Source organism: Sabethes cyaneus, chromosome 1 (genome assembly GCF_943734655.1).
Source record: "Sabethes cyaneus chromosome 1, idSabCyanKW18_F2, whole genome shotgun sequence".
NCBI classification, from domain to species: Eukaryota; Metazoa; Arthropoda; class Insecta; order Diptera; family Culicidae; genus Sabethes; species Sabethes cyaneus.
The window spans coordinates 165,808,406-165,868,597 of NC_071353.1; the positions used below are offsets into that span (position 1 = coordinate 165,808,406).

Here is a 60,192-nt window from a genome sequence, read left to right on the forward strand (position 1 = left end):
CTTATTTTCGGCAATACTCCCTGCATCTGGAAATTCGCTCACAATTTTATATAGGGTATTATCTCGAACATATTCCACGGGCTTTTCGTCCGTGAGATTTACTGCCATCGCCGCCGATTTCGCACATCCCATCTCGCTCATATTGAGTGCAAAGCAGTCTCCGTACTGCTCTACCATCCGAACTAGCTGTTGGTTGTATTGGAGCTCCCCATCACTATTTAACGTTTGTTGATTGATCACTCTTCTCCTAGTTCCGCCGCATTTTGCTCCGATCAGGGCTTGAAAAAGCATCGCATGTTGACTGCGTGAATGCGTACGCTTTCAGCATTCATGTTACGCTTCGAAAACGAGCATTTGACTGTTTTTCGTTTCTCTTTGTGTCTCTAAATCGGTGACCCACGGTAAAAGTTTGTCGCCCAGCGTCGGTCCGACGCAAGCAAAATGTGCATTTGCGTTGGACGGCGTCCGACCGACTTCATCCATTCTTCCAAGAGCAGAACGCATTCATTCTGCTGTACAATCGGAGGTATAACAAAGCGAACTGCTGGTTAAAATGTTAAGGTTGTTAATGTTAAGGTTCAAGTTACCGACCTTCTGAGAATACTTTTCTTGTATCGTCGACACCTTACCGCTGGTATCGACCAGCGTCTTCAGCGTGAGCCCAGTCATTGCCACACTTTTAACAAATATCGGTTACTTTTTCAAAAGTTTGTAAGTAACATTGAATGGCTCTCCACTTGGTGTCCGTCTCTTCTGATTATTACAGCAATACAAATGCTTTCAAAAAAACATTTCCTAAACATTTAGCTAACTGGTGACACCGGCAACCGATTCATGCAAAGCTCATCAGCTCAAAGCTGATGTGCATTGGTATCGCCGTGAAAAGCGATACCTCACTTACGTCTTTTTGAAAAAGTACCCGAGAAATGCATTTTGCTGGTCCATTACTCGCATCCATCCAGTATTTGGCTTTCAGGCCTCTTTTTTCATCGCGAAACTTTTGCACTCTCTTACCGTGATACCGTGCTTGTTTACCATCCACGACTGACCGACTGACTAACTTTCTCCCCCTTTCTCCCTAACGCGGGAAGCTGTCAACTCACTCTGACCCTTTCCCGCTGTCCCGTTACACGCTACCGGCGACTATCTAAGTAATGTGTAAACAACACACATGAGGCAACTCTAATCTATTCGATCTATCTATCTTCTATCCATATATATATGAACGAGAGCGTGAGTATGTTGGTATGTATGTTTCACCATAACTCCAGAACGACTTGACCGATCTCCACCAAGCTTGGCACACACATCCCTTGATATGAGGGAATCAGCATAAGAGGGGGGTTCGTAACAGGGGGCAAGGCCATAACTCCGAAATGCCTGGACGGTTCTTCATCAAACTTGGCATACATGTTTCTTGACATAAGGGAATCAGCACTGAAGGGTTGACAAGAGGATGGGGGGGGGGGGGAGGGTTCATAACAGAGCGGAAGGCCACAACTGCGAAACACCTGGACGGTCCTTCATCAAACTGGTTCCTTGATGACTTGGCACAAATGTTCCTTGACGTTAAGGAATCGGCACTGGGGAGTTGACAAAAGGGGTTGCGTTTCTCTTGCATTTAAATCGACTGCAGTTGTGCAACTGACTGTGAGAAAAGAGGGAGGTTCCACCGAGGAGGAATATATGGTAAATAAACCTACCTTTGTTTCGTTTCCATTATAGCGTTTTTCATTAAGCAAACCGATGCATAATTAGCTACGTGACAGAAGGGGAAGCTGACTGGGAAGGAACCGACATGTAGGGGGACGAGGAACGTGAGTATGAATGTATGTTTCGCCATAGCTCCGGAACTTCCGGACTGTTCTTCATCAAACGTTGTTTGATGTCGTCAAAACGTCGTCGAAAACATGTTTTTTGGCATAAAAGAATCAGCACCTGGGGGTTGACAAAAGAGGGAGACGGTCTCTTACAAGAGGAGAGAAAGGTTCAAATGGGTAAAGGGGTGCGCTTCCCTTGCATTTGCAACAATAGCAGTTGTACAAGTTGTTTTATTTTTGAAAGGAGGAATAGTCTGACCATTAAAAAGGGGAGGGTTCAAAAACGTAAAAAAGGCTTTGTTTCGATTTATAAGAATTACCGAGAAGAAGACAGATTTACAAGTGGTTGAACAATTCAATACATATTATATCAAGTCAATTATAGATACTTTACATTACTGCTGCAGTCGTTAAATTATTCTTGCTTGTTTTAAAGAAGTTCCTGTAAAGATAATTGCTATCCCTTTTGTAATGTGACGACCCAAAATATAAAATACTACTTGTCCTAAAATCTTTCTTAGAACACGTGCAGTTAAATCAAGCTGTTCAGTCAAGCAGTCCGGTCGTGCAGTTGAGTCGAGCAATTTAATCGGGCAGTTAAGTCAAGCAGTTGAATCGAGTAGTCTAGTCGAGCAGTCGAATCGAATGGTTTAGCCAAGCAGTCGAGTCAAGCGGTTCTGTCGAGCAGTTAAGTCGAGCAGTTGAATCGAATAGTCCAGTTGAGCAGCTGAGTCAAGCAGTCGAGTCGAGTAGTCCAGTCGAGCAGTTAAGTCGAGCTGTCGAATCAAACAGTTAAGTCGAGCAATTGAATCGAGCAACCGGGTTAAGCGGTTGAGTCGAGCAGCCGATTCGAATGGTCCAATCGAGTAGTTGAGTCAAGTAGTTCATTCGAGCAGTCGAGTCGAGTAGTCCAGTCGAGCAGTGGAATCAAGCAGTTGAGTCGAGCGTCGAATCGTACAGTTGAGTCGAGCAGATGAATCATGCTGTCCAATCAAGCAGTCCAGTCGAGCAGTCGAATCGAACAGTCCAGTCGAGCAGTTCAATCGTGCAGTTAAGTCAAGTAGTCCACTCGAGCAGCTAATTCGAGCTGTTCAGTCAAGCAGACAGGTCGATTTGTCCAATCAAGCAGTTGAGTCGAGCAGTCGAATCGAACAGTTCAGTTAAGCAGTCTAGTCGAGCAATCAAATCGAGCAGTCTAAGCGACCAGTTCAGTCCAGCAGTCTAGTCAACCAGTTGAGCAATCGAGCAGTTCAGCAGTCGACCAGTGAGGGACTAAGAATACAACCCATTGCTACGAAAGCATGACGTCCTGCCAGGGACCAGTTTTTAGTTACCGATAAGCCTCTTATAACATCCTATCAGACACCTGGTTTTCGGTACAGACATAAGCCTCTTATATAAACTGATTTTATGAAAATTTTATGAAATTTTAATGTCCGTAATGAAAAACACTATTGAAGAGATACTACTACAAAATTTAATGTAGTTTTAATAGGACAAAATGCTACAAATGCAATCAAAAATCCGCTAGCTAGCGTTCAATAATAGTATTAAATTGCTCACAAATCTAAATACTATCTTTCGATGATGAAAGGTAAAAGTTCCTTCTGTTGTAATAGCAAATCAATTTTTAGAAGACGAATTAAATTACTACTCCAGTTGAGTTTCCGGTTAATTCAATCAATCCGTATCCGAAATTCCTCTTAAATTGTATTTGAAAAGTAAATTTTGTTGCCATATTTGTGCTGGACTGGAGTATTGTACCTTGTATTTCGCTTACTTTGGGATTAATTTCAATAAAAGCCGACGTGATATACCGTACTTCCCACTAAACGGGACTCCACAGTTTGAAAGGTGTCGCTGCAAAGAACTGCGATCAAACTGCGACATACTGAAATAATCCACAGTTAGCTGCCAGGCACAATATGTATGTATATTCTTTTTCTCGAGTGAATTTGCCTTTCCGGCTCCACTAATATGCGGTATAGTGAGCCATTTCATTTGCGCTGCAAATTTGGCAATAGATCGCCAATGTGAAATTGTTTACCATCTCACGACTGTCTTACGCCCCTATTTACCGCGGGAAGCTGTCAACTCACTCCGACCCTTTCCCTCTGCCCCGGTAAGTAATGCACAAACAGCACACATTAGACGCAAATCCTCTGATATGGTCCCATAGCCAGCATATTCCTCTACAGCAAATTGGCAGCCCATGATTGGCAAAGGCGGAGACGCATCCTAAATTCGGCACTGATTTAAGAGTGAAGAATTTTTAAAATAAACAATATCTGAGAAAATCTGGAAATTTACTTTATCTTATGGTTTTTTGGTGAAAACAGAAGACCTCGAATTTTTTAAATATTATTTTTGCTTGGTCGGTGTTAAGTCAGACCGCACCAAGTGACAAAAATTTGATTTCGAGAAAAACGAACCGACCGTTTATAAGTTAACTGTGCACGTATACAAAATGTCATGGAACTCTGGGAACCCTCGGTCCAAGCCCGTACGGGAATTGAGAGAAATGTCCTGCTATCAAAATATGCTGCGTGACGCTATTATTTGCAGAAACTTCTTCAAATCTTCGACTTTAAAACCGCTGGCGATTTCGGTCGGACTTGGGGCCGACTTGAGTCCGATTCCAGTCGGATTTTAAGGCAATTCACGGGTCTGATTTGCAGCTGATTGAAGTCTGATTTTGGGCCGGTTTTGTTCGACCTTAAAATCAATGGCGATTTGAGTCTGCTTTGGAGACGCCTTGGCGGATTTGGGTTCGATTTTAAGCGGAATTCAATCCGACTTTAAAGTCGTGGTAGATTTTGTTCAAATTTCGGGTCCAATTTAGTTGCACTTCAGTCGAATTTTGGTCTACTTTAATCCAACTTTGAATCGTTTTCAGCCTAATTTTGGAGCCAATTTGAATCAGATTTAGGATCAATGTTGGCGAAATTTTGTTTCGACTTAAAAGTCGTTGTCGATTTCAGACGGATTTGAGTCGGAGTCCTGAACGAACCTTTGAGTGCTTTAGGACCAGATTTCGGACAGATTTTGCTCGAACTTTACTCCGGTTTTAAGGTTGGAGACAATTTCAGTCAGACTTAGGGCCGATTTCAGTCGAATTGGAGGCCAACTTGAGACTTTGGTTTGCGTCGGATCTAGGGAAGATTTGAGTCAGACTTCGAACCAATTGGTATTAGATTTGGGCTTTAGATTGGATTAGATCGGGCTTTAATCCGACAGTCGAATTTGAGTCCGATTTCAGACGGATTTGGAGCCAATTCCCGAGTCTGACTTGGGGCTGATTGAACTTTGATTTTGGACCGATTTTGTTCGGGTTTTTAACCGACTTCAAAATCAGTGGCCATTTCAGGCGGATTGAGGACCGGTAAGATTCGGGGGATTTTGGGATGGGTTTGGAACAGATTTTGTTCGGTTTTAAAGTCGGTGACAATTTCAGTCAGATTTAGGGCCGATTTCAGTCAAGTTTAAGGCCAACTGGAGTCCGATTTGAGTCCAAGCTGGGGACGATTTGAGTCGGACTTCGGACCAATTGGTGTTGGTGTCCGACTTTGAATCTGATGGAGGCGATTTCTATCGAATTTGGGACCGACTTGAGTCTGATTTGGGGCTGATTTAAGACTTTGTTCGGGTTTTAATCCGACTCCGACATTTTAGTTGCATTTGAAGCCCATTTGAGTTCGATTTGTATTGGACCCGGAATGAATTGGAGTTTGAGTCGAATTTTAGTCTACATAATCCAACTTGAAGCCGTTTTTAGCTTTCGGATTTCGGGGCTAATTTGGATCAGATTTAGGATGAAATTTGGTTAGACTTTGTTCCGAATTAAAAGTCGGTATCGATTTCAATCGGATTTGGGATCGATTCGAGTCGGATTCGAAGGCTGCTCACGTCTGATTTGGGGCTGATTGAAGTCTGATTTTTGTCCGATTTTGTTCGAGTTTTTATCCAACTTTAAAATCAGTGGCGATTTTAGTCGTATTTGAAACCGATTTGAGTCGGATTTATGGCCCAAATTTTCGGACAAATTTTGCTCGAATTTTATTCCGATTTTAAGGTTGGTGACAATTTCAGTCAGACTTAAGGCCGATTTCAGTCGCATCTGGAGACGATTTGAGTCGAGCTTCGGACCAATTGGTGTTTGGAACCAATTTTATTTGGACTTTAATTCGATTTTAAAGCCGCTGGTGATTTGAGTCAGATTTCAGACGGATTTGGAGTCCACTCACGAGTCTGAGTTTGGACCGATTTTGTTCGGGATTTTATTCGACGTCAGTACCGATTTCAGTCGGATCTGGAACCGATTTGAGTCGGATTTGAGATAGGATTTGCACAAATTTTACTCCGATTTTATAATCGGTGACAATTTCAGCCAGATTTAAGGCCAATTTGAGTCGGATTTCGGGCCAATTGGTGTTGGATTTGGGACCGATTTCATTCGGACTTTAATCCGACTTCGAATTCGCTGACGATTTCAGACGGATTTGGCGTCAATTCAGATCTTGTTCGGGTTTTAATCCGACTTTAAAATCAGTGGCGATTTAATTCGGACTTTGGGACGGATTTTGTTCGAACTTTATTCCGATTTTAAAATCGCTGATTTCGGTCGGATTTGGGGTCAATTCACGAGTCTGATTTTGGGCCGATTTTGTTCGGTTTTTAATCCGACTTTAACATCGGTGGCAATTTCAGTCGGATTTGGGACCTGTTTGAGTCCGCTTTGGAGACGATTTTGTGAATTTGGGTCCGACTTTAATCGGACCGTAATCCAACGTTAAGGTCGAGGGTGATTTTACCCTGATTGCGGGTTTATTTCAGTTGCATTTGAAGCCAATTTGAGTTCGATTTGAATTGGACCCGATTTGAGTCGCATTCTGGTCTACTTTGGTCTTAATTCAACTTTAAGCCGTTTTTTGCCTGATTTTAGATTGGATTTTAAGTCTGATTTGGACCAATTTGGGATCGGACTTTAAGCTGACTTTAAAGGCAGTGGCAATTTCAATCGGACTTATGGCCGATTTCAGTCGGATTTGAGGCCAACTTGAGTCCGATATACGTCAGATCGGGGGACGATTTGAGTCGGACTTCGGACCAATTGTTGATGGATTTGGGCCCGATTTTATTTGGACCTTAATCCGACTTTAAGCCGCTGGTGATTTCAGTCGGATTTGGAGTCAATTCACGAGTCTGATTTTGGGCCGATTTTGTTCGGGTTTTAGCCGACTTTAAAATTAGTGACGATTTCATTCGGATTTGAGTTCACTTTGGAGACGACTTGGTGGAATTGGTTATGTCTGCCTATCTGTGCTGAAAGGTTACTTTTCACAAACCGGAAATTGCATCTTCCCTATTTTATTTAATTTTCATATATTTTTCTTCTAAAACCTTTAACGTCGTATCAAGTCACGATATATATGGAGGGCACGTTATGTCAAAAGTTTACCGCATAAGGCGCTTACCAATCGGGCTAAATTAGCAATAAATCAAACCGAAACGAAATGGTTTTTCCAAGAAAAGAAACTAATAAACGCTTGCACAGGAAAAGTGCATGGGAAACGTTGGCGCCCGGTCCGCATGGTGGCGGTGGTGGTGCATAGTCCATCACATCGTCCAGCCAAACTCTATGCACTCTTCAGAAATTAGCCCATGCTAATGAGAAGACGCTGCATAACTCGACGCTTGGCAAAGCGAGCATCAATTAACACTCCAACTGGAGGAGGCCCCTAACAATATTTCGCATGGAAGATCGTTCGCATATTTCGCGAACCAGCCAAGCAGCCACTAGTGACTATAGTCTGTGCCAAACAATATTATCTAATGTCGCACGCTTCTAAATACCAACCAACATTTGTTTTATGGATGAACAACCAATCCATAGACTCCTCTTCTCTTCACTGTCGATAAGTGGTTTGAAAAATAAAAATAGTAAAACTACCTACAAACCGCAAGCGAAAGTGGCCTACCGTCCGTCTGTTACCACCATTCGAATGCTAATCTGCATAGGGTGATGTTCATCCTGTACCAGGGCAGGTTTTTCGACGAATTTCTCTGCGATTATACGGTGGACAAATTTTTCAAAAAGTTCAAAGTGCTCAAAATAGATAGAAGAGAAAAAAAACGATGGTCATCATCTAACACAACGACGCGTCGCGATATTACAGCATATCAGCGGGCGTCTCGCTAATTAATGCTAATTTAAAACGGAAACGCCACTCAACAACACCATCGACGACGTTGTGTCGATCACAACGGGCGAGGATCTATGGAATGGTATGCTAAGGAACTGATCGGAAGCATAAAACCATCAAGGGTCAACCCTTGACTCTACTCGTATTTTCGATGGGTTTGAATTTCTCTCTCGCGCGCTCTTCGAGAGATATGATGCACAACATAAAGCCAGAAAATAATGGGGTCGAAGAAATTTGCCAACATTTCATAACGACCCGATTCGGGGACGGGACGGACACTACGAGATGACAACGATGAGATAACTCCGGCGGTCGTAACTTTCTTCTTTCTGCTGTCTTGAATCGAGCACCACCGCGCGTTCGGATGGATGCGATCGATCGGTCGGTCGAGATCGGTGATGAGGCGGACATGATCCAGCCAAGAGGACCGGGAGAGCGGTGACGGTGGAAATGCTTGAAGCCGGTTTCGGTTTTCAAAATATCATAATTTTAATACCGACCGATGATGATTAACGCTTTATTCACATAGGTTCACACACACAGTTGAAAGCCCCTACACAACGGACGATCGATCGCATCGTGATTTTCCGCAAGGGACAATCAAAGGGACCGTTCATTGCAGTGGACGATTAACTTTGTAAGTTACTCGTTCGATGCTATCGAAATACGGGATGATTTAAAAGCGTTAAGATGTAACCAAAATAAATAAATAAGCAAGCTACTACTGTTCGCAACATGAGCTGCATATCTTGCTACAGCACCAGGAATTCCAACAACAAAAAATACATATTAATGCAAATGATGAACCGAGCGAGGCGTTGTAGAGACAGATATGTTTTGTTACGTATTGTTGCTAAAAATTTCCAGTCAACTGTTTAGAGGGATTAGTTGTATAATGGTATTGTTTCGTACCAAACTATCTTTAATCGGATCAAATCGTCTTGCATTTGACGGTGCTTGCTTTTAGGGCCTCAAAGTGACACACTTTTTTTTGGGTTCCTGCCAGATTCTATTCGTCTATTACTGTGCATCAACTAACCACATCGTTCGTAGAAGTCGCAGTTTTGCCCAAAACTTCTCACGCTTTGGCACTGAACCAGGAAAAACAATCGTGTTGCGCCATTTATAAACAAAGAGGCAGAAATAAATAGATAACTAGAGACGAAGAGATAAACGTAGAAAAAGTGGTAAAACTAGTGAGAAAAACCTAGAAGGAAAAGAAGCAGAAAAAAGAAAAATCGGCACAAATAGAAGGTGATAGAAGGAAGGATCTGAAATGACAAAGAACGAAGCAGAAATGACAAGGTTAAAGAAGCGACTATAAAAGGACAGAAAGAAGAAAAAAACCGAAAAGATTAAAGTTAAAATAATAAAAAAGGAGTAGAACGAAAGGGACAGAAAGGAGAAAGAAATAAGCAGAAATCATAAGGAAAAGGAGCAGAATAAAAACAAACGAGCAGAAAAAGGAAACAAAGAAACATAAATGAGATGAAAGGAAAAAGAAAGGAGCAGAAAGAAGAATGAAAAAAGAACCAAAAAAGTGAAAGAAAGTTAAAAGAAAAGAGCAGAAAAAAGAAAGAAATTAGGTGAAATAGACAAAGGAAACAGAATGAAGAATGTATGAGAATGAAGCAGAAAAGGGCAGGAAAGAAGCAGGAAGGTTAAGGTGAAATAAAAGTAAAATAAAGGAGTAGAAAGAAGAAAAAAAAGGGCGGAACGGAGAAAGAAAGGAACAGAAAAGTTCTGAATGGAAAACAAAAAGAGTAGAAAGCATAAAGAAAAGTGCAGAAAGGAGAAAGAAAAGAGTGAAAAGATTAAAGAACAAACACGTTAGTTGTCGTTTCTGATTCCGTTCTTAGTTCTTGCAGAAGGCAGAAAAAGAGGAGCAGAATGGAAAAAGAAAGGAGCAGAGGAGAAAAGAGAATCAAAAGGTAAAAGGTAAAAGGACCAGAAAGGGGAAACAAAGGGGCAGAAGGGAGAAACAAACGAGCGTAAATGAGGTGAAAGGAAAAAGAAAGGAGTACAAAAAAGAAAAAAAATGAGCAGAAAGGACAACGAAAAACGAAAGACAGGAACAGAAAAGAGAAAGAAGGAAGCAGAAACGTGAAAGAAATGAGCTGAAAGAGGACGCAGAAATGACAAGGACAAAGAAAGGAGTAGAAACTTTCTCGTTTCTCGAAATGAAAGGGAAAAAAGGAACAGAAAGAGGAAAAAAATGAGCGGTTAAGAGGAAGAAGGGAGCAAAAAAAATCTTTGGGCTTAAACGTCTTTCAAAAGCTTGACCCTTCTTTACGATAGACTTCACAGCCGGGTGGTACAGAGTACAGGACAGTTACGGGGTTAGAGCAACGATCCTTTTGACTCCATATTTAGCCCCTAGTACCGTCCAACCGAGATTCGAACATACGTCGACTAGCTTATGAAACCAGTAGCACAGACAGACGAGACACTCGCGTTAATTCCATCGTCCAATCAAAATCAATCTCATTGTTCAAAAAAGTATGTTACACAACATGACCACACCGCGGCGCGCAGGTGATACGTCGAGTTTTCAGTATAAAACCATACAAATGTGAAAACCCTACCAAATGCAAGCTACTCTGCGACATGCATAACAGAGGGTGCTAGAGTGCAAGCAAAATGTGTAGAACGATGGTTTTTAAAGGATTTTCTTCCATGTGTCATGTCAGTTCGTCAGTGCCAGCAGTTTACCTTGAAGTTTATTGGGCAGTTAGGAAGAAAGGAACAGAAAGCACAAAAATTAAGGCAGAAACGACCAGAAAAAGGCCAATAAAGAAGTAGAAAAGACAAAAACAAAGAAAAGTGAAGGAAAGCGGTAGAAGAAAGGAGAAAGAAAGGAACATAAAAAAGCTGAACGGAAAATGAAAAAGGCAGAAAGAAAAAAGGAGCGAAAAGAACAAAGAACGGATCAAAAATGACAAATAAGCAGAAATGACTAAAAAAGAAGCAAAATGAAGAACGAGCGGTAAACAGAAAGATGGGAGTCGAAATATAGGAAGAGAAACGAACACAACGGAGAAAGTGGCAGAAAGGAGAAGGGAAGGAACAGAAAAGTAGGAAGTAGAAAGAAAAAAAAGAACAAAAAATGAAAAAAAAGGAAAGAAATAGTTATCACTAGGACAAAGAAAGGAAAAAGAAATGAGTAAAAAGAAGAAACAAAGGAGCATAAATGAGAAATAAAGGAGTGTTGAAGAACTGCAAGGAAACAGAAAATAGCAGAAAGAAGAAAACAAAAAAGCAAAAAAGACAAAGAATGGATCAGCAATGACAAATAATTGAAAAAAGAGGAAGAAACAGATATGAGTAAAAAGAAGAAACAAAAGACCATAAATGAGAAATAAAGGAGTGTTAAAGAACTGCAAGGAAACAGAAAATAGCAGAGAGCAGAAAACAAAAAAGCAAAAATGACAAAGAATGGACCAGAAATGACAAATAATTGAAAAAAGAGGAGGAAAAAAGAGGAGCAGAATGAAGAAAGGCGAAGAAATTACAAAAACTAAGAAAAACACAGAAAGTAGAACGACAGAAGCAGAAATGAGAAGGAAAGGAAAGAGCATAAACGAGGTGAAAGGAAGAAAAGGGGCAGAATGAAGAAAAAGAGCGTTAAACTAGAAAGGGAATAGAAAGGACAATGAAAGTAACAGACAGGAGAAAAAAGGAACAAAAAGGGGAAAGAAAGGGGCAGCGTAGAAAAAGGAAGGAGCAGAAAGAAGGTGAAAGAAAACAGAAAGAAAGAAAAAACGGCAAAGAGAAAAAAAGAAGTAGAGAAGGCAAAGAAAAAAGCAGAAAAGGGAACAAGGACAAAGAAAGGAGAAAAAAGGGACAGAACGAAAAAAGAATGGAGGAGAAATGAAGAAACTAAATAGGTCAGAACAAAGAAAGGGGAGCAGAATGGTGAAAGAGATGAGCAGAAATTACAAGAACAAAGAAAAGAACAGAAATTGAAAAGCAGAAGTAGAAATGACAAACAAGAAGGAGCATAAACGAGGTGAAAGGGAAAAAGGAGCAAAATGAAGGATGAAGCAAGGAGACGGACGCAAAAAGAAAAGAGTAAAAAAGGAGGCAAAGAGCAGAAAGGAGAAAGAAAACAGCAGAAACAAACAAAGAACGGATCAGAAATGAAGAAACGAAAGAAGCGAGAACAGAGATAGAGGAGCAAAATGCAGAAAGAGATGAGCAGAAATAACAAGAACAAAGAAAGGAACAGTAAGGTTAAAGAGAGAAGCAGAAATGACAAGGAAAAAGGAGCATGGATGAGGTGAAAGGAAAAAAGGAGCAGAAAGAGGAAAACAGTGGTAAAAAGAAAGAAATGAGAAAGGACAAAGAAAAGAACAGAAAGGAGAAAAAAGGAACAAAATGAAGAGAGAAAAGGGCAAAAAGAAGTTAAAAACAAGTGAAAGGAAAAAGTAAGTATCAGAAAGAAGAAAGAAAAGAATGGTACAGAGAAAGGAGGGAGTATAGAAAGTATAAAAAGGAGCAGCCATTACAAAGAAAGGAGCAGAATAGGCTTAAGTATCAAGAAGAACAAGAACAAAGAAAGTAGTAGAAACAAATAAAGGAACTGAAAGGAGAATGAACGGAACAGAAAACAACTTTAAGGAAAAAGAAAACAACAGAAAGAAGAAAGAAAACATAGCACTGGCGTGTTCAGGCTGGAACATTGTACTGGGCGATAGGGCACCTATTGCCTATTAAATTTAATGTAAAATAAAATAATTCCTTGTGATGTGCCGTGCGAAATCATTTTCAAATGAAATTTTAACCCCCACTTCAAGTCCCATTTTATGTCCAATTTCAAGCTCCGTTTCGACTTCAACTTTAAATCCAATTTTAAGTCCTTTTTCAACTTCAGTTTAAGGTTCGAAACCGTCTCATTTTTCTAGTTAAATTTTTACACACAATTTCAATTTCAAATTCCAATTAAATTAGAGTATGTCCAAAGTAGTCCCAACTCAAGCTCAAGTTATACCCTATATTAGGTCCTATTAAGGGGCGATTTTACGTAACAATTTCAAGTCCAGTTTCAAGTAAAATTTCAAGCTCAAATACAAGTCCTATTTCATGTCCCGGTTCATGTCCCATTTTCATGTCCCGTTTCATGTCCAAATTTCATGTCCCGTTTCAACTTCAATTTAAGGTTTAATTTTAAATCCGCTGTGATAAAACTGAACTTTAACGTGATCAGTAAACCTAATCAGTAAATGAACAGCGAACACGTTTACTTCCCCAAAATGTAGTTCCCCTAAATGTCAAAATACTTTAATGATTTCAAGTGGAACCCGGGGTAAAAATTTCCCAAATGTGATTGTTGAATTGTTCAGACGAATAAGGCGGAGATCTCTAATAATTAATAGATGAATGTTTCTCGGGCTCATCGTTCTATTTATCACAGCTATCAAAAATATTTCCGAAAAATGTCGAATTGACTGGGTCGGCCAGGGGCTTAGGGTTAGTAAGGGGATGCAAGCGGGATACCAGACCCCGTTTGAATGCCGAAAGACCATTCTACAATGATTACGGGTAATTATAGAGGTGCTGAGGTAGCAGATGGGAAGTCAATTCTCATACTATATTACATTTAATTCACAATAATAATATTTCTAGCGGTCGGCTTTTGGGGCTTGCCGCACTAGCTCTTTTTCTTTGGCCTGGAGGGTTGAGAGGCGACTGCGACTCTATGATTTAAAGCTTCTGTCGACTACCGCGAACGCCCAGGTCATCCTGCGCTCATTTTACCTTGAACCTTTGTCCTATCTTGGGACAGTGCATTAATGTCAGGAGGGTAGAAGATGAAATTTGTTCCATGGGTCGGCCCCTTGATAGTTGATAACCACTGATGGTCCAAGAATTGTCTTCCTATTGATTCATTTGTAGTGGTTTGTGTTGGAAAATTGATTGTGGATGCGCGGTTGAGGACAACCGGTGTTAGGTGAGGCTGACGAGATCTCCACTTCTTCAATGTACTACATTTTACAACTCAAGTAGTCTAAATTTCCAGGGCAAAACAAATTTACAAATTCGATCTATCATTTTTCCTCTCATTATCATCATCATCGTAGTTCCCGGCATTTGGCAAAGCGATCTGTCAGTTCATGGAGTCCTTGTAGGGCCTAAACGCCTCCGCCTGCGAGCATATGCATATCGGCTATGCTTGGGGCTTAGAGTCGGCGTTAAGCAGTGAGGTCCTTCTTTGTATGCCAGAATGGCATTGTGTTAAAAGGTCACCGTGGCAGTCCTAATGATCGTCTTTTGGGGCAGGCTTCGATTGCTGTATACAATTTACGGACCGCTCATAGTTATTGATGAAGTTGAGCTAGATAGTAGTAATCCTGTATCCAAATTCGGTTTATTAACTCACGGTTAATAAAATCGATGATCTTTTGTGATTTGACTTTTATACTCGGTATGGAGTAAGAAGGAAACTTCCGAAGAAGCTATGCCTCGATAAAGCAAAAACCCCACGATAGCAGAGCAGATGCGCTGAACTTTCAATTTCAGAGCTACAAAAATGGCACGTGTCGGTATCATCCGATATTCTTGAAATGAAAAAGAACCACACTGTGTCCAATTAGGAGTCCCATGATTGTGCGTAGCTCACTGCTCAACTATTTAGTCTACTACTACTACTACTTTTCCAGGTCAAAGCCGGGATGGCTCTTGCTGTACCGAGAATTCCACTCCATTGAACTCGGTCCTGGGCTACTTTTCGCCAATTCGCTGCGCGTCTCGACACGCACAAGTCGGCTTCAACCTGGTCGTTGGCGTCCTCAATTATTGGTTCCAATGGGGTTCTGGAAGAGAACGGATCTCACTGTACGGTCGTCAGGTATCGTTGCGACGTGGACGACTCACCGTAGTCTCCCAACTTTCGCCAGGTGTACGATGGGAATCTATCTAACTATTTAGTCTACAACCTTGTATTTGATTCCAACGAGATAGTCAGCATAGTCTAGGAGGGCAACCAAGTTCAGTTTTTTATCCAGATTTATTCCGAGGAGTTTGATTTTATTACTGAAGCTCAGCGTGCCACCGATGAGTATAGGGAGAGTAACAAAAGGTTTTACTTGCCTAGTGAATGGTGTGGACTGCTTTTGTGGGGTTTCTATTAAGCCCCTCTCGTAAACATCATACCATGTTATGATATCCATGTGTTTATATTTTAGCTTTAGTTTATATATTAAGCTGCTTGTGAAGGAATACGGCGGTCACCAGTGACCAAAACAAGGGTGAGAGAATTCCTTGAGATTTCCTTTCAACGCATAAATCGTGACAGATGTATCTCCCAATAATACTGTGATTTCTCTAGTTGAATTGCTTGAATCTAACTCATTGAAGTCGATGCCGTTTTGAAAGAGAACCGTAAAAATTGAAGCGAAGGACGCGTTATCGAAGGCACCTTCAATATCAAGGAAAACACAAAGTGCCGTCTCTTGATATTTGAGGGATAATCCCTGAGAAATCATTTCTCAATTAACGTCATAACGCAGTGCAGTATGTGTAGCTTTACCGTGTTGGTATGCATGTTGTCTACTTTCCGCCAATTTTCCGGGATATGTCCCAAAGTAAAACTAAGGTAGAACTGGTGTTTGAGATCTTCCTGATACTCTGATGATGACAACACAAAAGAGCTCGGCAAAGAGCTTTACGCGCTATTAAGTGCTACATAATCTGAACAAAAGGACAAAATAAGCCAAATTTCATGGATGTCCAATTTCAAATCGAAATTTAAATCTAAAGGTTTGAAGTCCAACTTCAAGTCCAATTTCATGTCCGATTTCAAGTCCAATTTCAAGGAAAAAAATCAGGTTTGATTGTAAGCTCGATTTCATGTCTTATTTTAAGGCCTATTTGCAGTTCGATTTCAATTTCAATCTTATTACAATTTCAAGGCTAAATTTAAGGCAGCTTGTCCCACCATCTATTTGCGGCTGGGCATGGGCTGTTCATTAGCATTAAGGATAACAAAATATTCATGTTTTGTTTTGAGTAATCAAAGTATCATGAAAAATTCGCAAGCAGGCATTTAAAATTTCTCTGGCATCTTCTAAATACATAAAAAAATTATTGTAAAAATTGTCCAAGAAAGTCAATTTAATTGCCACTGCATTGAAAAGTCCATCAGCAGCCATTCTATTTTTTGTAAGAATAACTAAATCATTATCGAAAGGGCATAGGTATAAGCTCTATTAGTTATTGAAAAATTATTGAAATAATGTGTTTTGATAGCATTTATCTGTTAAAGAATGGTTTTCAGCAACTTTGACAAAGTGCCTTTAAATTTTCTTTATAAAAAATTACATATTTAAGAAAATTATTAAAATATCAAAATGTCTAGAAAATGGAAAATGAAAATTTCGGATAAAAATCTTCAAAAAGATATTAAAAACTTTTTCAACTTTTTCGTTTTCGAGTAAAACAACCGATTAACCATAATGGCACTAAAAACTTTAAGTATTTATTAGAAAACTATGCAAACGTAAAAAGTATCAATCAAATTAACCTAGGAAAACAACTTTAACGAAATCGTCGATAATTCCTACCGAAACCTAATCAACAGACATTAAAATCAAGCGCCGGAGTTACGCATTTTCTCGCCATTATTTAATCGTCCAAAATATTTCCACCCAATTCCCAATGCCATTTGCATACCCTGCTGTTCCCGGTCGAAAATTCTCACGAGAGCATAAGCATCCACGCAGTCTCGGCTCGGCACACAGCAAGGCGCCCGCCCGGCAATGAATGTTTTGTTGTTGTTTTTTACACTTTTTTACTGTTATCTCACGTTGCACCTTGGTTGGTTGGTTGGTTGGTAACCCGCTGAAAGGTTGCGAAGGAAGCAACACAGCGCTTCACGCTCACGCATCTCGCTCTCTTCCTCTCTCTCTCTGTCAGTCTCTGTTGCGGTATGTTGTGTTTGTTGTTTCGTCGTTGTTGTTGTTGTTGTTGTTGTTGCAGCATCGCATCGCCTACTTGGCAGTTGGCGCGTTGTCAATGCTGCCGCCTCTATGCTGTGATAGGTTAGGTACCTACCATGTGCTTTCTTCGGTTTAACTTTTGTCGCACGTCGAATACTTTTTTTTCGGCTCTCCTGAAATCTTCGGTCCGGACGATCGGTCGGTCGGTCGGGGAGGTGCCACTGCCGGGGTTCATCTGAACGGAGGCTGGTGCGCATCTCATCGGACTTTTTGGTCGCCGCAGCCGCCGGTGGTGGGGATTTGCCTATATTTATTGATACAAACAATGCTGCCAATATTCAGTCCGAGATTCAGCTTCCCACAGTGAATACCGCGGTGCTTTCGTGGTTGTTTCGGGCGTTCGATTACCTTTTTTTGTGATAAATTAATTAGTGTGAATTTTGTGATAAAGTTTCCGCTTTTCCGACAGAGAATGAAGATTCTGGTGGTAAGTGATTTCGATGCTGGTGCAAGCGACGACAATGATAACGAACAGCAACAGCAACAAGGACTGTCGTCAATTGTTCTCGAACTCGAACTCGAGCTTAAAAGTGTTGCGCTTTAAATTGTGCTGTGCAGTGCGTTTAAATGTTACAAAAATGTGCTATTCTATTCCGTTAAGGTATTGGCTTGCGTGGCCATGGTGACGGCTCGGCCGGAAGCTCCACTACAAGGATACAACTATGCCGCACCGCGGCCAGCTGCATTCCCCGTCAGTTCACAGGCTCACTCGCAGAGCTTCGCGGTGTCCGGTGGCTTCCAGGCTGCTGCAGCTCCAGCCTACCAGCCCGCACCTGCTCCAGCTTTCCAACCCGCTCCCGCTTACCACGCACCTCCGGCGCAAGCCTATCAACCAGGACCATCCTTCGGATCGTCCGGTTTCGGATCGGCCATCTCGTCGTCCGGTGCTCATGCTCAGTCATTTGGTTTCGGATCATCCGGTCCATCGACCGGTTTCGGATCGGCTGTCTCTTCAGGCGGTGCTCATGCTCAATCATTTGGTAAGTTTCCGATCGACGAACCGCACTTTCCGGCAATCTAACATCCGAACTTGTGTGCACTTTTGTTCGGTCCACTATCACAGCTCCCCAGCAGACCGTAGTTCAGAAGCACATCTACGTCCATGTGCCACCACAAGAACCGGAAGAAGTCCGTGGACCGCAATTCATCCCGCAAAGTGCACCCCGTAAGCACTACAAGATCATCTTCATCAAGACACCGAACGTGCAACCGTCGGCCGCCCAGATCGCTCTGCAGCAAGCCCAACAGGAGGAGAAGACCATCGTCTACGTGCTGGTGAAGAAACCCGAGGATCAGCAGGAGCTGAGCATTCCACAGTTGGCTCCACTTCCGCCCAGCAAACCGGAGGTCTACTTCATCAAATATAAGGCCAACCGCGGTGCCCAGCAGGGACACGGTGCCATTGGGGTGTCCTCGGGTGGATCCGGATTCGCTTCCCAGCTGGGCTCGGCAGCAGTGTCCTCCGGTGCTGCATCCTCCGTCAGCAGCAGTGGCAGTAAGTAGAGAATTGTTGCCTTTTCTTCTTCTTCCGACAGACTAATCGAAGGCGTACGACGGCGGAAAAAGCGAGTCAACGAACTTTTTTTTTCTCAGTTCTGTTGATGATGTTTACATCACTTTTTATTTCATTGGACCGCCTGTGCTGCCGGTGCCGCCGCCTCCGGCGGTTGGAATTCCGTTTCGTTCTTTCCGCCCCCTTTTCCCTCCGTTGGCGTTGGCTGCTGACTTAACTGATTGGATTGGTTTTCGCTTTTCTCTTGCGTAGAAAGCGAGTGGGAAAGCAGCAGCTCGATGCTCGATGACGGGTCTAGAATGATGTGTAGTAAGGTCGTTTACCGTTACTGAGGGGTCGCTTCGCTGGGCCGGCTCGTTCTTCCTACTAAATGACTGACAAAGATCGGGGAAGATCGTGACTGGCCGATATTGTCAGGTTGATTTGTTGGCGCGTTCGGCGTAGATGCATAAGAACGGCCCGTTTTTTTTTATTTGGTTCTTTTCTGTTGAAGAAAGCATCTTAACGGCTTTTCAATAGGATCGTAAATTTGTTAACTTTGTAGCGAGTTAGAGCGGGTTAGAGTTGTTATGTATTTGTTCCCTGTACAAGGGAACACGCCAGGAATGGGTTTTGGAATTAGACAAAAAATCGAAATTTACCTTTCCGGTAGCTAACTAGCTGTTATTGTTATTGTAACTGCTTTCCCGGTATTTGATCCATCATCAAATTGTTTAAAATAATTTCCTGGCTAGAAATTTACCTAGTTTTAGCTGCTCTTTAAAAGTCATGTCGCAAGATTCACTCTAGCAAAGTTTCTTTCTATTCTTTTCGCGGCTTTCAATTGGTCCATGGAGGAGTCGAGAATTTCGACGGTAATCTGTCCGAGTTAGTTCCTGTCCGAGATTTCCAATACTAAATTTGGCTTTTTCTTCAGTTTCAAACAAACTGAAATGCTAACATCATTTCGTATTGTTTTTAGAAAAAATGTTCGTAAAACTATATTCGTAGCCTGTAAAAAAAATTCATGGCATTAAAAAATAATCGCAGGCTTATTTTCTTCGCGAAGCATCTTTATTACGAATGGTTCGTGTTTGGTACGATAACACATTCGTAGCACATTTTGCACCAAAATCGCGACACGAAAATATGAAAGATTTTGAACGCTGATAGCTCTACCAATTATGAATGGATTTTCATGGTTTAGATACCAATAGACTCATAATAGAGGTAGCAATAATGGGATTTCTATTATAACTTTCTTTTTCAATCACTATTTAGTGAAAATTAACGAAAAGTGTCAAGGTCAAATATCTTCATACATTTTCTTCGTGACCGCCTTGCTTCACAGACAGGGACAATAGTTAAACACATCATCTGTTTACTGTGACTTCGATTACGCTCCTTTTAGAAAAAAAAGTGACAAAGCCCCTCATCCCAACAGGTTGAAGATTCTTTACGACTGATTTGGATATCTGTGCTTGAGCGGTACGCCAGAATAAGTAATAAAGAACTCTTTGAATCTAGACCAATTTGATTGAGGTCTGTGTTAGAGACGTGCGCCAGAAAGTGATCAACAAAGTCAACGGTTATAGAAAAAAGTGAGTGACCAACCCTATCTATCGCCCGATTGTATCCACGTAGGGGGACCCGGGGCATAAAGGACACCTTAACTGTTTTCAATTAATTACGAGCAGAAAGAACCAATTGATTTCAACCTGAAAAGGCCCAAAACTTAGATGAGGGTATAATCTAAACAGTTTCAGTGAGTTCAATATCAAAATAATATCAATATAGAAAAAAATAATGTTTTCGTTCCAGATGTTTTAGTCTAGTTAATGTGTTAGACCAAAAATAATACACATAAAGATAAATAAGATTTCAGTATGCTTGTTTTCGGCATTGTCATTATCATTTTGTGCAATTTTCAAACAGTAAAATTTCAAAATCATTCTAATCTATGAGTTTATATTTTTTATCGATGAATTTTCTTATGGTATATTGTAAGACGCTTTAAAAACCATAAAAAATAACCATATTAAAATTCTTCTTCGTTTTAATGGAAAACTGAAGAGTGGCACTTTTGCCCCGGGTGGTCGTCTTGCCCCTTGTTCCCCTACGGCAAGAATTTATTCAAAACTGATTTTGAAAAGAGGGGTTGACGGAATATTCATGCATGTGACGCGATGCAGCAATTTTCAAAGTGAGAAAGAATTAGCAACTATCTGATCCGACAATAGGTTTTGGGTGTTAAATTTGTTGCTTTTCCTGCAGTTACATGCAATTGTTTACATACTTTTGATTGTATTGCTGTCAAGTGTGAAATAACTGACTGACAGAAGGTCAAAAAGAACTATTAATGTGCGGATGATATTTTGACTGTCATAATTTTAACTCGTTCTTTGTATGTTAGTTAAAATGCAATTACGCATCAAATCAACCTGTCACAATAAATGGCGCTATATATCAAATTATTTTCAGGGAAATTGACGAACGTAAACCAATGCTAAATGATAACCCAGATCATTTATTCATTTTTTCCGTTCAACCGTAAGTTGTGCGTCCAATTCTTCAATATTTGATGTTTTGAGCAAGACCCTTTAACCAGTCAGCATTCGTTTTAAGCCAGTTACCTAAAGTTGACTAGTGCTTCCAGCCAAGCAAAAATTTTCAAAGTGCAATATCATTGCCAATCATCAGAAGAAGTGTGATGGTGGCCTGATGAAACTCTTAGTGGAAACAATGCGCAATTTTTTTCTGCCCCAGGAAATAGAAGCGAAATTTGTTCTCCCTCGAACAGCTCCGCTTCGGCGGACTTTGGGACGCCAAGGTAGGATACGTGAAATCGCACCTGTAAAAGGCGGTGAAAGTAGCTCCTGTACAGAAGTATGCCACTCTGCTAACTCAAATTGATGCTGTTCACAACTCACTAGCACTGCACCGACCGTGCTCAGCACGGCATTTTTGCGACAAGTGAATCAGTTCTGTCTTCGAATCAAACTAAATCCAGTCTCCAGTCCAGTTTAAAGTTCAATTTCAAGTCCAGTAGTAGTAGTAGGGGAAAGCCACCATCATTTCAAGGACTTGCCAATGTATGTAGGTAGAATTACAGTAGAGCCAAATTTGATTATCAAATGAATTTCACACTAATGCTGTTACAGAAGGGCCAAAAGGGATTGGGCAGACCCACAAGCAGAGGCACTTGTGCGCATTCCGGGGTTATAAGAGTCGCCTTCCACCATTAGGATCCTTCCATGCAATAATCAATTTCGCTGCACCAACTTTAACCCACGTGATGATTTGTTTGTTTTGAGTTGAGAAGTACCTTATTTGTTTCAGACCTCAAGGATTCAGGTTGGCAATCCACTCCATCATTCATCCAGCCTACCACATTTATATCAATAATAATACTATTAATAATATGATATTAAGAGGAAATGTGGTATATAATAGAACAATCTCACCAGCAGTCCTTCGTATGAAATAGATAGCGTCCTTTGAAGTTCCATAAGTGCTTCTAATACTTAATTTAATTTTTTCATTCTGGTATCCCTGTGCAGTATTAAAACTCGTTTTGGCCAAAGTTTATATAGCAAGAGATGCTTCATAAGCTAAAACGAAAAAAAAGATAATTAAAATAACTAAATTAGGCTTACCTATTAGCAAGGTCGTGTGGCTCTGCCGTCTGCCCAAAACCTAGCATCGCACCTGTTAGCTTGGCTACTCAAAAGAGCATTACCAAGTATGGCCACGTGGAGGCGCTAGGTAGGGGCTTGGGATGGCTCATGATTTGCCTTACCCATTTCATACCCAGTTTCAAGTTCAATTTCAAGTCCAATGCACACAAAAAAAATATGAAGGTGTGTGCTAGAGACACGAACGTGGGTTGACGTAGACCTACGGATGTGGATACAATTAGACAATACGTGACATTTCTCAAAGCTTAGCTCATATCGGTCATTGGATGCACATGCGTTTGGTTAAATAAAACGTAATAAAGCATCAATCTACGTTATCATTTACATACAACACTAATTCACATTCGTCCATTTCTTCAAAAATAGCACAAACAACCTTTTTTTCAGGACAGAGAAGGCGTGGTTGCTCTTTATTTACGAACTTTTTTTACGTTCAGGACATCAATTTGGTCTAGCTTCAATGCTCAAATGATAAAATTGATGTAAGAGAAGGGGCAGTTTTACACTTATCAAAAAATTGTTCACTTTCAGGACATTAACTGCAACTGGTCTAGGTTCGATCGAAACAAATTCTTCACCAGTTGGATGGGAAGACCTTGTCACTTTTTGTTCTAATAACAAGGTAGTTGACTTGCTGTCGCGGGCCTGGAAAGCAAAATTGTGCTTATATGTGATTGGTTGATTCGATAATTCTTGACAGTGATTGATATTTTTATGTTTATTCTAATAGTGATTAGCAAAATTACTAGAATTTGCTTAGAAAAATTTCTGATCGATTGATATTTGCAAATATCACTGAAATCAATTGAAAAATGGCCGAGCTATAAGAGTGCAAAACGTAACCACTTTTCGTTACATGTTCAATTCTCGTACTACTGAAATGTGTCTCAATATAGAAAACAAAAACGTAGTTCTACGTTAAAACATCAAGCATCTAAATTATTGCAAATTCAAGTACCTTTGTCCGATTTCGGTTCCAATTTGAGGTCGAATTTAATTCCGACTCCAAGTAATATTTCAAATCCAATTTCATATCAAATTTCAGGTCCAAGTTGGGTCCAATTTTGGGTCTAACTTCAAACCCAGCTACGATTTCGGTAAGGTCCATTCTAAAGTTATAAAGGATCGGCAAAACAAACATTTTTTTATCAGTACCAATGAGTAGAAGGAAAAATTATTCCTCCTCGGGCTGCCCCATTTTGGTGGACTTTGGGAGACCAACGTTTAATGCGTGAAATTGCGTTTGTAAAAGATGATACAAGCAGTTCCACTTTACTTTGTAGAGCCTGCCACTTTGCTAACTTAAAGCGAATCTATATTCAACTCACTGGCACTGCACTGGCGTGCGTGTCACCACCTTGTCTGTAATCCGGAAGTCCGGAGTTTGCAGTATTTTCAGTTCAGTATTTTAGCAGTACGTGTTGCGTGAATATAGTTCCAGTCCCAAATCGAATTTCACGTTCAATGTGAAGTAAAACTTCAAGACGAAATTATTTCAAATTCAAATACAATTTGATGTCCGATTGCAGATCCAGCTTCAAGTATAATTTTATTACAATTTCAATGAATATTCAGGTTCAATTTTAAGTGCAATTTCAATTTCAAAGTCGATTTGAAATCCAATTTCAAGTTCAATTTAGTTCCATTTTCAAGTAAAACTTTACGGTCAAGTTTTACCCCAATTTTAAGTTTAGTTTTGCGTCCAACTTCGAACCCGATTCCATGTACGATTTTGAGTCCATTTCAAAGTCATTAAAAGATCGACAAAATAACAATTTCAGTCCCAATAAGTAAAAGAAAAACATGTTCCTCTCTGGGCAGCCCCGCTTCGGCGGACTTTGGGAGGCCAACATATAATGCTCAAAATCGCACAATACGAAAATCTACATACTTTGCAGAGTTAGCCACTCTGCTTACTGAAATGGGCGCTATACCTAACTCACTATCACTGCACTGGTGTATTTAGGCTGGGGCACATGCCACTATCTTTCTATTGAATTTAATGTAAAACAAAGCAATTCCTCCAAGTGCATAAGCTGACCGTCTAGAGCTTTCAAGTGAATAGCACGATATTTTTGCAACAAGTGAATTTATTTGCGAAAAAACTAAATCCAGTTTTGTGGCCAGTTTCAAGTCCAATGTCAAGTAAAACTTCCAGTTCAAATTTAAGTACAACATCAGATCCAGTTTTCGGTCTAATTAAAATCCAATTTCAAGTTTTGTTTAATTCCTATTTGAAGTAAAATTTTAATGCCGGTTTTCGTCTTATTTCATTAATATGTTTGGGTTTTGTTGATTTTTTTCGGTGAAGGAATAAAACAGTACCGGATTTTCTGCGTAACGCGTTTCAGCCGACTTATTTCATTAAGTTCAGTTTTGAGTCTAACTTAACTTCAACCCCGATTTCAAGTCCATTTTACAGTTTTTAAACGATTTTTCCCAGCCCCGGAAAATAGAAGAGAAATTTATCTCACCTTGATCTGTCCCATTTCGGCGGACCTTGGGAGGACAACGTATAATGTGTGAAATCGCATCTGTTAAAGTTGTTAAAAGTAGCATCAGTAGGTGGGGTCACACAACCTGCCACCACCTATTCTATATAATTCAATGTAAAACAAAATGATTCCTTCGGAAGCTCCGAGTTTAAATTTAATGGCCCGTCATTTTTGTAATAAGTGAATTAATGGCGTAAAAATAGCAGCATTCTCAAGTCCAGATTCAAGTAAAAGTTCAGATCCAGTTTCACGTCCAATTTCAAGTAAGATTGCAAGTTCAGTTCAAGCTTAATTTCATTCAGATTTGAAATGAAAATTTTAAGTCCAATTGCTACTCCGATTTCAAGTCCAATTTCAATTTCAATTTGAAGTTCAATTCTGGATAAGTACGATGCTGGTCTAACAAGCCAGTCGCCGTATGTTCAAATCTCGGCTAGGCAGTGCTGGTGGAGTCCGGTTGTCCTCTATTCTAGTAACCAGCGGCAAAGTTTGTCGATAAAGAAGACGTTTATAACCCGAGGCTTTCTGACGTAGAACTACGCCTTACCACAGGGTGTCAATCCAAAATTTAGATTTGAAGCAAGCGTCACGAAATAATGAACGATTTTAAACGCTAAGAACTCTTCCAATCAATTTAGAACGGATTTTGATGATTCGCATACCGTTCCATTCAAAAAGGATGCAGCAAGTGTATGGCTTTCTAGAAAAGATTGTTTTTTAACCGCTACATAGTGACAATCAACGGAAACTTTCAAGTTAAAAATTTTTTGTACATTTTCCGTGTGATGGCCTTGCTTCTCAGCCAGGCACGGATGATGATTACATTCACCAAGTTTGGGGTAGAAGCTTCGAGACAGAAAAGCAGAATAAACCTGCAGTGGTTGCGTAGTCCTGCCTTCTTGACATGTAAAAACTATTGAAATGACATGAAAAGATAAGCAAAGCCATTATCGTCATTCGTTCGCTGCTCGACTTTCTACTTCGATCTAAGCTTGGACCCCACCAGTGGTAATCCGACATATCCTATTTATTTTTTTCCCTAAAGCTTTGTTAATAGGTGCGTGAGGGAGATTTCTATTCTAAAACACTCCAGTTTTAACACTGGTAAAAATATTCGTTTTTGACATCACAAAATACAACATACATAACAAAAATATGATACAATTATTTAGCATTATTGTTTAGTTGACGCCCTTTTACGCTACACATAATTTTCTTTAAAACCCCGCCTAACGTAGTTTTACGCCAGCTACGAGGTGGTGTTTGGAACACAACCTTTCTGATTTTTTTGAAGTTCAATTTTGAGTCCAACTTTAAGTCCAATTTCATGTCCGATTTCGAGTTCAATTTGAAATCTCGTTGGGTTTCAATCTAAAGTAAAATGTTAGATTTTCAATGTCCGGTTTTAAGTCTTATTTCAAGGTAAATTCAATCCCCATTTCACGTTCAGTTTCAAATCCCGGCATGCCAGCATTTACTACACATTGTGGAACTACGAATGGAGGTGCAATGCCTTTCCTTCAGTTTAAGCATTCAACTGTCTGTCTACTATCTGATAGACCAACATTCCCGCACTCGAAATATAGGTAGAGCGCCTTGCTTGGTGTCCGAACACCCGGTGCTTTAGTCTTCGGCTCGGCACCGAAGAGCACGGTGCCAGCAAACCTTGCATGATCTCGTTCTTCGTCACTTTCTAACTTCCAAATTCACACTTTGTTAGAAAACATAGGCTCTGTACTAAACTTAGTGACCAGTGCCGTGCGGCAACAACCGACATCTTTTTAAAAGGCACGTGTCTTTAATAAATAAATGCAAATGAATAATTAGCCGGCTCCCATGCTCTGGAACGGTGCCGCACGGTGCGCTACGAACACATCAAAACCCAAAACCCAGTGTTAGCTATGAATGGGGCGAAACATTTCACCATGGCTCACAGTGCGGTGCAACCTTTCACTAGTATGGTCCCAATCTGGCAGTTTCCCTCAAATTCGGTGCGTTTCGTCCACAGCCGTGCGGTCGATCCTAGTACCAAGTAATATCACACTCATTCGCAAGACCCAGAAGCATGTCAGCTCTCGTTATGAAAGTGAAATTGCTTTCCACGTTTGTTGTCCCACCTCGACCTTTCAAGACAATGTTGAGCATGAAGGTTGCAGAGTGCAATCTTATGTAAAAATTTTCGGTAAATCTCGTGGTGCCCACCTGTTTGTCATCGGAATCGGATCCCCCAATCTACTCATTTTCCCCCATTTTTAACAATATACACTCTTATTGGACAGCCATCAAGCAAGGTTTTGAGAAAACAAAACTTAGAAGCCGTGGTTGTCGGCCTAGACAGTTTCGTCGGAACGTTCGTTGGACTAAATCGTACGCTGCCTTAAAACCCACAAATAGATTATCAATCTGTAGTAGTAATGCTGGTTCTGTGATTTTCTTTTTCAAAATCAAGCAACACCAATTTTTGAAAGATTTTTGCTTGTTCCATGTATTTTATCATTTAATCAAAGTAATTTTGAAGCAATGAAACTTCAAAGTAACACCGAACTTACGTTTTCGGTACTTGCCATTAAAAAGTAGGTCCGAAACCTTTGGTTTCACGGAGCCCAAGAGGTCGATTTTAATTTTTCAAAACACCGCCGTGGGTATCAAATTACCAACCTATATTTTAGTTGTGTTAACTTTCAAAGCAACATTCTCAACTTCCGAATTATGACACCGAAAAAATGCTTTATTGATTTAAGCGAAATCTGATACTCCGTCAAGTAAACCTCCACAAATGACTCAAAATTCCATCCAAAAAAAAAGCGAAAGTTTCGATGCAACGAATGGACACAAGAGATGTGAGAACCACTGCTGAGCCAGTGTCCGGCCGACGTCCGGCAGTCCTCGCCAGGCTGCTGCAGCAGCATAACGCCTCAATCCTACGTAGTATTGAGGATCGATCGATCGATCGATCGATCATCCCACTGCGAACGGTCCGAGACTCGCACAGATATTATGCACAAAATGTCACTTTCGCTTTCCGTCCGTCCACCCGTTCAGTCATTCGCGCGGCTTCGCTCGTTATGCTAATTTAATCTCGCTTGCTTGCAGCCAGCAGTGTGCGACCGGAAGATCATCTTCGCGGGCGCATATCTTTTTTCTTTTGACAGAGAAAGTTTACCAGTTTCAAGAAGGAGCAAAAAGCCCCGAAACTTTTTTAAAATGCTCATCCTTTCGGTGCGGGGGAATCTATTATTGACAAACGGGCGGGTGGTTTTCTTTAAAACTGGTTCGTCTGTTTGTTTGGGATGATTCGATTATTATGTAAATGCCTGTTAACGTAACAACCGGCACACACCTACGGGTATGGGAATAACGGTAACGGGGTACCGCCCGGAACCGGTTCCCGAAAATGTTGCTGGGTCATTGCATCGCACTGGAGACTGGACTTGCTTCGGTCTTGCTGCTGCTTGGGTCGGTTGGGTGATTTATCGAAAGAAACGAGACGAAACTTGTCAGATCGTTTCGATATGGAAGAGCGTGCGAACGACGGGACGGCGTGGTTTTTTTTTTGTGTATGTCTCGTGTTAATCTTGTGGCATAATCGTGTGTAAAATATCGCGCAGATGGTTTTTACAGAAGACACGAAATGAAAACTGAAACAGCTGCTCAGCTGGACGACATTTAAAACGTTCGCTTACATAACAAAAGATGAAACGAAATCTGCCGTATGTTACGATGTCGGTGTAACTTATGGTTTGACCTTTCGAAGAAAAAACAATACTCCACTTAACCTAGTTTTTGCTCTTCAAATCGATGAGCTCTAAATGTCATCACCCAATGCCCAACATCCTCGTGCAAGGCCGAGGATCAAAGCTGATCGCATAATCCACACCCTAATGCGAACAAAACCGATCACTTCTCAAACCCCTCACGCTAGAGAAATCAACATAATCGGCTCTCCCCCCGTCACGACGCGGCGGCGCAGCGTGGCAGTAAGCGGCGACGCGTGCCGCAAAACGTCACCAGAGCGTTGGATAAATATTTATTATGACGATTTCTCCACCTTAGCGAGCACACACACAACAATTAACTGCCAGGTTTTCTTCCTCATTCGAAGCCGCGTTGTCACTTGCCATGCAAATACAACATTGTAATCGGCGGTGCCGACTAAACTAAACAGACAATAACATCAACCTACTACATTACTTACCGAGCGTTTTCTTTTCACTTTCTTTCCACTAACGCAGGCTTGCCACATGCGGAATACGGCGCCCCCGGTGGCGGCCATCCGGGATACCACTAAACCGAGCTGGTAACCACAGCACACAGCATTGCACTGCACTGAGTCTTCCGACGCTGCAAAACAGTTACAACAATTCTATCAGCATGGAACACCAACGAAGTTCAGAGGACATTCACAAACATGGACACAACACACGTACACACATACATCAACAAGGGACAGAAACACATATCACACAACGCCGCGTTACCTCCGCATTTGCTGTAGCAGAACTTACTAGTCTAGTTTAGTACGGGCGAAGATTCTGTAAAAAAAAAGAACACAGACAAACACACACACAACAAGAAGAGGGATCGAACGAAACACCACCCGCCACGCGTCCAGCCAGGGGCGTCCATTTTGCTTTTTCTAACGGTGACGAAAGCAAGATGGCCGCGCTTGGCAGCTCTGCTCTCTCAACTTGCCAGTCAATTTATTCCACGAAACAGAAGGAGGGAATAGCTGACAATTTTATTTCGCTATTTTTAAATTATTTGAACAAAGAGAAAATTCGAAACGCTAGCGAATTTCTAGTTGTAGTAATTTTGTAGCCTTTTACTGATAATAGTAGTGAAAGAGAACAAAAAAAAAGGATTAGAAGGAGGAAAACGAAAACCAATTGTTGTCTATATTTAAGATGAACACAATAAAAGAGAGATTTTATAGGTTAGAGAATAAAAAGTAAACAAGAATAAAACCGAAAAAAACATTGTGTGTTTTATTTATTACAACATCGACTTCACAGAAGAAGGAATACAAACACGATCTTACCTTTAAAAGAAGAAGAAGAAGAAAGGACTCGTCGCTCACTCAGTCAGTCCGCGGGGATCTGGCAGTCCGTACAGGTTGAGAAACTTACGGTACACGAACTCGGACAGGACCGACCTATAGCGGGACACCGTAGCTGGTGCTGGGGTTTGGACCCGGCGGCGGCGCTCCGTACTCTCTGCTTGGGGTGCCACTGTCCGGATACGGACCACCGAAACTCCCTGCTTCCTGCTTCTGCGGCGCGATACCAATGGGAAACGATTAGAGGAACAGCTCACAAGAGGTGGCGTTAGCTGAAAATCACCTGCGTTTTGTAGCGGATGAAGTACACCTCCGGTTTCGAGGGAGGCGTCGGGGCGGCCGTCGGGATGATGATTTCCTCCGGTTCGTCCTGCTTCTTGACCAGCACGTAGACTAGGGTTTTTTCCTCGTTCTGAGGCAACGGTGGGATCACCGGCGGGGCCTGCGTCGGTGGCGACGGAGCCTTGATGAAGACGATTTTGTAGTGCTTCTGGGGTGGTGGCACGGTGATGGGTTTCCTGGGGGTGGGGGAGTGAGAAGAAAATTTTTTAATCTGGTTCGATGGTTGAAGGTGAACCAAATATAGAAATTTACAAATTTAATGCAAACTTCCTATAGACTACTTGCTTTCCTTGAATAATAATTTTTGTAGACAACCTTGAACAGAATGCACTTATTTCCATAAGCTAGCATTAATACTTAGCTTTTTTTCCTTTCGGCAGGTTTGTACACATTAGAAATCAATATTCTATTTTTTGCTAAAATAGATGACTTAATTTATATCAGTTGAGTTAACATTTACCAAAACAAAAAAAAAATCAATCCAAAACTAGCTTGATCTAAAACTAGCCGACTACAACTCGTCAACCGCTTAAACCACTGCGCAGTGGTGAAAATTATGCCGTTTTTTTTCAGGTTGCATTTTGATGACTTCCGTCCAGTTCGGTGAGGGTCGTCTTCGCGTTTCGCGATGTATTGCTTTGGCTCCTTGTGATATTCAGCCGGCGTATTTCTCCATCAAGTTTGTCAGATTGTTATTGTAATTATCATAATAGCATCACTCGGAAAAAAAATCAAACGCTAGACGGAAAGATTAAATGATGACCAACGTCCAATAAAAACGGAACAAAAAATAGCACTGCATTACTCGGAACTTGGTGCAAAAGTTGCACTAATTCTTGTGTAAACAAGAAAGCATTACATTAGCAATTAAGAATAAATTTTAAATAACAAACAGCACAAGAAAGATACTGGAAGTCTGAGGAAAAATTATGCCACACAAGCCGAAGGTTAAGGTTAAGGTTAAGGGACAAGTTAAGGTCTTTCGGAACAAACTGGACCCCTTTCTCTGTATACCATTCTTGAACGACTTTGCTGTAATGACAGCTTACCAAATCTAGCCAAAACATCACACACACTTTTGGTGCAGTTCCGACATCATTGTCTTATTTGTAACGAAAACTTTCGTTTTTCTGCCGCAGCTTTGTCGGTAAAAACAAATTTAAATTTGCTTGGAACATCCTCTCGAGCCGTTGCCGAATCGTCGTCAATGTTTCCTTATACCGCTTGGTAACGCGCCATACGGTATTTCTGGGTAATTTCAGCTGTTTAGCTAGCCTAGACAAATAACTGTGCACAATTTTTTCCCTTCTTTCGGCTTCCATGTTGTTTGTTTACAAAATACAGTCGTTTTGCGGAATGTCAAAAATACATAGGTGAAAAGCTAACAAAATTGATTTTTACAATTTTAGGCAAACAGTTTGCCAATTTACTAGAATTTCCAGATACAGTCGAACGCTAATTGATCACGTGTTTTCGAACTTTGACATTATACATTCTGTTATAGAAGCCAATTACAAAATTTCAGATCTTGAGACAATTTTTAGTTTGATCAAGAAATACCAAACCCGTAAAGTGCTGGAATAGGTACCGTCAAACGGGGTAACTTGCAACAGTTCTCAACTATGAGTGGAAGTGAAAACTTATCTGTAGTATATTTGAGGACATTTAATTAATACAAAATTATTAGGTCTAGCATAGAACAATTCCACATATTGAGAAAAAATATGCGATCAATATTGACTGTTGTAGAATTTTTTAACTAATTTGTTACTGGTAACCCCTCAAACGGGGTAACTTGCAACAAGCAATATTTTTTGGAAATTGAACGAATTTAAAGATTTGTATGAGTTTCTTTTGACTTGAATATGCAAATGATAATCCGACTTGCGATTTTTAATGCTTTTGCTATGAATATACGCATAAATGTCCTATGTCACGTTGGTGAAAAAAAAAATTTATGAGCCCCGTAACGGAAATTACAGAAATAACTTTTTATATTATTCATGCAGTTGATATTACTTGTCTGGATCGTTTAGAGCTGCCTTCTTTAAGGACCATTCACATATTACGTAACGCACTTAGGGAAGCGGCAGTTGTGTAATAACGCATTACACGTCGTATATCCACTATGCAAAATCGCGGTCATGAAGTGGAGCGGGAGAGTTAAAAATCATCGATATCTTGGTTATGTAATATATGAATGTTCATTACGTTACGATTCTCTCAGTGAGGTTATTTTCTTTTCGGCCTCTTCTATGGCCATTTTCAGTATATCCAGAGAAAAACTGGCACATTTCCGACTTACCGAAAGTATCTTACACTCTTCAGGTGTGCTTTAGTACTGTTTGATGCAAAATTAAGTGATAACTTGCCTCTTGAAGCTAACGGAACACAGCTTTTTATATCTACCAGCTGTTGCAAGTTACCCCGTTTATGTACTTGTTTTACGAATAATGTGGTAACAAGTAAGATAAACAAAACTAGTCATCATAAATCGATTATTTTGTTTTCTTATTGTTCATTTTGCTATAAAAAAATGTATGTTAGGCTTCTTTTATTTGAAGTTCCTGTGGGCGACACAAACGTTTTACTGACGAAAAATTGACGATGAATTTGACACCATCTTGTGGAATTTTTTAAAAATCACCAAAACAGCAGAAAATCAAATTTTCTAAAACTTGGCTAGTTAGATTGAGTGATCGGAATTAGGAGCTGATCGCAATTATGTGCGGTCACGGTACTAGCAAAATAGAAAGAAAAAATCGAAGCTAAAGAAACTTTTCTTGTTGCATTTTTGGATCTAAAACGCGCGTTTGAGACAATCTCCAGGCCCTTATTGTTACAAAACTTGAAGCGATTTGGTATTGGAGGGCTAGCATATAAATGGTTTGGAAGCTATTTATGTGATAGAACTCAGAAGACTCGCTTTGAAAGTTTTAATTCTGAGTCCATAGCTAATACACTTGGTGTACCGCAAGGGAGTGCATTAGGGCCGCTTTTGTTCATAGTTTATATAAATGACATGAAACGAGTTTTACGGTTCTGCGACATGAATTTATTCGCTGACGACACTGTTCTATTCATTACGGCTAAGGATCCCAATGAAATTGTAACACTTCTGAACCAAGATTTACATTATCTTTCAGATTGGTTAAAGTTTAAGCAGCTTAAACTCAACATTACCAAGACAAAATATATGATTATTTCAGCCAACTCCAGACCAGACGTAAACGTTGTACTTGATGGTAAGGCAATTGATCGCGTAAATGAACTAAAGTATCTTGGAGTAATCATTGATGACAAGTTAACCTTTAAGTCTCACATTGATAATGTCATCAAGAAAATGGCGAAAAAGTACAGTGTTTTGTGCCGCTTAAAAAATGAATTGACAATTAGTAGTAAAATTCTTTTATATAAGTCAATCATTTCACTGCATATAGATTTTTGTTCATCCATATAAATATTGAAGTTGCAGCGCTTACAAAATAAAGTGTGCGACTAATTTTAAGATGTAATAGATACACTTCCTCACATGTTATGCTGGACACATTGCAATGGCTTTCTGTGAAGCAAAGAGTTTATTTTTTAACAATGGTGTTTCTTTATAAAATTCTTAATGGAATGCTGCCTCGATATTTGTGTGATCGAATTGAAAGGGGAAGTGATTTGCATACGTACAACACTAGAAACGCGGAAGATGCGAGAACATCACATTTTTTGTTTGCAAGATCACTATAAGACGTAGTCCTACGTCAATAAAAGGTAACAACCTTTCGAAACATTCTATAACTTAAATTTTTTTTCTTGCACATACTGATAGCATCGGTTTTTCGTCGTTTATAGCATGAATGCGAAGATTTGATTGATGTTTAAGTAGTTTTAGAAGTGAACTCTTTTGTGTTCTGAACGTAAATAAAGAACTTTTTTTCAAATTAAATTCTATTTTTATTTATTTGCGAATAAATAAATATAGTAGAATTTAATTTGGAAAAAGTTTTCTTTTATTTAATTTCAGATTTCGTACTCTACTAAGCAAAGCAAAGCCTAGGTGCTACATTCCGTTTTCGAAACTTGACCTTCTGTTTTTATACGACAGACTTCGCAGCCAGCTGTTAGTTAGAGTACATGACAATTGCGGGGCCAGCGCTACAATCTCATTGACTCTCCCAACAGACTCTTCCCAGCTGTCATTCAAAAGTTTTCTTTCATTTAATTTTAGGTTTCGTATTCAACTAAGACTCTTCAGAAAAAAGCTTCATATTTTGTGTTGCCAAAAACGAATACTTTTTTGCTAAAATAGACCGCGCCAAAATTGAGAAGGCATGTCAAAATCGAAACCACACTGTAGTTCATGAAATTTGACCTAAATTATGCAGATTATTCAACGAAGCTTATACTCGCTACTTTCTTTCTTGATCTTTCACCATTCGCCTTTAGTGTTCGTTTTCCGTGTTTCATGTTTAATTTTATGCCGGTTGGTTTTTTCGTCTGTTGTCTTAAACTTTCTGTCTTCTTTTTTCGTTATGTGTACTCTGTCACCTTTTGTTGCTGTCGACATCTTATTGTTTTTTTTTTGTTGTCTTTCAACGACTGTTAACCGTTTTTCATTCTTTTTAACATCGGGCTTTCTGGCAGCTCTACATTGTCTTTTTACGCTGGCAATTTGCTCTCATTTTTAAACTTTCGTCATTTGTAGTTGTTTTGCCGGCTTTTCGTTGTCTCTTCATCGCCTTTTCTTAATCGATTTAGTATTTTTCTGTTTTTTTTATTATATTTTTTTGGCTTTTTATACCGTTTCTTTGGCATCGTTTCGCTGTATTTTTACCGTCTTTTGTCTTGTAGTTATAATCGTCTATTCGCTATCGTTTCGGTGCCTTTTTGCAGTCTTTTAGTCGTTCCTTTTATGCCTTTTCTCATGTTATTGCAGTCTCTGTCGCTATCGTATTTTTGTCGTGATTTTGTCGTCTTTTCATGATCCGTTTGCCATTTTCTTTACGTTTTTTGTAACCTCTGTTTTAAGAATTTTATCCTTTTTTTTGGATCCTATGTAAAAAAGAACTTTAGTTTTCTCAGAAATGTCGACTCTTTTCGGAAGAATGGAACACATCCGCATATATGTATGTGCCCCGTCGTTTTCCTAACCTTCGCCATCTCCATATCCTTAGTACCCGTCTTCAATTCTTCCTTTTCCATCAGGAAAATAATGTCAATGAGAAAGTGCGACAAGGCACAAATTTCCTTATAAGTATGGGGAGCTTGCTGCTGAGCCAATTACACTGATTCCTGATTCTCTTCAACAACTGCGGCTGTGTGCGGCGTCAATTAGGGGCAAAGAAAAAATATTGAACAGCAAATTCGATAGTCCGTCACCTTGCTTCAAACCATCTAACGTCACAAACGAGTCCGATATCTCACCTGCTATCCTGACGCTTGATTTTAAACCATCCAGAATAGCACGTATCAGCCTAATCAGTTTTGTTGAAAACCCATGTTTAAGCATAATCAGCCACGGTTCACTTCGTTTAACTGAATCGTGCGCTGCCTTGAAGTCTATCAACAAATGGTGGGTCTGCAGGTTGAGTTCCCGGAATTTGTCGAGCATTTGTCACAGGGTGAACATTTGGTCCGGCGCGGTGTGTCCCTCTCGAAAACCGCTCTGGTATTCGTCAACAAAGGTTTCCTGTAACGGCTTCAGTCTGAGGAGCAGCATGCAGAATTGAGGAGAGTAATGTCTCGGTAATGGCTGCATTCGAGTAAATAAGGCATGTGAAGCCTTCCAACCAACTCGTAAGTAGTTCATCCTCAGTCCATAACTATCGTACAATACAGCCGTCGTTCCCGATTTTCCAAAAGTTCGGCGGGGATGCAGTGCTTTCCAGCTGCTTTTCCATTTTTCAGCTCTCTCGCTGTTTTTCTAACCTCTCCAAAGTTGGCGGATCCACGGCTTGTCCATCGTCCTCAATCATTATGTGTCCTGTTTCTACTGATAGCTTCGTCTTGTTCACCGTTCAACAATGTATCGAAATGTTGTTTCTAACACCTGGCCTCCTCGGATCGTTCGGTAATCAGGTTCCTCTTCTTGTCGTTGTATAGAATAGGGGTTGGCACGGTCCGGTTCCTGACTCCATTGGCCGTTTTAAGGAAGCTTCTTGTAACGTGCCTCTCGAAGCAATTTTCCGCCTTCACAAGAACGCGATCACAGTGCTGGTGTTTTGGCAGCTCTAGCATCTCGGTATCTCTCTCTTTTCTGGCGTGCCACCATTGAAGCCAATATGTGACTTCTGGCTCGATTCTTCTCATCCGTAATTTGGTGGTTCGTATTCGTATTTCCATACGTAGTGTTTAAACAATAGCTCGCCGATACTTTTCAAACGATGGCTTTGTGCGTCACCAACATTACTATGCCGCCATATGAGCCACTTTCCAGAGCAAGTTTGCGAGAGTGGTATTGGTTCGAGATACGTCTTGCCCTCGGGCAAATTAAACCCAGTCCTCGCACTTCCCGACTCTAGAGAGATTGGTTGAAAAGTAGTAAAACCCATGGAGAACAAACACCAACACTCAATAATGCACCGGCGTTAAAACCTCAACGTCTCGCGTCGTACGGATTGTCCGATATAGGAAAAAGTGGTCGACAGTTTAAAATTGCTTCAGTTTTTAGCCAAAAAATGTTGACATTTCCCCAAACGTCAGTTTTAATTTCTTCCACCACCCGTTGGTGTTTGACAGATTTTACACCCTCCTCCCACAACCATCCAAAATGTGAGCTCTGTATTTTTCAGCAATGCAATAACGTGAGATTGAGAACTGTCCTTAGCAAACAGTTTTTGTGGAGAAGTCAACTCTTAATTAGGAATGTCGTTCCACTGTTCGCATAAATGTGTTTGACCATACCACGTTTGATAATGAACCGTTGCAAAGCAACTGGCTAGGGTTAAATATGAAACCAATGAAATAAGAAAAGCTTTGGATGTCATACAAACATCGTTACCGTTGTATGTCATCGCTTTTTTTTACTTGTTTCTTCAAGAAAGCAATAGGCTACAAAATCAACGTTATTATTCCTAAAAATAAAAACAAGTAGTGACGTGCGTGACAGTCAGGCATATACTGATTCACTGATTGACACATTTGTCTTCACGAATCTTGCTGTCCGACTTGTCGAATAATGACGCGCGTTATGCAATGCTTTTCGAATAACAAAATTCGATATTGTCTTTCACACGGTAAGAACAAGTGTATGATGTGACTTTCAACTATAATCAATCCATCCCCAGCAAGAAATGGAGCCAACAAACCGTATTTGTGACGCTGTTACTTGCAAGCAATCCAAGAAGGCTGCCAAATGTTTGTGTTTCAAATTCAAATGGCAGTTTATGATGTTATAGTAAAAATATCCGCTAAAAATTGAGGCGAACCAACCAACGGTTGAAAGCCCCATCAAATCTAAACATATAAAAAGGGATTTCTGTCTGTCCGTATGTTCCTTATAGAATCGAAAACTACTGAACCGCTCGGCGTGAAAATTTGCATGTAGGGGTTTTTTGGTGCCAGGGAAGGTTCTTATGATGGTTAGAGATCCCTCCACCCCACTAAGAGGGGGGGGGGGGCTCTCATACAAATCTATACCTATAAAAATGGATTCCTGTCTGTCTGCCCGAATGTTCCTTATAGAATCGAAAACTACTGAACCGCTCGGCGTGAAAATTTGCATGTATGGGTTTTTTGGGGCTAGGGATGGTTCTTATGATGATTAGATACCCCTCCCCCCACATAGAGGGGGGCTCCTATACAAATGAAGCACAAATTTCTGCACAACGCGAGAACTAATCAAGCAAATGGAGCAAATTTACATGTGGGTGTTTTTGGAGACAAGAATTTTTTCTATGGTGAATTAAGACCCCTCCCCACTTCAGGAGGGGGGGCTCCCATACAAATGACATACAAACTTCCTCATAACTCCAGAACTAATCAAGGGAATGGAACCAATTTTAGCATGTGGGTGTTTTTGTAGGCAAGTTTTTTTCCATGGTGAATTGAGATCCTTCCCCTCTATAGGAGGGGAATAATGACCCCTCTCCCTTTTAAGAAGGGGGGCTTCCACACAAATGAAATACAAATTTCCTCATAGCTCGAGAACTAATCAAGCAAATGGAACAAAATTTGGCATGTGGGTGTTTTCGGCGACAAGAATGTTTTCTATGGTGAATTGAAACCTCTCCCTGCTTTAGGAGGGGGGGGGGCTCTTATACAAATGAAATACGAATTTCCTCATAACTCTAGAACTAATCAAGCAAATGGAACCAAATTTGGCATGTGGGGGGTTTTGGATGCAGGAATTTTTTTAATGATTGTTTGAGACCCCTCACCCCGCTCATACAAATAAAACAGAAAATTTTGCGTAACTCAAAAACTAATCAAACTCGAGAAATTTTAGACTCATAAAACATTAATCAATAACAAGACCACCAAAAACTATCAATAGTAACATTAGATAATTCAGCGCGAGACGGCCACAGGTCGCGAGTGTTGCCCCCCGTAGAGATCACCTCCATCTAGGTTTATTTATTTTCCTAGATCTACAGACCTCTATTACTTTCCTTCAGTTGGGTCACCCCTGCGAAATGGTACTTTCTACGAAAAGATTTTCCGTGAAATGGTACATCCCACGTAAGGTTTTTCGCGAAATGGTATTCTGCAAAACTCTATATTCCGCTTTATGGTCAACCGAGAATTGGTGTTCCGCAAAATGGTATTCGACGAAATGGTTCGTAATGATGGCGAATATTTAAATGCTATCCGCTTTATTTTATCATGCTGAGCGATGGGGGGAGTTGTTTTCTACTTTACTGTGAGGAAAATTGGTATATTGAAACACCCATGAACTCCTCAGTAACTTGAAAAACTCGACATTGTGACAAAGGTCATCCGAGACTCACGATTTGTGTACACTATAGTTTAATTTGTGGCAATATGAAGTTTGTCGAGTCAGCTAATAAACTATAAAGTCGCCGTATGTGTTTTAAAAGTAGTCTGATTTTGTAACGGCGTTTTTGGATAAACCATTCGGAGAAACATTGTTTTTGATTGCTTTTTTCACTACTTTAACATTGATGTATATTAACATACACAATTTTCTGGTATTTTTCTGGACCCACTTGCCCCGGTGAATGGGGTAAGTTGGATTTATTACCGATTTTGAAAATTCTCCTTAAATTTGTTTCATGTAAATCGATAGTACTTTTTTATAATTAAACTTTCGATATGATACCACTGAAGTGTTTCTGTGAATTTTAAAATAATCATAGGTATAGGGGAAACAGTCGAATAAACCTATGGTACCTAAGCTATGCAAGTTTTAGGTCCCACTTGTCCCGGGGTACCTTCAACATGTTTAAATACCAGTTAGTCCGGACCTTACGAGCTACTGATGGTCTTCACTCATCATCTACGGACACTAAAACACTATATTAAGCACATTTACAATATAAAACATAATACAAATTCTTAACTTACACTTTTTTCATTCATTAGATTCTACTTGGTTTATCTTTCTCTTTACTATATCTTACTTTCTATTTCTCTCTCGCAAGTTTTTTAATGACCCTGTACATATGCAGCTTTTCTACTTGTCAATACTGCCCATAAATGAAAAATTGGCTAATATGCCATTTTTTCCAAAATTGAGATCATAATATCACATGATAGCATACACTCCAACCAATGTTCCCACGGAAACCGATTGTAAAAAAATGTATTTTTGGAGGCACAGGACGTGAAACAATTTTGGCTAATATCCAAAATAAATGAAAAGTTGGCTAATATCCAAAATGATTTCAAACCGCATGCGCAGCAACCGATGTGTTCTTATTTCGCTTTTTTCCATCACACATTAAAACTAATCATGTGGTGTTGTGGTTTCAGACGTAAGGTTAGCAATCGCAAGCTTTTTGGATCGAATCTTATTATTTTTTCACATTTTATCTTTTTTTTACAAGCAAGACGGAAGGATTCGCAGCTTCCATTAATGACGGCATGGCGTAGCTACTTCTTCCTTCTGGCTTCAAGCGCTCGAAGCACACGCTTCGTTGGCAACTTGTCCGGGGTGCACGGATTACTTGTTTCGTCGTCCACTTCGTCTTCACTTGTGCTTCCGTACTGTTTTAGGTAGTTCAAAGCCATTTTGTAGACTCACTTACACGAGATAATTCACAACGTATGGAGGTTAGCCAAATTTGCTCCCGAATTGTAAACTCTACTTGTGTTTATAAACGAAAAACTGGCTACTGCGGTAAAAACGTCCGGCGGAGGGAATTAGGTCACATCTACCGCTGTTTGAACTCAACGGCGTGGCTTCGGCGTGTATGAGGGGTAATATGCACATTGAACAGGTTGCCATTACCGCGTAAAACATCTTTTACAGACAAAAGTAATAAAATTGCATTTTTCTCAAATTCATGTCGGTGGCATATTAGCCAATTTTTCATTTATGGGCAGAATACATACCGTTGTCCTCACCTTTAATGTTAATGTAAAATGTTTCTGCTATTAGTCTAGTGTTATGCTTAGTTATTTTCTCTATGATTTTGGCTTCGTCAAATTTAAAAACATGTAGGCACAATGCGGACCAATTCAGATCTCGATATGAAAGCCTTACTTTCTTGTCCTGATACGATTTCCTTTAGGATTAGGAGCTCCACCAGATGACATTTCCTAAGCTCGGGATTCAATCGGTAATCACTTCATTATCGTCAGCCCCTTTCCCCGTGACAACCAAGGATGTGTACCCTGGCCGGCACCCCGTGAAGATGGGAATAACAGGTGGCCAATAGGAAAACATGGGAAAAGAAACATTCAAATATTTGACAAGCAAGAGAAGCAAGCAAATGAACTCAGGCATTGCCAAGCTGAAACCAACGATTTGTTCATATTCGTGTTGTTCGGTACATTTATTCATTCTTGACAATAGTGAATGAAATCAAATGTGAATTATACAGTCATTTTAAACTGCCGACAACGGCAATCGAAACTACAATAAACGTAAACATTGTTTCGAAGTTTTATTTAATTCCCTTCAGCTAGGTTTTAGTTGATTTTAAAAAGCAGGCAGCTTAAAAAACTAAACTTTAAGATCTAAAATATCAGTCAAGAGTAAGAAAATTGACTGACAGGTTAGTCGAGCAATCATTCAGCACTGCAATTCATCAATGAATTGCTTTGAAGGGTAGAAAACTGAGCAAGACAAACACTGTCAACAGTCTAGTAGTCATGTCCATGGACTGACAGTTGAAAGAATACTACCAGGAGCATGAATGCATTGAACGCATTTTCAACAAAAAGTTGAGAAGAAATCCACCTAATCGTGCGACCTCACCTGGCCGGGGTATTTCAAGCTAGTTTTCTGAATTCCATTTTGAATCATGTCTGCTTGCTAGGCTCGCAGCTCGCAGTATGAATCATCAGTATGCAGACGACAGCATGGTGATAGCTAGTGACCGTCACACCAAACTTAATTGGTTTCAGCTACAGCTAGGTCGTACAATGTCGGGATTGGATGGCTGTCCTGTGGTCTATGAAAATATTGATTACTTATAGTTCTCCCGCGTACTTTTAACAGCGTTAGCGGTCAATGATTGACTCGGTAACGAAACATGATTTCTAGTTGACAGCAACAGCAGAATATGTAATAATTTTGATATACTTTTGTTGTCAAACCTTGCTCGGGTACCTTTCCAAATGTATTGAAACTGCGATTGCTAGATTGTACGATTGTATCGACGAGTTGGATAGGACCTAAACTCGGAACGTTCCTATTAAGGGTAAGTTATAGAGCTCGATTCCAACACCAAATACGTGATTCGTTTTGTTGCCAGTTTCAAAAATCTAGAGACTTCATAAAAACCTTTGTTATATACTATAGCAAAGGTAAAAATAGATTCAGTAGAGCTCCAAAATTCTAGCCGTTCTACTCGTTCGAAATTTCTCCAAAGGTTATTTGCGGGACGTTCTGAACTGCGACAGGAAGCGAAATAATCTTATTTTGATCTTTTTACTTCATTATGTTTCTCAACAGTTATAACATGGTTTCACTTACTATGGTGCACCTAAGGACGGTTCAAAATTATTTTTTTTAATCTGCTCAAGCATTACTTAGCCGTGGCTAAGAAGTCCACCCAAACCAACTGTACCGTTTTACTGTCTCAAACTTCATGCAAGCAAAAAAGATTGTTATGTTGGCAGTGAGCTTTTCATGCGGTGATATCAGGTGTACATTCTTGTCGGCATAGTTGTAATTAACGGTGTATTGTTAGTGATCCTAGTTCGATTGTCAAGGACCTTCTGAACTTTGGCGTTGACCGATTCAAGGATTCCAATATCCAGACAATAAAGGTATAGATTCGCAGCTAATTGAATAAAGTGTCGTACGACAAGGGAAACAAAGTGTGTACCCAATTAGGTTCATTTCCGAGGGCTTTTGTCTGATCTACTCGTCCTGATCACGTACACGCGGGTAAGCATTCCCCGAAGCTGGCCTCGAAGTACGACTCTGGTCTAACAAGCCAGTCGTCGTATATTCGATCCTTGGCTGGACAAGCCACCTGTCAGAGTCATCAGGATCGTACCACTAGCCCTGCAATTGTCCTGTACTCTAACAGCTGGTTTTGAAGGCTGTCGTATAAAAACAGAGAGTCAAGTTTCGAAAACGGAATGTAGCAACTGTTTTTTTTAACTCGGTCTCTTCAACTCTTGTAGTTCGCAAACAGTGATTGAACTAACCTGAACGAACAAAAGAGATTGATGGAGATTCCATCAGGTTACTTTTATCATCCCACCGCTGTCACCAAATGTGTATCCCCCCTCGCCGAGGGTGCCTAATTCTTTCTATTAAATAAAACCGTTTTTCTATGACCGACCGGACGGGTCGGCGAGTCAAATCCGAATCTCTTGATTTATTAAAACTTAACTTACAAGTTCATTTCCTACTCGCTAAAAGTATTTCTCTCCCTAAGGAAACTCCTCCTTCTCGAGGTAGTTCCGTCCTATTCTGCCTAGCGGTAGACCTCACGCCACCCGTCGAGCCTCCCTCTCGCGCATACATTTTTGGCCCTCACGTGGGAACTTTGTTCGTCAACAAATGACATATTCTTTTGAGAGAGTCTGGCACGCTTCGAGTATATCAGCCTCGCTTTCATGTCATTTCGCCACTGCTAAGTCACGTGGCTTTGGCACCTCGAACAGTCGCGCGCTTCATTATTTACCTTAGTCGGCAAAATGCAACAGCGCATTTGTTTTGGAAATTGTTCGTTGGCGGCAGGTTAAGAATCATGTGCGTCAGTTCACCTAGAATGTGGTGCGAACGCGACATTTTAATGTAGGTAAGCTTTTAAGTTGTTTTTCGCCTTACTGGCGCCGTCGCTCGATCGAGTCTCTGATCAAATTGAGTGTTAAATTTATACTCTGAGCTGACCGGGGTTGATTCCGCCGGATGCAGCCAGATAAATTACGTGAGATCATGTAACACAGGGGATGAGGGTCGCTTCACTCGTGAAAAGATGCATGGATGATTCCAAAAGGAATCTAAAGGCTGAGAAACTGACTTTCCTAGTTTTATTACTACAGAGTTCTTGTTATAATGCGTGGCGTTGTTAAGGCTTAAGGTGGCGAATATTACGGCTTCCGCGATGTTAACGGCTTGCCTACCAATAGGTTACAAGAAGCACACAAGATTTTGGGGTTTGGGTGCTATCACCGCGTCTAAATTAACATCAATTTAGGCAATCGCCATAAATTTAATTTCGTATTCACTGCTCTAAAGATAAGCTCAACCCAAATCCATTTTTATCACTTTACAACTATTCACGCATGCAATCCCGCGCCGGTCGGTGGTAAGTTAGCGCATGCCGTCATAAATCACCGATTCCAAAGCCGAGTCAGTCAGCGCGGCGTCAGACGGAAGGGACACAACGCCTGCAGCATGCCAGCTCAGTTCAGTTCCACCGATTGTAAACCGTTGCTTAATTGTTCACAGATCAGCGGAGACCCGAAGCTTATTGGCGAAATCAACTTACCCTCCTCGAAGAAACGCCCGAAGCGCACCCGGGGCCGTTAGAGTCTAGTGCATATTGCAGAACTAACCGTGATGCATCGTAAACTAATTAGCATAAACTGGTTGGTCCTAACCTAGCCACAGACAAACGAAGAGCAGACCGGGTTGGTTGCTGCTGGTTGCACCGATTTGCCAACCGATCACGGGCTACTAATGGGAAAATTTGTTTAGCGTCGCAGGTGCAAAACAAAACCGTAACATGTGGTGCGTGCTTTGCGCAAACTTTTTGTCCAGTTTTGCTCGGTTGAGCATGCGATCTTCTTTCGTCGTTTCGAGTTCATTCTCAGCAGCCGTTTCATTGCTGGAAGCAAAGAACTGAAGAAAGCCAACCAGCCAAGCCGGTCGGTCGGTCGGTCGGGGGCTGAGTTTCCCAGAGAAATGGAAACATACTGACGGTGAGCAATCAACGGGGGTGTTATGGAAGAATTCAATTACTGGCTGGTGTTGGATGTTTGTCCGTGGTGAGCCAATTTGCCAACAATGCGGAGACATCGTTCTGTGAAGGCAAAACGAACGAAAACACGAATAGCCGTTTAGCAGGTGAGATAATTTCAGATTGATTTCTTACCAATTGCCCAACTCAAACAAGGCAGAGACGAATTTGTCAACAGAATGTCAGAAAATCGCAAATTGCAGCGATCGCGTTGAATCAATCACAATCAAGCGAAGCTTGGTTGTCATTTAAAGAGGAAAAAATCCTAACTGATTAACGATTGCAGTGCCGCTTTGCGGCACCACGCCGATGTGCCGAAGGTTGTGACCTACGGAGGTCACCAGCACCAGTCGAGTCTATGTTGTAATGTTTCTCCTCAATCGCGCATGGGGCGATTCACCTACCTGGTGACGGGCACTTCGGGCTCCGGCGGGGGAACGTGCACGTACACATGTTTGTGGATTATGGGCTTCGGTGGAGCATACTCGGCAGTGGCTGACCCGTAACTGTTGACGGAAATCGACGGCGATGGTGGCCGGTAGCTGTATCCGGGATCCGATAGACGAGACGGCGGATAGGGACCACCCGGACCACCTTGTCCGCCACCGTTGCCAAGCGGTGGTTCCGGGCGAGCTTCCGTCCGGCTGGTGGCGATGGTCATTAGCTGTAGAAAAGTTAGAAAGAAAAAATATTTATTATTCCTTGTTCAATTATTGACAATTTGGTAAGGATTTTTTGGAAAGCCAATGTTGTTCTAACATTCTAATTTCAATACAAATTTATTGGAAATATCTTTAAATCACAGACAGATATAACTCTTTTAAGAGAATCCTGTTAAACATATTTGTGTGCACATTAATGCAATCTACGGTAGATATTCCAAACAATAGGTCGTTTCGTTTGGTTTCGTCCTTCGGTAGTGTACCGCAGAGTGGTAATTTGAGGTCACTGCACTATTGTCCAGAAAGCTAAATTAGGTGGAAAAAAATGTTTACTCAGTAGTCGTTGATTTTAGACTATTTACGTGTTATCAACAAAATCTTGATTTAAGATGCTGCTTTTTTTGGCATGAGCTATTTTAGGGTGACCCTTAAATTAACCAAGATCTAGAAATTATCTGCAAAACGAAACAAGATGGAGCGATATTCACTTCAGCAATTTTATAGCTTGAAGTATTTTGAGTAATATTGTAGAAGACGAAATCCTTCTATCTCGAACCGTTTCCATATTAGGGCGATTTTCCTGAGCCAAGTTAGGGTGACCCTGCTATTTTGCGATTTTTCTCCACCAACTTTTTTATTTTGTATTTCTCGCAAAACACTTCTTCAGATGACTTTTGAGGCTCAATAAGACGCAACTTTTGGTGGAAAAAGAAATTGGCTATCTACTTTACTTTTACACTTATATTAAATTTTGTGTTAAAAATAGGCCGTTTTCAAATGTTAGTACCTTAGAAAGATGCAAGCAGAATTAAAATCTGATGATTGCGCTTGAAAGATCGTGATTTTTTGTGCATAATATAATAAAATTGTAGAGAGGATTTTTGTCTATCTCAAATAAATCAACTTTGAATATGTGGGGTTTTGATATATTTAAGTACCGCCATCCGGGGTGAGATTGGGCCAAAAACCAAAAATGTTCATTTGTGAAAATTTATTATATCTATAGAAACAGGTGACCTAAATTCAAAATGATGACGAAAATAACAGATTTATTCATAACTTAGAATGGAACACAGATAATATTAGCAAACTATTTAGCCTAACCAGTTCACGATCAAAAATACTCGGAAATAACGCTTGTAAAAAATGTCCCCCATAAACCAACCCAAACAAGAAATCGCATCAACTTGCTGTTTTGAAGGTATATAAACTAATCATTTACAATGTATTGAAAGGTTATTATGCGTTGGATAAGTTTTGATTACGAAAATAATATTTTTCGAAACTTTGTACTTTTCGAGCTTCACGGGGGTGAGATTGTGCCAAGCCATAATGATCGATCCAATTTGTGGATTTCACATTCACAACAAAAATACGTCAGTATACACCAGCACACTTACATTCTTTACTATTGAGCACAATATTTTGATTAGCTTGCATCATCAATTTTGGAGCATAGCTCTGCTAAATAATTTAAACTAATTTTTACTTTTTCTCTAGAAATTTCAGATGCTTTGAATAAACACTCTAATATAAGACGAATATATTATACAGTGTATAAACTGCCAGTTTTAAGAACGGGGGAGGGGGTTGGGAGGGGCTACATGTTCTGCGACCGCGGGTTCTTGAACGAAGTAATGGTTACTTTTGTTACATGATCAAATAGGTATGCCCCCTTAGGATACACCCCTTCATATATCTCCCCCTTGTTAACCCTAGAAACGCTACTGGCTATATAAAGGCTGTCCATTGAGTACGAACTCATTTTTAGTTATTTCAGACCTCCCCGGATTATTTTCGTTCATACTTTTTGTATGATGCGTTATTTTTGGCCGACCCCCTGCCCCTCTGATAGTCCACTTAGTTCATGGACGACCCCATATGAACTACTTTATACTGATATTTATATGTATTGTTTATAAACATGCTAACGTTCACTGTTTAGGTTTTTAACTTAACTTTAAGTTTTTGGCACAATGTCACCCCCTTGAAGGGGTGAGATTGTGCCAAAGTTCATGCACTTCCAGCAAAATTAGGTTTCATTGTAACTAAACCATCTCTACGGTAGTTGTTAATTGAACAAGTTAGTACATATTGACAGGATTGAAATCAACTTAGTTCCTAAATTGTGTGCATACTGAGCTAAAGAACTAAAACATATGCTTTTTTGGCACAATCTCGCCCCGGATGACGATATATAAAAGTAAACGAGTTGCGCCATAACTTCGGAAGGCCTTAACTGTTCTTGATTAAACTTGGCGTACATGTTTCTTGACATAAGTAAATCAGCACGGGGGCTTGACAAAAGCGGGGTGGTTGCTAAAAAAGGGAGGGGGTGGTACAAATAAGTAAAAGTGGCTGTAATTATCTTGTATGTAGACCGTTATAAGTTGTGTGAGTGGTCCAAATCTAAAGGAGAATGTATAAACTTAACCTCATGTAGATTGTCGGTAGATTTTCCAGTAAACAGGGGGAATGGTAGACAAAGTAATGAAATCATATGTGTTTCATAGTATCATGGAGTGGCACTACCGAATGAGAAGTTTAAATAGTTTTCTACTCGTGTCGGGGATTTCCGTGATTCGCGCCTCCCCTTTCATCAGAGGCCACCATCCTTTTGTCTTTCAGCCACTTGTTTATCTATTTTCGATAAGGTTGAAAGTCTCAGGCGAGCGAGTGTGAAAGCATCCAAAGCTTAGTCCACTGACCCAAGCCTACGACAAAAAACTGCTGGTACTGTGTGCATACATTCTGCTACCTACACACTCGCGAGTGTACAGCTTCATAGCAACTTTCTGCACAACCCGCCCGCGAAGCCAAAGCTCACGAGCTGTCCATAGGCCGTGAGCACGAGCGGCACTCTAGGGTGTATGGATACGGATTTTACTTTACTTCTTTTCTTTTTCGCTTCGCTTACACACGCGGGTAAGTGTGCGGGCCATTGCGAGCGATGATAGGTATCAACTGCTGGGTTGCAATGACGAGCGTAAGCAACGACCGTGGCTGATAACTAAATAGCCAAGCAAAGCCTAGGTGCTACATTCCGTTATCGAAACTTGACCTGTTTTTTTATACGACAGACTTCGCAGCCAGCTGTTAGAGTGCAGGACAATTGCAGGGCCAGTTGCTACGATCCTATTGACTCTAACAGCTTCTCCCAGTCGGACTTCGGACATATGACGACTGGCTTATTAGGCCAGCATCATAGCTCGAGGCCAACTGGGAGATGATAACTAAATACACTATGGCAAAAACTTGTCGCAGTGCATGAGAATATCAGAAAATAAATCCGAAAGAAATGCTCATGCATGTGTGTTCGTTAAAAGAAAATCGTGAGAGAAAATTGGACCACACGAATGCGGGCTTCACAACACTACGTTTCAGTTTGCAAATTTTCATAATACAAAAAACAAAGCTTTTTTCCTCATTTAGACATATCTACCCCTCCCCCTGATTAGCTCTCCTCGGTCAGCGGCCCTTTTGTCTACAGCAACTTGTACGTCTCTCCGAAGATAATGAAAGAGAAACAAAGCCTTCCTTATATTGTTCTACTCCCGTAGTTGCGACCCTCCCATCTATTCACAAGCTCTTCATCTTATCTTGTACAACTTCTAACGGTCCAAATGCAAGATATTATTATTATTATTATTATTTAATTATTTATTTTACTACGTCTTCAGTTAAAACTGTACAGACTGGATGCTTATTACCTATGTTAGTTGTCTAATGCTTATTCTGAAACGGTCTCTGGTTACGTGAAAATCGAAAACTACACTCAGATTATTTAACAAACTGAAACATTTCTCAAGTGGATGGTTTTGTCCAAATACAGTTCTATGTCTTACAGTGAGAAATAGCAGACGTTGTCGAGATCGTCAGGCCGGAACGGAAAAGTTTGCCAATCGCAATAGGTCTGGACAGTCAATTTGGTTGTTCAGTATGTCAAAAGCAAACATTCGTTGGAGATATATGCGACACTGCTGCAAAAGTTCTAATCTTATTAGTAGGCATCTCTGTTCGTACGATGGTAATCTTTGCGGCTCACTCCAAGGCAGTCGCCGTAGCGCGAAACGAATGAAACAACGCTGTACTCTTTCAATACGAGCAATCTGAGTTGCGTGGAAAGGTGCCCAGATTTGAATTGCATATTCGAGAACGCTTCGTACGAGTGAGCAGTACAGCGTCTTCAATGCATACACATCACGGAATTCTCGTGCATTACGGCGGATAAATCCAAGCATGGCAAAAGCCTTAGAAGTTGTCGCATTTATGTGCTCGTTAAAACATAGTTTGTAGTTCATTATCACACCCAAGGCTTTGATCGACGTAACTCGATCCATGCTGAAACTGTTTACTCTGTAATCGTATTTTAGCGGCGTCCGTGCTTTAGTAAAACTTATTACCTTGCACTTCGTTGCGTTCATCTCCATTCCATTGACGGCAGACCAACTGACTACGATGTCAATGTCTTGCTGTAAAACAGCGCAATCGACCAACGAGCTGATGGTTCGGTATATCTTCAAGTCGTCGGTGTACATAAGATGATGCGAGTTAATTCGGTGGCTCAAGTCATTCACGAAAAAGATGAAAATTAGAGGACCGAGGTGACTGCCTTGTGGCACGCTGGATGGTGTTGAAAAACAGCCTGACACAACTGATCCCAATTTCACAACGGCAGATCTATTAATTAAACATGACTTCAACCACGAGATGAGCCAGTGAGGAAAACCTAGCTTTTCAAACTTTCTCAGTGTTAGTTCGTGGGGCACTTTGTCAAAAGCTTTGGCGAAATCCACGTAGATACTGTCTAGTTGACATCGCTTCTCCAAACTTGAGTTGAGCGCGCTAGTGTATGTCATGAGATTTGTGGTAGTAGAGCGGTTTTTCATGAAGCCATGCTGATATTCACTTATGATGGGTTTTGCCGCAGAATACAGTTTGTCGTGTATCAGAAGCTCGAGAGTTTTCGCCAGACAACAAAGAATCGAAATCGGTCGGTAATTTTTGACGTCGTGGGCGTTTCTGGCTTTTAGAATAGGTGTAACAGCAGATAATTTCCATAGGGACGATTCAAATATGACGTCCACCAAATTTCTGCTTTTTTAGAACCCTCCACCCCCTCCCCCCGTTGGACGTCACACAAACTCAAAATAAAAATGAAAAGCGTGTTGATAGTAAAAAGTGGTTTATAAAATTAGCTTAACCTTTTGAGAGTTAATGTATGATTAAAAAAATGTAGAAAATAACAATTAATAAAAAATAATAACTGCGAACAAGGGCTCTAACAACATTCAATTGCAAATTGTTACAAATCAATGAAGAAATGAAGCTTTGTGTGAAGCAGGTTTCACTACTTCGTGACGATAGCTTTTAGAGTTCATTGTACTTTTCTATCCAATATTTAGTAAAAAGCTAGAAACATTGATTGCAAATGAACTGAAATTGATGTGTAAATTGATCCTTCAATGTAACGCGTGGTCTATCTAGTTAACATTGACAAATTGTGCTTGACTTTCAAGCGCCGTCAGCTGAAACAATAAGTTCGAAAATCGAAATAACGGGTGGCAACTAAAATTTTGGAATTTTTTCCTCAAGCTATCAAAAAAAGACAAAGATACATGAAGAAGATCTAATTTAGCGAAATTAGAGATACATTATCCATTGTTGAAAAAAAATTAGTAAACATTTGAAAACGATCCGTAATCGGCTGTTCGGCGAAGCTTTCTTTTGATGTCCGAACAGGAGCGTTGTACGGCGGTAATGTCAACTTTGCGAATACATCTTTTGATTCTACCAATCAACTGTCTGCAATTCGTGGCTCTCCAGTTAATTTTGTACACCAAGAAACTCAATATTCCGAAGAAATCTTCGATTAGGCGCACTGAGACAGATTTGTCGGGTCGTGGTTTTTGTGTACAAATGGGATCGAATGGGTATTCAGGAACGATTATGTTTTTATGGCGTAATGCGATGCTGCTCTATCCGGCCAAAACACGTACTGTCCATCTGCATGATGTTTTCTTAGAAACGTGATCAAAATTTTCTTCAAACATTCGTCTGGTGCACATCTATTGATAGCCAAACCAGAGGGCTTGTCGTTGAAGGAACGAGAAAGAGAACGATGTCCTTCTGCGTCCATAATTTTAGCTGGTCTTTCACTACATTGCTTGCCAATAGGGACTCGGGGATCTTAGGATATGGTAAACAGTCGAAGCCGCAAAATCTTCGCCTTTTAAATGTTGTACCGTATACTTTTTGCTGAGATTTCTGTGGCAGTTCGTAGAAGTGTACAACGCGCTCCCGCCATGCTTCTTGTTTCGACGCCATTTTAAGCAAAATTGGGCAAGCATAAACAAAACAAAAAACGTTGACAAAAAGAGGAGAGAGAGAGAGCTGACACATTCATACTCTCATTTCTCTCTAAGCTTGTTTGTTGTTGAGTATAGGGGCCGCGAAAAAAAATCCAAAATTTTAGTTGCCACCCGTTAAATCAATGAGTAATGAATGACTGAGAAACATATTTTTGCTGCCTTTTGATGAACATGCAATTTTTTTTCGACGGATGTCACATTTGCCTAGACCCCTCTCACCCCTTTATCACACCCTGTCACAAAATTGACACCCCCCTCCCCCCATAAGCAATGGACGTCATTATTGAATGATCTCAATAAAAGATCAAGTTGAATGGAATAAAAAAATGCTTAAAACAGTACGAACCATCCCGGTTCTAAGCTGCTGACGACGCCGACGAGGATTGTACGACCAGCCTCGTACATTTGTGTGAAGTGTGAAATGGGTGTGAAATTTCAGGCTTAAAAGGGTAGAACAAATTTTCATTTGTTGTTGTGCAGGTCATAATTTAGATTTTGAGTCAAAAAAATCGTAGTTTGAAATATTTAAATTATTGTTTATGAAGATCTACGTAAACCGACGTTTAAATTTACTTTAAGTTTAATATATTTTTAGCAGAAAATTGCACTTGCACTTTTCTTCGAAAATCGATCGATGTCGTGTCCAGCCTTTGTGGCTCAAATGACATTTTCTTTAGACCATGTTGATTATGAACTTTGTGCCTTGGGGGTCCTTCAGTGTTACTTCAACTTAATTAGAATGTTCTTATTTCATCTAAGAGTTCAAAGTTCACCAAAAATCGCCTCAATTCCGCTAGGTTTAATATTCTTGGTATTATAACGGCAAAAGGAGTGATGACGAAAACTCGAAATATTTCACCAGTTAACAGTCCATTGTTAATTGCCCTCTTCGAAGGACATTTTTCCGATTTAACTCACCACCGTCACTGTTGCTAGGATACGATGAACCATCGTTGCTATTGCTCACAATCGCACTACAAATCCTTCAACCTCCAGGGTGCTTCTCTCTCACTCTACCAGTGTTAAACAATCCACAAAATTTCAAACCAAGTGAGCTACTCGCGGCTATTGGGCACTAACAGTTCTGAAGTTTCGACCACTTTCTGATAAACCTTTTTTTTTGGTTTTAATCCTTCAATCCGACCACCCACTTGCACCGACGACGACCGCGTACTAAACTGGAGTATAAAATAATGATCTGATTTATATATGGCTCTTAAAACAGCGGGTTAGTTTCGTCTCCGCGCGGGGTAAGCCCCGACCGTCTTCTTAGGGGTCTTCAATTACCCGCGCCGTTTAAAATAAAAGCACCCGGCACCGCCGCCGCCGCCGTGGCATGCCACTGCTCCGCACCGGTTCGGCGGGCGGCATGCGGCCAAACGAACAACGGGAGAACAGCGCAGCCGCAGCGGAACGAAAGTGAAAATGAAACTGAAAAACCTGCAGCAGGGCGGAGTGCGAGGGAAAATCCAAACATAGAATGGAAATGAAAGGTGAGATCGGTTCATAGTACCGAAAGAGGAGAAGAGTGAATAGATTGCATCAATAAAAAAAAACAGACCTTCCATCGTCAGATCGAATCAGAGCAACAGGTTCTTGTGGTTTTTCGGTTCGGAGTAGACGGAATTGAAGATAAGACAATGCCTTCATCGTAGCGGGAGCGCGTGACCATCGATCAGTTGATGAATATGATGGAATGGAATTTAGGCTCCCTAGTATGGCTCAGGTGAATCGATCCGAAAGCTTTTAGACTATAATTTTATTTTAGAAGGAACTCGCGTGACTGCCGCTTTGGTGGACTGATACTTCTACGTGTATTATCGGTACGACGCGATCGTTTCGTAAGAGCGTACATCTTTTTTTTCATTTTTGGTGCATCTAATAACGTAGTTACCAACGTAGTTAGTAGACAACGAGATGAACGTGATGTTTATTAGGCAATCCAGCCCCATCCATGCGAGGGTAGTAGATCAAACGATCATGATAACTGTTAGTACATACTTTACATGCTCCACCCGTGCGTGTATGCTTCGCTTGGATCAATCAAAATTTCATGACTTTCGCGTGCGTAGCACTTAAGCCGGCTGCCTAGAGAGAACCTGCGGCAACCCACTTCTTTTTCGGAGTGATTATATAACGTTTGAGGGTCGTGCACCCGCCACCACGGGTACCCGCGACAGATCGATGCATCGCGTCACGATTCGCAGACAGAAGAGAAGCAAACAGTGGCAATCGAACGCTGGCTGGTTGGTCGCGAAAATCGGAAATCCATCAAAGCCGGACGATGACAGCTGAATGAAAGCAAGTTGACATGCTTTCCCAGTGCAATTGGAGCGGGCAAAAAAAAATGAAGAATTAATGTCCAATTAAGGCGCCCCTCCTGCGCGAGATCTATTTAGTATAGCGGCGTTTAGTCTAGAGTCGGCCGGCCAGCTAGTGGCTGAGCTGGTTTCAAGGCACGCGGAAGTCGCTTTTTGGAGGAGGCCACGAGCGAAAGTGACAGCCACCACCAGCCAGAGTGAACAGTTTTCCCATCAGAACGCTTCTCGTTAAATGCTGTTGCGTAACAATCGGTTTGATAAAGTTTATTCGCTTTAGTTGCATTGTGAAGAAGTGGTTTTGGGAGGAGGTGAAAATTGATGGTTTCAGTGAGAAGCGCTCGGTTAGCTATTGCTGATCAAATGTAATTAAAAAAATAATAGAAATAATAGAAGGTTACCTTTAAAACATAATCGCATTACTTCTGTATAAAAGTGGTGAACTCACATTCGATTCCCTACAAATTTGTTTCACAGTTATATCTTGGAAAGCAAGAACTGGAAGTGTTGAAGATTATCTTTTGTAGCTGATCCCAATTGCCAATACCTATAGTTCAGTTTTGGGTTTGCCGGTCCGGTAGGACAAAGGGATGAAATCAGAGATCTCCACTGCTGACGGTTACCCGCCATGGCTTTTAACTGTCGCCAGGACAGGTTCTCGTCTACAGCCCGGATGTCGTTGGTTAAGCTCCGTCGCCATGAGCCTCTGGGTCCGCCTCTTCTACACTGTCCTTGTGGATTCCAGTCGAGTGCTTCTCTGCACACCTCGTTCGCTGCTTTCCTCAAGGTGTGTCCGATCCACTTCAACCTACGTTCACGAATTTCTGTGGCTATCGGCCGTTGATGACACCGACGATGGAGTTCCTTGTTGGACATCCAGTTATCAGCCCTGGTGGCTTCGACCGATCCTTTTTTCTACCGCAGTCACACCAAAGCGCATTCAAGTTCACACCGTCCGTTTAGAGGTGGAATACGAACGCTATGCATAACATAACTGGCAGTTTGCTCAGTCAAACGCCGATTGCACGCAGCAGAACGAACGCGTTCTAAAATTTGACATTTTCGATTCGATCAAGTTGCCTTTACCGTTTGGAGCAGCGAATGACTGCAAAACAGTCAAATGACTGGCAATCACCACGCTAACGAAAAGCAACCGCACAATCGTATGATTCAATACTACAAAAAAACAACCACTTCATGTGCATAGAAGAAGTCGGTCGGACTCCGTCCAATACAAACGAATATTTTGCTTGCGTCGGACCGACGTCCGGGTGACAAACTATTACTATGAGCAGCCGATTTGGAGACAAAAAGAGAAACGAAAAAATACGTCACCGTATGCTTCCAGTCAGTTTACAGTTTATATTCTCAAAGCGCAAAGCAAAACGGGAGATCGACTGTTTGCTTTTGCCGAGATGCCGCATGAATTGTAAGACGGCAGCAGCGCAAGCGGCAGATTGACTGGATTCAAAAAACAGTCAAATGATCGTTCAAAACGCGGAGTTTGAATGCGGAAAGTTCGCATTCACGGCAGTCACATTCAACTTGCGATCCTTTTTCAAGCCCTGATCAGGACACCAGGTCTCGTACTGAGCCTCGATGAGATGGACTAGCTTATCTGGAACTCCTCTACGCCTAAGTGCGCCCCAGATGTTTTCGTGATTGAGTCGGTCGAACGTTTTTTCGAAGTCAACGAACACCAGCAGAAGAGAGTCCTGGAATTCGTTGATCTGCTCCAGTATAATGCGGAGCGTTGTGATATGATCTACACATGATCGGCCAGCACGAAATCCAGCTTGCTGCCGCCGGAGAGTAGCGTGGATCTTCTCCTGGACCCGGTTGAGGATTACCTTACAGAGTACTTTGAGAGTAATACAGAGCAATGTGATGCCACGCCAGTTACCGCGCATACCGCATCCTTAGGGACTTTGACCAATATGCCGTGCATCCAGTTCACCGGAAAAGTTGCGATTTCCCAAATATTGCTGAAAAGCTGATGAATCATCTGGGCTGACAAAGATGGGTCAGATTTGAGCATTTCGGCTGAAATACGATCTATCCCTGGCACTCTTTTGGATTTCATACTCTTGATGGCTGCTACAATGTCATCCAGCGATGGCGCCTCCGAGTTCACGCGATTTATTCGACAAACTGTAGGCGTCATACGCAGCTGGTTTTGTTGGTCTCTGACATTTGAAACTCGGAAGAGTTGTTCAAAATGTTCAGTCCATCGCTTAAGCTGTTCTGAACGGTCAGTTAATAGCTGACCAGCTCTTTCCTTTAGCGGCATCTTTGTTTTCATCCTGGCCACCAGCGAGCATCACGAAAAAATGAAAGATTTTGAGCGCTAATAGCTTAACGGCTTTCCGACCGATTTTCAATAATTTTGCGCCAATCGATCAGAAAATCTACGCATTCACGTCAATCAAGAAAACTATTGATTTTCAAGTGCACGCTATTAAAAACTTGGAAATACATTGTACTCGGTCCTGGACTACTTGTCGCCAATTCGTTGCGCGTCTCGACACACGCAAGTCGGCTTCAACCTGGTCGAGCCATCTAGCACGTTGAGCCCCTCTATTCCTGGTGCCGGTGGGGTTCTTGAAGAGAACGGATTTCACTACACAGTCGGTCGGCATCCTTGCGACGTGGCCGGCCCACCGTAGTCTCCCAACTTTCGCCAGGTGTACGATGGGAATCTCTCCGAGCAGTGCCTGTAGCTCGTGATTCATACGCCTCCGCCACTCTCCGCTTTCCGCCAAAAATAGTCCGCAACACTTCGTTCAAAAACGGCAAGTGCACGTATGTCTTCCGTAAGCAAAGTTACTATCTGAAGTCCGTAGAGGACTCCCGGTTTGTTTAGCGTTTTGTACATCGTCAGCTTTGTGCGGCGGCGTATGCTCCTTGATCGAAACGTCTTGCGAAGGGAAAAGTAGGCTCGATTTCCAGCTTGAATGCGTCGTTGGATCTCCTTACTCGTATTATTGTCGGCGGTCCCAAATCCCAAAGAGATCCCAAATATACGAACTCATCAACCACTTCCAGTTCATCGCCGTTAATAGTCACTGTCCGTGGGAAGCAAACGTTACTATCTCGGGAGCCTCTTCCTACCATATATTTGGTTTTCAACGCATCAATTTGTAACCCTATCCTCCTAGCCTCCGTTTTTAGTCTGACGTAGATTACCTCCGCCGTCCCACGGTTTCTAGTAATGATGTCGAGGTCGTCTGCAAAGGCTAGGAGTTGGCTACTCTTACTGAAGATCGTTCCCCTCGTTTCAATGCCCGCTCGCCGGATCACACTTTTAATAGCGATATTGAATAACATACAGAACAGTCCATCCACTTGCCGTAACCCTCTGCGCGATTCGAAACGGCTTGAGAGTGTCCCCGAAACGCGCACGTAGCACATCACTCGTTCCAGAGTAGCTTTGATCAGCCGCGTCAGTTTGTCCGGAAAACCGTACTCGTGCATTATCTGCCATAGCTGTACGCGTTCAACGGTATCGTATGCTGCTCTGAAATCCAAGAAAATATGATGCGTGAGCACGTTGTACTCTCGACATTTCTGAAGGATTTGTCGGAGTAAAAATTTGATCCGTAGTAGCACGGGCCCCCATAAAGCCCGCCTGATACTGCCCTACGAATTCTCTTGCTATTGGGGATAGACGACGCAACAAAATCTGGGAGAGCACCTTGTAGGCGGCGTTGACCAGCGTAATGCCGCGGTAGTTACAGCAGTCTAGCCGGTCACCCTTTTTGTAGATGGGACAGACTACGCCTTCCATCCACTGCTCCGGTAGTTTCTCTTCTTCCCAAATCCTTGAAATTAGCCAGTGAAGTGCCGTTACTAGCGGTTCTTGGCCATTTTTGAAGAGTTCTGCCGGGAGTCGGTCCTTCCCGGCGGCTCTATTATTCTTCAGCAGACCGATTTCTCGTCGGATCTCTTCGAGATCGGGAGCCAGTACGCTGTTGTCGTTTGTAGGTACTCCGAGGTTAACTTCCAGTGCGTCTCCTGCTGCTATATCGCCATTGAGGTGTTCATCGAAGAACTGCTTCCACCTGTCGACCACCTCGCGCTTGTTTGTGTTTCGAGGTTCGAAGCATCTAGCTCCACAGAGGAAGGCAGAGCTTCATCCAGTACGCGCGCGTAGTTTTCGGCAGTTCGCGGGTTGTCTAGTTGCCGAATGTTTAACCGAGGAGGGCGCCTTTGTCGTGAAGTATAAACCGTCGATAGTTTTGAGCGCACATGTACTGCTACTAGGTAGTGGTCCGACTCAATATCCGCACTCCGTAGGGAGCGTACGTATGGTCGATTTGGTTCGAGGTTCGTTGGACAGGTGATCTCCAGGTGGCCTTGTGGATATCTTTGTGAGGAAAGAAGGTGCTTTTGATCACCAAGCCTCGGGAAGCCGCAAAATTGATGCATCGCTGGCCGTTATCGTTCGTGTCGGTGTGCAGACTATGGGGCCCGATCACCGGTCTATACATTGCTTCCCTGCCGATTTGGGCGTTCATATCCCCGATGACGATCTTGATGTCCCGTGGTGAGCAGCTGTCGTACGTTGCCTCCAACTGCAAGAAACCAAGAAACCTTCCTTCTCATCGTCGGGTCTACCTTCGTGTGGGCAATGCACGTTTATGATGGTGTAGTTGAAGAAACGGCCTTTTATCCTCAACACGCACATCCTCTCGTTGATCGCTTTCCAATCCATTACGCGATCCTGCATTTTGCCCAACACTACGAAGCCCGTTCCCAGCTCGTTGGTCGCTCCACCACTCTGGAAAAATCGGGCTCTGCCGCCACGGATCCTCCACACCTTCTCGCCCTTGCGACAGATCTCTTGCAGTGCCACGATACCAAACATTCGGGGTTCTAGCTGATCGAGCAGCACCCTGTCGCCACCAACGAAATTTAGCGATCTGCAGTTCCAGGTACCAAGTCTCCATTCCATGTCCTTGCCGAATATTCCGAGAAGATATTTCTTGACTCTTGTTGTAAGTTGTTTTTTGGTTTAGATAGGTAGCCGTACTAGGGCTTACGCTACCGAGTCTCGTGATGGCGCTGCCATCTTGCAGTGTCGAGACACACTGTACCTCCTCCCCTGTTGGTATACGACCTTAGTTTCCACCGGGGTTGGTTACCCGATCTCCGCTAAGGTTGCTCGTATTCCAGCTGGTACCACGTGGAGGTAGGGGTAGGAGTTGCTAGATAAGAGGCTAGTGACCACATAACAAACGAGCTCAGAGAGAAATGAGAGTGTTCAGAACAGCAACTGTTTGGCGACTGAGGCATCGAACGAGATCCGCTTAAATTGGCAACACAACAACCTGCATAAATTTACTAGTGGGAATCAAACTGATAACTGATAACACACACACACACACACACACACACACACACACACACACACACACACACACACACACACACACACACACACACACACACACACACACACACACACACACACACACACACACACACACACACACACACACACACACACACACACACACACACACACACACACACACACACACACACACACACACACACACACACACACACACACACACACACACACACACACACACACACACACACACACACACACACACACACACACACACACACACACACACACACACACACACACACACACACACACACACACACACACACACACACACACACACACACACACACACACACACACACACACACACACACACACACACACACACACACACACACACACACACACACACACACACACACACACACACACACACACACACACACACACACACACACACACACACACACACACACACACACACACACACACACCTATACCTTTTAACACAAAGATCATATCTCAGACACATAATAGTAATAAAAAGCATAGCACACAGAACAGTCTCAGAAAAGCTAAACGGCGCTAGATTAAAATTGTTGGACAGGGACAGTTTAAAACTAAAATAAGGACTAGAAATGTAAGTTTATTAAAATTCATTGTACCAAAACAAACATATTAAAAAACATTTATCTGCAGCTTAAAGCAAACTTTAAAATTATGTGAGTTTTCGCTATGGGGTCGTCCGAAATTGAATCCAGTTTCCCACTCCAACAGAGAGTATGTATGTGTGCTCTTTCTCTCTTCTTTTCGTCAATAATTTTTGTTTTGTTTATGCTT

At 41.4% G+C, this 60,192-nt stretch overlaps 2 protein-coding genes across 2 annotated transcripts; one reads left to right on the plus strand and one right to left on the minus strand.

The window, feature by feature from the left end:
* Positions 1-17,431: 17,431 nt before the first annotated feature.
* LOC128732407 (uncharacterized) lies at positions 17,432-18,522 on the plus strand. Its single transcript, XM_053825654.1, has 3 exons — positions 17,432-17,446; positions 17,621-17,999; positions 18,083-18,522. Exons 1-3 carry the CDS (start codon positions 17,432-17,434, stop codon positions 18,520-18,522), a joined length of 834 nt encoding a protein of 277 aa, XP_053681629.1.
* An 11,334-nt stretch (positions 18,523-29,856) lies between these two features.
* LOC128732408 (uncharacterized) lies at positions 29,857-49,842 on the minus strand. The gene is made up of 4 exons (XM_053825655.1): positions 49,708-49,842; positions 45,047-45,306; positions 30,044-30,278; positions 29,857-29,973 (listed from the first exon to the last, which is right to left on the minus strand). The coding sequence occupies exons 1-4, from the start codon at positions 49,840-49,842 to the stop codon at positions 29,857-29,859; spliced, it is 747 nt and encodes a 248-aa protein (XP_053681630.1).
* Between the last annotated feature and the right edge of the window lie 10,350 nt (positions 49,843-60,192).

Bases quoted from the DNA above. Each gene is read 5' to 3' on its own strand.
- LOC128732407 (XM_053825654.1), top strand. The intron at 18,000-18,082 runs GTAAGTTTCCGA...CCACTATCACAG, and splicing joins TGCTCATGCTCAATCATTTG to CTCCCCAGCAGACCGTAGTT.
- LOC128732408 (XM_053825655.1), bottom strand. From the start codon at position 49,842: ATGTACACCGACGACTTGAAGATATACCGAACCATCAGCTCGTTGGTC. The intron at 45,307-49,707 runs GTAATAAGTTTT...ACTTTTCTACAG, and splicing joins TGAACGCAACGAAGTGCAAG to CTAATGACCATCGCCACCAG. The intron at 30,279-45,046 runs GTAGGTGAATCG...CCCCACCCCCAG, and splicing joins CCCGAAGTGCCCGTCACCAG to GAAACCCATCACCGTGCCAC.